This window comes from Eschscholzia californica, unplaced genomic scaffold, assembly GCF_041429995.1.
Source record: "Eschscholzia californica isolate CP2 unplaced genomic scaffold, dmEscCali1.0.p SCAF_1, whole genome shotgun sequence".
Taxonomy (NCBI): Eukaryota; Viridiplantae; Streptophyta; class Magnoliopsida; order Ranunculales; family Papaveraceae; genus Eschscholzia; species Eschscholzia californica.
This window is the reverse complement of record NW_028238198.1, coordinates 51,283,471-51,355,323: the sequence shown is the minus strand read 5'-3', so window position 1 is coordinate 51,355,323 and position 71,853 is coordinate 51,283,471. Positions and strand designations below refer to the sequence as shown.

Below are 71,853 nucleotides of genomic sequence, written 5' to 3'. Positions count from 1 at the left end.
CTTTTGCTAGTTACATAACTTCAAAACTAACGGTTGGATTCTCAAGAAAATTAGCCATTTATTTCACATTTTTATTCCAACTTCCTTTGTAAGGGTTCCCTTTATCTCACTTCATTTTTAGTAAAAGTCTAAATACAAACCTAACCCTGTTGAGCATACAAAAATCCTACAACATGAAAGTATTTTCTAGTTTGATGTGATAGTATAAACAGAGAAATAAACAATTGTTTAGTTTGCTTGGATAGAGAGTGATCCACAGCTGATTGCAAATCTACAAATAGTGAAATTACATTATTTTGATACTAAGTTAAAGAAATCATTCAACAATTTTTTAGAAATTTTAAGTTGCCTATTCATTAAGGGGCACTACTTTTCATCTCAATTTGTTCTTCAGTAATTCCACATCGTTGAGCATGTATAATTTCGTTGTCTGTTCACCCTATACCCCTTCTTATCTTGATAAATTTATGTACATTCACATGGTTGATACTTGATACTTTGGAAATTTGGTTAAAACTCCTTATAAATTTTTTGTTTTAGCGATTTTTTTTTGTCTTCAGCTCCCTAGGTACTCCGTTAATTTGCAATAATTTTGCGACAACTTTGAGACACCTTGCACAACTTTGATATAACTTTGCGACACTTTGCGAGAATTTTGCGACACATTGCGACAACTTTTAGACACTCTGTGAGAGCTTTGCGACACATTGCAAGAGTTTTGCGACACATTGTGACAGCTTTGAGACACCTTGCAAGAGCTTTGCGACACCTTGCGAGAGTTTTGCGATACATTGCGAAAACTTTTCAATACCTTGCAACTGCTTTGCGACAACTTTGAGACACCTTGCGAGAGCTTTGGGACAGATTTGCAATACCTTGCGATAGTTTTCGAAAGTATTGAACTTTTAAACCAAACAAAATATAAACATTTACCTTTTAACAAAAAAAATATAATTTTAGGTTTTTAACAAAAAAAATATAAGTTTTCATTATAACTAAAGAAACTTTCAAACTGAGTTTTTGACCCAGTTTCCTGTTGATCTTTGGTTTCATACAAGAACAACGAATGAGGCGATTAATTGTAGACTGTCTTTTCTTTACTATTAGTTGTTTGTCTTTAGACTTTGGGAATCGGGTACTTAACAAAAGTATTTCTTTTTGTTTCTTTATTTAGTTTCAATTACCTCTTATTTCATTTTAGCCTGAAAGTCGTTCATTCTTTTTGTTTACTATAGAATGGTTAGAAGTTGTAGAGAATTGTTCTTGTGATAATGACTTAATCCACAAGTTAAGTCTTAGAGAGAGAAAGAATTTTAGTATAGGAACGGACAATGAAGTTGTTGATAAAGGCTATTTTTCTATATCTTAATCTCTTTTTATTTAAGCTTCCCTAAACCATAAGTAAATCATTTTTTGTGTTATATAATGCTTGGTGTTATAATTAGGGTTATTTCCCTAATGGCCCCCTACTTTGTGACCAGCTTCCCGCCTGGCCCCCTACTTTACGAAAAATACCCATATGGCCCCCTTCCGTTATAACACCGTCACTCTCTCTCCTCCATCATGTTTTCTCTCTCTGTCAAGTCATGCCACATCATCTGTTACGCCACCTCATCACCTTCTCCGGCGAGAGTCGCCGGCCGGCCAATTTCCAGCCAGCGACTTCAAACATAAAAAAATATATATATAATTTCTCTCTTCCTCTCTCTCTCTCTCTCTCTAAAAAAAATTTTTTTTTTTTTCTTTCTTCTCTCTCTCTCTAGAACTCATGAGTTCTATAGAGAGAGAGGGGACCTTCAACAGACTGTTGAAGGTCCCAACCGGACCTTCAACAAACTGTTGAAGGTCAAACGAACCTTCAACAGTCTGTTGAAGGTCCCATCTCTCTCTCTAGAACTGAGTTCTAGAGAGAGAGAGAAGAAAGAAAAAAAAAAATTTATTTTTTTAGAGAGAGAGAGAGAGGAAGAGAGAAATTTTTTTTTTTGTTTGAAGTCGCCGGCCGGAAATTGGCCGGCCGGCGACTCTCGCCGGAGAAGGTGATGAGGTGGCGTAACAGATGATGTGCCATGACTTGGCAGAGAGAGAAAACATGATGGAGGAGAGAGAGTGACGGTGTTATAACGGGAGGGGGCCATATGGGTATTTTTCGTAAAGTAGGGGGCCAGGCGGGAAGCTGGTCACAAAGTAGGGGGCCATTAGGGAAATAACCCTTATAATTAAACGCTCGCACTAAACACTCTACAATGGTCGGAGGCTAAACTTTGGTGCTCCTTGTAAGGGATGAAATACCACTGCTCTAGTGATTTGTTTCAATGCCATAATACCTAGAAGTCCCAAAGCAGACATTATTGCTAGTGCTCTAAATGTGTGTGCCTATTATAGGGGACTAAACACCATCTTCTAATGGCAGATTTTAATGTCGTATGTCTTAGGAACTTACAAGGATCGATCAATGGTTTTAATGTCGTATAGGAGGTTTTAATGTGTGTGCCTATTGTAAGGGACAATATTGTTGTTAGACCAAAACAACACAACCCTTAACACTAAAAGGGTTAATTCCATTTTAGCCCCCTAAAGATGACCAAGACACCAAAATGGCCCCCTAAAGATGACCAACTTCTAGTTTGGCCCCTTTTTTCATCTTTCCGTCATTTTTTCCGTCAGTTGTTAATGAGTTGGACTTCATTACCTAAAATACCCCTGCCCATATCTTTTTGTTAGTTGAAAATCTTTGTGGTTCTCAGAATAATTATGATTTGTCAAATCAATTTAATGTTTTCAATTTTCAAGATTTGCTTTTTTCCCTCTCTCTCTCTCTCTCACTTCACATTAACATAGGCCTACCACAATCCCACCAACAAAACTAGATTCATGATGAAGAATTAAAGGGGTGGTTTCAGTTTTGATTTTCTCTAAAAGAGAGAAAGAGATAGTACAAGTAAGTGAAGAGTGAGAGATGGGTATCTTTGTATAAACCTTTCTTAGTTTTAATCTCTCCATATCCCATTACCCTTTCTTTTCTATTCCATTTCAGGAAAATGAGTTGCAGAAATTTTGTTTTTGACAATTTAAGAGCTAGACCCAAAAAACCTGACTCTATATAACCAAACCAAAACTTATTTTTATTTCATCATCAAAGAATCACACAAAACTGTCTGTGAGGCTACTAATTTTTTAGGGAAAGAGTGAGAGGGATATACTGATGAAAGATATTGTTGATTTTCTCTCTCATAAACTTAAATTGCCTCCATTTGTAATTGTATTTTAGCTATAACTATAAGGTTCTATCTCTGCTCTAAAGATCTTTCATGGGGAGATAAGATTACCCTTTTTTCTGTCGAAATGTAGTACTTTATAAACAAAAACCATCTGATGTTTAATCACTTAATAAAGAAACATAACTATTCTTCCAGCAAAAAGCAAGTTGTTTAGATTGTAATGTAGTAACAAAATTTGGTATTGTAATAACAGCAAAATTACAGTGAAGTGGTCTTCTACGGCTTAATTTGGACATAACACATCAACTACTATACTATAAGGATACACATTCGGGACAATTTGAATTTCTTCCCTTTCAACAAACACCTTCTCTGCTTTCACATTATTACCTTTACATCTCAACATCTGCTTCTAATTTCGGCTTCAACAAATAGAAAAACGATTGTGCTTCAACTGCTATTGGTTTCTTATTTCAAGTGATAATCACAATGGAATATATGCAATCTTCTCAGGTTTACATCCATATTCTTCTACTTGATTATAAGCATGAATAGATTTAGCAGTTAATCCACCTTTAATATAACGCCTCACCAAGATCTAAAACGTCAAATTCAAAATTTAAATAACAAAGCTTTCCTCAAATATCAATACTTTCATGATAAGCTTCAAGTTGGTGATCAAATCACAAAGCTTTCCTCAAAGATCAATACTTTCATGATAAGCTTCAAGTTGATGATCAAATCACAAAGCTTTCCTCAAAGATCAATACTTTGATGACGATAAGCTTCGAGTTTGTGATCAAATGACGAAGCTTTCCTCAAAAATCAATAATTTTACAATAAGTTTCAAGTTTGTGATCAAAATCATAACGATTACCCGTTCAAAACGTTTAGGATTTTGTAAATGGGATGATATGAAGAAAAAAGTGTTGAAGACGAGTTCTAGAGAGAGAAATGAATAAAGCAACTGATAAGAGGGAAGTAGAATTTAGGGTATCTTTATTTTATAAGAGGGTTGTTTATAATTTAGCATAAATTTGAAGATTATACTAGGTTAATGTGAAGGGGGAGAGAGAGAAAAATTCAAGACTTGAAAATTGAAAACATTAAATCGATTTGACAAATCATAATTACTCTTGGGACCACAAAGATTTTTAACTAACGAAAAGATACGGGCAGGGGTATTTTAGGTAAGAAAGTCCAACTCATTAACAACTGACGGAAAAAATGACGGAAAGATGAAAAGGGGGCCAAATTGGAAGCTGGTCATCTTTAGGGGGCCATTTTGGTGACTTGGTCATCTTTAGGGGGCCATTTTGGTGACTTGGTCATCTTTAGGGGGCCAAAATAGAATTAACCCAAACTAAAACACTTACAGAGCTAACAAATAGTCTAATCAAATCCTCTTGTGGGAATGACCTTTAAATATGTGCATTCATTTCTCTTCGGTCTTCTTCTGCCCGATAATCTTGTCAATGTCGTTCTTATTGTCGTGCCACTAGAATTAATGTATCTTTTTCTATTTTATTCGACATCTGCGTGGGATATCAGATTAATTAGGAGCTATATCTACAACTTGTCTTGAAAATAGGTTAAACCAATGAGTTCATTTGGATGATCTCTTTAAGAACTCCATTGTTCAGCTTAAGAATGCAGATGAGTTATGTTGCACCAATTTGATTGGAGAGTCATACTCAACAATCTTACCTGTATCAATCAAGATTCAACAAAAAAATCATCACCATTTTATCGAAGTAAAATAAAACATAAAAAGTGCAATTTTATGCAAACACTAATGCTAATCGATGTTAATTATTACTTTTTAAACATAAAATGTTTCCGTCCTAGCTTATCTGTGGATCTCAAAGTTCCTGGTTGGGCAAAGCCTATATTATTCAATAAAGGGGTTAAGCGGGTTTTCGATGTTCTTAATCTGCTTTTTACTTTTTCCGGTTTATCTTTTTCGACCCAATTCTACATCAAGAACCAGAACAAGGTCGTTATCGATGACTCTTGGTATTCGATGAGCCACATTGATAACAGTGCAGTTATTAGTTTCTTCTCTTATTTTATTTTGATTTTTATTATCCGTTTTAGTGTTAGTCGAGGTTGTAGCTTCATCTAGCCATCAAAATCCTCATTTTTTTTAGCAATACTCTAGCAAGGCAAATCAGATGTTTTTGCCCGACACTTCAATTCTCTCCATCTTCTGAAACTGGAATGTTCCAACATGTTAGGAGAAAAGAACCTGAAAACAACAAAACTATTATAGTATGTCATTCTAGGAAAACTACTTCCTTTTAAGTTGGGTACCTGGCGTATCTAGATGACTTTGTTCTTGTGTCACGATCTCACCAAGATGGCCCTTATTTAAAGCCGAAAATTTCAATTTGTGTAAGATTAATCAAGAACTTTTTGAAAAAACGGGCGCAGCGGAACAAAAGTTTTGCGTCACTTGTGTTTATGAGAAAAATAGGTAGAATAGTTGCAGCAATAAACGACCAACAAAAAGTAAATAAGACAACGATTTTTAACGTGGAAAGCCTCCTAAAATCACGGGACAAGTAGTCCACTCTAAATCAACTATAATGACCAGTTGAGTTACAAACAACGTCCTCCTTGTTTAATAGAACAAATCTCGAGCCTCGGACTCTAAAAGAATTAATCTCAAACACGAAGAAAGCTTCACAAGAAAGAGTAAAACAACCCAAAAATATGCAGTCCAAAACGACTCTAAATTCACTAAGATTCTAGATATCAAATATCAATCCCGTCGTCCAAACATTAACTAAACAAGTCAGGAATACCTCTGCAAAATATCAGTTCATTCGGAGAAGATCTCACCATCGGATTTCCCGAACACTGAAGAGTGTACGTGCTGAAAATACTCAGTCCCTGCTCTAAACCTCCTCTAGGCAGACCTCTTTCTCTCTACTTTCTTCTCTTGTGAGTTTCTAATTGTTATTCTTCTTCAAAATATGATTACAGCTAGTATTTATATACTCCCCCTTAACCCTAATTTCGCTAACCCATAAAAAACAAACTTGGGTCCGAATTCGATTTATTAGACCAACCCAACCATGTTTCCCTATTAGGAGGAAAACCCAACAAACTCCCCCTCGAAGATATCTCAATATTCACTTCACTGCATTCCAATGTTCTTTCCCGGATTAGAAAGAAACTGACTCACTGTACCAACCGCATGAGCTATATGTGGTATGGTACATACCATGGCATACATCAAACTACAATCTGGATTCCTTCCCATATCTTCATTCGTTGAATCTGCAACCGGACTATGTTGAATGCACAATCTAAAGTGTTTAACAAGAGGCGTGCTGATAACTTTAGATTAGTCCATGTGAAACCTTTGAAGTAACTTCTCAATAGTACTTCTCCTAAGATAAGTGATTCAACTTCCTCTATCTCGAATAATTCTTATACAAAGAATCTACTTCGTTGGACCCAAATTTTTCACGGCAAAGAACATGCTGAATTGTTTCTTCAACTCATGAATTCTACCAGAGTTCCTGCTGATGGGTCTAAAAGGTTACCCTAAATAGGTCTACACCCGCAAGTGCACGGGTGTCAAGTTGTAATATTTCCGGAAAGACCGGTTCGTTCCTCAGAGACTAGTTAAACTTATTTTAAAAGTAGGAAGTAATAAGATGTTTCAAATGTTTTGATTTTGGTTTTAAAATGAATGAAATATTAAAATAAAATAACGGAAATGAAAATAAATACAAATGATACAAGGAACTCAAATGGGGGAGAGTCTAGGGTTTTCTGAATTCATCCTCCTAACAGTTCTAACGACAATTTATTTAGATTTAATTAGCGAGTTCTTTATATAAGTCAGATTCTACTCCATGAACGGTCTAAAAACCCGAAAGATTTTATCATTAAAAACAGTAAAATTTGTTAATCAATTTATCGAGAAAATAGTTATGATGAACTTCATCTAAGACCCTAGATAAAAGAGTTAGTCACTCATGGCAAACAAGATAAATTAGCAAGTATGAAAATAAGAGATAAAGAGGGAAGGAAAACATAACTTTCTCATTGGAAATTGTTTTTCCTGCTGATTTTCCACTCGGACAACCAAACGTGCCCTAAGAGAGCAGTTTTCTCATCTTCCCGGAAATTATTTCTCACCGGGAAAATTGATTTCCACAACAGACTTTCTCACTCTACTGTTTTCTCAAACTTCTCTAATCTTTCTCTCACTAAAATTATTAGACAAAAGAAGAAATACAGCAAGAATATGAATGATTAATGAATTGATCTTCTGATTTCTCCCTCTCTCTCTCTCTCTCTCTCTATACATTAAAAGATAACAAAGTTGATTACTCCCTCAACTCTCTGTTTCCTATCTTTCTCTAATAACAAATCTCTCTTCTCACTCTCTCTGTTTATCTCTTTCTCTCACTAAAAGAAACTTAACGGAACAAGAATAAGAAAAGAAAAGTGACAATCAGAGATGATTGATGAATTTTCTGTTTAATCTCAAGAGAGATGATGATAAAACCAACTGACTTCCCTCTGTTCTTAGCCGTGAGACTTCCTATCTCTCTCTCTCTCTCTCTATCTCTCTGATCTTTATCTTTTTGTTGAGCTTTTTGAGAACATTTGACCCCCAAAAGTGAGATCCTAACAACTCTGTTATTTCTCTGTTTTATACGAACAGAGAAAAATTCCAGCCGACCAACTCCTTCAATCTTCTTAAATCCTCTTTCCTTTTGAATCTCTACATAAAATCTCAACCGAATCCATCTCTCTCTAGAAATCAATCTCTATTTCCATCTTTCTAAGTAATCAAATAATTTCCCTCAATATCTTTTCATCAATCTCAATTCGGTTTCTCTCTTTGAATATGGCAAGAAATACAGAGAAATCACACCATGATTCTCATCTTGCTTAGCTCTCTTATTTCTTTCCCTTCTCTGTCTTGTTTTAATTTTACCTTCCCTGTTTAGATAGCTCGATCAACATCCTTGATTTCTTTCCTCTTCATCTTTAGAATCAAATCTCTGTTTATTAAGAGAAAGAAAAATATCTCTTTCTCTGTCTACTGTAAGTAGAAGATAGAGATGAAAGTGAGTGAGAAGGGAACGTTACCAAATTTGAATACGTGAATATGACCTGTTGTATGGCAGGTATAGGTTATGATAAAGTGCATCGTGGCTAAGTAAATGAGGTATGACGCTCTCTGCCGATGGAACCAGGTGTCCGTTAAATGATACCTACCGCTGGATCGTTTATGGCTATGGTTTTAATTGCCTCGCGTTGCATGAAATCAGCCCCATGACTAACGCCGAACGCTGTCCCGAAAATTCGAAATGTCGTCGCGCTAAGCCCACTAACGTACCGAAAATTCTCCCTCGCAGTTGGATCGTCCGCCACGTGTATCGAGAAGCCTGATGCTGACCTTGGTCAACTGTCCTTGACCCAAACTTTGACCTGCTCTAGTTTTATCCTCCGAACTCTGATTCGACTTCCGCTTTCGCCGTTGGGTTCGTCTTGGACACTACTTTTCAATCGAGTACTAAAATTTCCAGAATACCGTAACCTCCAAATGACCAAAATGCCCTCAAGTGCCTTTCTCCCGATTTTATCCGTTTTCGGCGTTCAATTCTGTAAAAGACACCTGGACAAAAGAAACACATAATTCATCAGAGTAACTGCTCGAAATGGACTAACTGGCCCAAGTTATGAGATTCAGATGGGACATTTTCATGTCTCATCACTTGCCCACAATTAACATATCGTACAACAGAAAGATGATAAAATCATCCTCACTAAACCTTTGAATAAACACACAATGGTCGAAAGTAGTTTTTTTATAACCATGCTCCCACATCATCGACTCAAACTTCTTATACCACTGTCTAGGTGCTTGTTTCAATCCATAAAGACTTTTCTTCAAGCGACAAACATAGTCCTCTTTTTCCTTCTTCACAAAGCCTTCTGGCTGCATCATGTATATCTCTTCCTCGAAATCACAATGGAGAAAAGCAGTCTTTACATCCATTTGCTCAACCTCTAGATCAAGGCTTGTTGTCAATCTGATTGCAACTCCAATTCATGACATCTTCATAACATTAGCGAATATTTCATCAAAATCAATTCCCTTGTTTTGGCTAAATCTTTTCACAACCAACCTAGCCTTGTATAGAGGTAGCAACGCCTTCTTACCGTTAGGTAACTTCACCAGCTCAAACGTATGGTTATCTTCCAGAGAATATATCTCGTCTCTCATGGCATTCCATCGTTCATGTTTATGTTCGCCTTCCAAAGCTTCAGGTTTTCCCCCGTCAGTAAGTAACACATACTCACTAGTTCTTCTAACAGTAGGGAGATTCTCGGTTGATGGTGTTCCATCATGATCGTCATCATGACCACCAATACCACTATCTTCATGTGTGGGAGCATCTGCACTGGGTGTACCTACATGAACCTCAACCTGACCATCGACCAATGTAGAAGGAGCAACCTCCAAATAAATAAAACCTTCATAATTTTGAGTTGGAGTTTCGAACTTGTCAATGTCCTTAATCGTTTAATCTTCCATGAACACACCATCTCTACTCCCAATGAGCTTCTTCTCAACTGGGTCATAAAATCTACACACAAAATCATCCTCACCATAACCGACGAACACACATTTTCGCGACTTTATCTTCAGCCTTGACCATTCATCTTTGGGAATGTGCACAAATGCCTTACACCCAAAGACCTTCAGATGACCATAAGAAATATCCTTACCGGTCCATACCCTCTCTGGACTATCATCCTCTAATGGAGCACTTGGTGATGAGTTCAATACATGAACAACTGATCTCAAAGCCTCTCCGTAGAAGGTCCGCATTAAACCTGATTGTGAAATCAAACATCTAACTCTCTCGACAATCGTCTGGTTCATCCTTTCAACCAACCCATTCAATTGTGGAGTTTTGGGTGGCGTCTTCTGATGCATAATACCGTGTTCCCTACAGTAAGTAACAAATGGTCCAGAATACTTTAGATCATTATCACTGCGAATGCACTTCAACTTCTTGCATGTCTGTCTCTCAACCAATGCCACAAAATGCTTGAAATATCCCAAAACCTGATCTTTGGTATTCATAGTCTAAACCCGCAACTTTCTAGAGTGATCATCCTGACAAAATATAATGCACCACTAAGAGATTTTGTCTTCATCGGATCACACACAAATGAATGGACTAAATCAAGTATCTACCGTTTTCTAAAACTAGAGGACTTGAACAATATCTTGTGTTGTTTTCCTGCAAAACAATATTCACACTTTTGTAATTGCAAACCAAAGATGCCTGTAATGGCCCCTTTCTTGGATAACACAGATAATCCCTTCTCACTGATGTGACCGAGTCTTTTATGCCATAACTTCATGCAATCATCCTTCACCACTACATTAACAACATCTGTGGAGACCTTAGCTTTCATCCGTGGAGACCTTAGCTTCCACTTACCCCCTCCGAATAAGCTATGGAAACACCCTCATCGTCAAGACTCTCTGTAGAAATCAAATTCAATCTAATGTCTCGGAGATGCTTAACTCCCTTAAGCATCAACCTAGTACCAATACTAGTCTCCAAGGAAATATCTTTAATGCCAACAACCTGAGCCAAACCATCATTACCCATCTTCACAGAACAATAACTTCCCGAAGTATAGGAATATAAAAAATCCCGCTGCGATGTAGCATGCATAGTCGCTTCACTATCATAACCCAACTAGATTCATGGCATGCAACATTAATGGTATCGCTTCATAGAGAATAAGAAACTCATCTTTAGTAACAGTCACTCTCTTCACTATCTTCTTGCTTATTTCCTTGTTTGTTTTCCTTTTTCAACAACCATCAATTCTTTTTTAAGTGTCCTTTCTTATGAGAATAATGACACTCCACGTTCGCGAATTTGTTAGATTTGTTTCTGCTTATGTTCTTGTTGGACTCTCTATTTGAACTCCTTCCCCTCGACTCAGTAACCAACACATCTGGATGCGAGGAAATAAGATTTGACTGCCTCCTAATTTCCTCATTCAAGATACTGTCCTTCACTAGGTCCATTAATATAACTTCTTTGGAAGTAGAGTTACGAATAGAAATCCTGAACACATCCCAAAAATCTGGTAACGTACCAAGAAGCCATAAACTATGAATCTCCTCATCAAAGTATATTCTCATGTCAGATTGTTTATTGAGCAGCCCTGGAACACATTCAAGTGATCCGTCATCGGAACTCCCTCCTAATATCTCAACTTTAGCATTTTTTCATCATATACATCTTATTGTTTCTTGTCTTCTGAGCAAATAACTGCTTCAGCTTCAACCACCGAGAACGAGCATTAGTCTCATTCTCCGTATGATGCAACACATTATCATCTACCCATTGTCTCATCAAATCACACACTTGGTGATGTAGCAATGCCCACCGATCATCGGAATTCTTCTCATGAAAATCTGAAACGTGAAATCCCTTCACAAAGAGCAAGTCTTCCATCTTGTCTTTCCATAGATGATAATTAGCATCATTCAAACTTATCATTCTGCCCATATTTTCCATTACTGACAAAAACAAACCAATAACAAAAGTTATCACAATCCAAAGCTCTCTAACCTGGAATTCTAATACCACTTGTTGGAAAAAACGAGCGCGTCGACGCAGTGAAATAAAAGTTTTTCCTCACTTGTGTTAGTTATGAGAAAAATATGTAAAATAGTGACAACAATAAACGATGAACAAAATGTAAATAAGACAACGAATTTTAACATGGAAAACCTCCTCGATATGAGAAGTAAAAACCACAATACAAGTAGTCCGCTCCAAATTCACTATAATGAGAAATTGAGTTACAAACTACGCCCTCCTTGTTTAATAGAACAACTCCCGAGACTTAGCCTCCAAAACAAGCAATCTCAAACACGAAGGAAGCCTCACAAGAAAGATTAAAACAACCCAAAAATATGCAGTCCAAAATGACTCCAAACTCACTAGTATTCCGACCACCAAATCTCAATCCCACCGTTCAAACACTAGCTAAACAAGTCAGGAATACCTCTGCATAATTTCAGCTCAATCCGTGAAGATCTCACCGTAGGATTTCCTGAACACCAGAGACTATATGTTCTGAAAATACTCAGCCCCTTCTGCAGACCTCCTCTCGGCATACCTTTTGCCTCTCCTCTCTTCTCTTGTGCGTTTCTAATTGTATTTTCTTCTTCTAAATAAGATTAAGGAGGAAAACCCAACTTTCACTTCCATAATTCAGAATATGGATGTTGTTCAAGAGGATTCAAATCAGTTCTCATTGTTCCCTGAAAGAGAGTTAGGTCTTGAGGAATTATACGAAATCTAGACCTTAAATCATGTAAACCCATCTTACAAATATCAAGTCCATCGATAAACCGTCCTTCGGAAGTCCTAACAACTCTAAATAGCTTGGATGAGAGTGGACTTGCCGCTACCAGCCCAACCCACTACTCCAATTTTCTTCTTACTTGGAAATTCACAAGTTGCTCCTCTATAAGAATCATAGGAGGTGACGATGTGTACTGAACAAGAAGATTACTAAGCTTGATATTTCCATTCATGAGTCAGTCTGGTTTGGGTGTGAATTCGTCTTTCTTCAACGGAGCTTCACTAGGAATATTCGAGAATTGAAGAATTCTCTCAACCGAAATCATCTTGGTCTCGACATTACAAAAGTTCCATATCACCGAAGCTTGTAAGGCATTCAAGTTCAAGCCCAAAGATTTCTGCCAGTCCTGCAAAAACTGTTTGTATATCATAATCCGTAAGTTAATCAATTATATGTCACAGATTCTTAGATCAATCTGTTGTTCCTCTGGTTATCAATTGATAAGTCGATTTCTCTCTATCTTGGCTTGATTTCGACAGAGTTTCCTTTCTCTAACTTATAGAGAGATAGACTATTAAAGAATAATGATTTATCAATATTCCTTCTTTCAGGTTAACCGAGATTGATGTTAATGTAGTCGAGGCGAGAATAAATTCTCTTTCCTTAAGACATTTTACACCCCCGTAACAGTACCAAACGTTAGGGTGTATGCCTTCGGGATACAACGACTTTCCTTTCAGAGTTTTAAGATGGTACTTCTATATTCTGAAAGCGGACGGACCTTTGTAAGTATTATGAGCTCTTGGACTAATGCGGATGATCTTCAAGACGCTTCGGAAATTCAAACTTCACTCGAAACTTCTTTTCTTCCTTTTTCTAGATATTCTAGGCAAACTAGAACCTCTAGAAATACTTCCCAATCAGATATTCTAGGCAAACCAGAACCTCTAATTGTTAGAAGGTAAGAGAAGAAGAGAATGAATTGAATTGATGAAAAATGAAGTGGGTTTGGTGGGTTTATATAGGAATCGAGTAGGCACATTAGTTTGGGACACATCTCTTCAGTTTTGGGGACAAAAGCCTTAGTTTTTGGGACACAACTCTTGACAAGGAGTTGGTTAAATAACTGGGATTTTCGGCAAGGTTTTGGTACGTTCGATCTGGCTAAAAAACAAGGAAGAAACACCCACCGTTGGATTTCATTGGTTCTGTCCCGAACCATGCCCAACAGAGCTAACCAGATGCCGTTAGATGAAGATCTAGAGAGATCCCTAAGTGTGCCCGAAGCGGGATGAACGCCCGACGTTGGATCTGGCGCAATCCCGCGCGATGAACGCTAGCCGTCCAGATTTGGACGAGCTTGCTTCGTTGAAATGGCCCCAATCTAACTTTGTCCCTTTTGATGTTTTGGTCCTTAACCGATTTTCGTCCAAACTTTAAACTTGAATTTCTCATTCATCCGGAATCGTATTTGAGTGATTCTTGACTCTAAATTGAAGAGCTCGACGAGACGAACGCAATGGTGCATTCCGTTTCTAAGTTTGATGAGTCGGGTCGAGCCAAAATCGGTTCCGATTCCAACACAATCAAACTAAAGACAGGTTATAAAGGAGCTTACAAGGATCAATGGCTTCCTTTGGCAAGGTCACCAAGATAATTAGAACAAGAAACAAAACAAGATTAAAGTGGAAATTGATTCTCTCTCGGATTCGGTCCATCATAGCGGATTTATGAAAAACAACAGGAGAATTGCTTTAGGGAAAAATATTGTTGGTAAACCAAAACTCTCTTACCCCTATGATCCTTGAAAGTTCTCTAGCTGTGGTTATGTAGTAAGCTTGCCAAAGGAACTTGGGAGGGGCTAAATCCCCGGCAAAGTGTTGTAGGCCCCGGGTTGCACATGGGACATCTCTCAATTTGTGCTTTGGCTGGGAGCCTACAGCAGTTTGGTCGTGGTCGGGGGCCCTTTAGCCGCACCCAAGGAACTTTCCCACTATCTATTTTTTGGCAGGCCTACACCGTCTGTTAGCCTACTAATAGTTGTGGTTTTTATGTGTGTATGTGCTTGTACGTCGGAGACTAGGAGTGATTGGGATGGTCTGATGAGGGATTATCTTTTTATTTTTTTAGAACCGTCTGATGAGGGACTATCACAAACAAAAGTGAGTCAAGTAAACAATTTTATTTTCATTCAATGAAGTTAACTTATACACCAATATTTTGCAGCTATATTTGAGCCTGATGGACCAATTTGACAAAAACAAGTACTAATATTTTCTACTATTTTCAGTTTAATATTTGAATATCCAAATTGGAATTTTCAGATTACAAGGAAAAGAATGGAAACCCAAAAAATATTTGATGTTGCTTCTTCATTTTGGATCAGTAAAGAAGCTGTTGATTGATGGCATGATTTCAGTACTTTTGTTTCTGACAAATTTCCTGACTCTATGTTGTGCATATTTCTCTCCCTCGTCGAAATTGTCAAGAACTCCTGCAGCTCTTTTCTCTTTGTTAACCCTACATTCACATTAATCACAATTTTTAATCAATTTTTCTTCTTATGCGGTCGATAATGTTGTAGTAGAAAAACAAGTGTTGTGTAGTTTAGAAGGGCAAAAGAGCGAGTTATAAATATCGACGTACCTCACTTCAGGATTCGTGGTAACATTCCTTACTAATTGCATCCCCACTAGACTGACAACCGTTACCATGGGCACCATAAGTGGATATACCTGAAAAAACACCATAAAGTAGAAAATAGTAACTAAGCTGCCTATTTGTAAGCTGTTTGCATACATAACAAATAAAGCATATATTCTGTACGAATGCTATGTGGAACTTGAGGTCCTAGACTGGTTTTATAAGAGGAAGCCATGCTTTTTCTCTTCGTCGAGAACCATTACGGTCTAGATTTTTTTTTCTATCATTCGTATGTGTGGATCGATATAGTCTATCTGTCTTATACAAGCTGGAAAATTAAGGGGTGAATGGACTCTTTCGAGGTGGCTACCGAGCTTAGGAAATCAGTTACCTCAGGCCTCACCCATCTTCTGAAGAAAGATGAAGCCATTGTTAGAGCTGATATATGAGGAGAGAGAGAGAAAGATTATTATTTGGATATAAGTGGCTCCAAAGCTAAAAACTTCAAAACCACTTATGAGTTTACATTTGATCTTGATTTCATATTTATACCCATTCTTTCAACCGGTTCTAATTTTGAAACCTAGTGACCACCAAAGATGATCCTCATTGAAAACCGGATACCAATGGACAAGAAACTAACTAGGAACTGCTTTAAATAGTATCTTTTGACCAGAGAACATTCGTTTTCTCCAACACACATTTCATCAATACCAGACTCTTCAATTCTAGGGCTAATTTCTTTGTGGCCCCCTATATGTTACAACTCATCTATTCTGGTCCTCAAAATAACGAAGCTCCAACAAGTCGGGCAGTCGGTGGCGTAAATGAGAACTAACCCTTAATAGAAAGTTAGAAACTGATTCAACTCATAACCATAGAAGAATGAGTAACCATTCCCAATCTAATAGAAAGCACATCAAAAATCGGTGTTCGTAAAATAAGATATGATAACAGCTATGACTTCTTATTATCCTTGCACCTATTTCAATAAACAGGAAATCTGAAATCAACCAAGACAAACATATGGAGATCTTTCACTCATAGTTAATGAAACAATGAATTCCTACTTTTGATTGAAAGAGTTAATTTTTTTTTCAATCATGTTTTATCTCCTAGACTTGCTTAAACCAAAATTGAAAAAAATCCATTGTCAAGTCTCTCTTGAACCCAAAAAGCGAAAGTATTCGAGATGGAAATAGAATGAGATTATAGAAGACTAAAAAAGCTTTCCCTGTAATCAATTGTGTGGTGTTTGCATTATCTGCCTGTTTCTGCAAGCAAAGATAACCATAAGTTAATGGTAGAGTCGATAAAACGATAGAGTAACGAGATTATTAACGTGATAAATATCATCTAAATGTGTTAGCCATATATGATATTCTAGTTCATAAACGTGCAATGGCATTAATTAACTATACACTGAAACAAATGATAAAAGTAGGCCTTTGCAAATGAATTAAAAGAAGTAGCTTAGCATACTTGAAATGAGACGATCGTGTCGTGCAAGTCCATAAAACTCAAACATGTAGAAAGGAAAGCATACAGATTCCTTTACACAATATTTTGAGAAAGATCAAAGCCGATAAACTAGACAAAGCTAGAGAGTTTTCACTTCTTATACTAACCAAGATTCCTTATTCCAACTAGGAATCTCGAACTGAGTAACTACATCTTCCTTGATAGTATATATACTTCATAAGAAAAAATGTAATAAACAGGATAGTCTATTTGTAGTTGTCATAAAATGCACCAACACAAGCCAACATGCCAAACCCTCCAAATTCGACAAGGGACGGAATATGTGGGTATTCAACTAGGAAGAGAAAGTCTATTCATACACTAAAATTGTATACAAGCCTAACCCACTAGAACCCGTCTAACTCCATGAATTTAAACGAATTTTAGCCACTCCAGACTTTTGGTTGTACATGCAGCACTTCTGTACCCAAAAGTCAATGCACTTCAGGATTCGTGGTAACATTCCTAACTAATATCACGCCACCATCCAATCATAGTTCATGTCAAATCTATTATGTCTTCACAACTAAGATTTCTAGTTTCATGCAAGTCAATGTACCATAATCGTTCTGGCTGCACGACCTGCGAGTTTCATGTACTATAGGGGAACATGTCATCATCCATTAGTCTTCCATAACTTGATCATTCCAACATAAAGCTGATTCTACTCGATGGGCGTGATCACTAATCTTGATCCAAAGTCCAAACAAACTATCAAGGAAAACGAATATGCAGAATGAGTACCATAGGTACTGCTTTGAAGAACACAAGCTTATCAAAATCACATTCCCAAAATTAAAGTGAACAATCACCTTAAGTAAGCACCCAAAAAACAACAACACTCCAGTCCGAAAACCTCCTGCTATATATGCATAATCTTGCTTCTTTCATTAATTGGCTATTTGCTACTCTAAAAGGCCTTTATAATGCATTATATATCATGGTCATCAAATTAACTTCAACTAGCGTTAAATTCTAAATTTCTAATACTAATCCAAAGCCTAATTTAGATGGTCGAACTCGAACATTCGCCTCATAAGAAGGAAGCAGCAGATATTAGTCAAAGTCATCACTAGCGAAGAACTCATGGATCAAATCTAGACAATTTGACACTAACTGCCCATGTGTTCCTAATCCACCTTCAACCCACAGGTTTCTTTGACATATTTGTTTCTGTTCTCAATGAGATCATGTCGAATTTTGAAATAAAAATTACAGAACAGTTTAGATTGTGATACAAGATGCAGACTAATTATGATGTAAACAAGTTTTGGGATGATTCCATCACAAACCAAAATGGCTCTTAAAGGAAAACAAAAAACACAAATCATTGATGTGAGAGAGAGAGAGAGAGATTACCATAATCAACGTCCTCCTCCAGAATTCAACCCAAGAAGCATAGATTTTCCACCAGGAAGGTAAGAAACATTTGGAGTCCTTGCCAATGTTGAAGCAATCTCTCTTGATGCCTCAATTCTCCTCAACTCAATCAATCCCATTCCAGCAGCAGCAGTAGCATCAGAGATCAACTTAGCAGACTCACTCTCACCTTCTGCCCTAATAATGGCAGCTCTTCTTTCTTGCTCAGCCTTCATCACAACATATTTAGATCTCTCAGCTTCCTGTTGAGCTACTTGTTTCTGTTCCACTGCTTTAGAAAACTCAGCTCCATATGATAAATGAGTAATTGCAACATCATCAAGAACAATATTGAAATCTTTAGCACGACGAATCAAACTATCACGAACAAGAGCAGAAACATGAGGTCTTTCAGTAAGAAGTTGATCAGCATTAAATTGAGCAACAACTGCTTTCAAAACTTCATTTCCAATTGAAGGAAGAACTTTCTCGTCGTACTCAGTACCTAGGGTTTTGAAAATAGAAGGAAGACGAGGTACTTCAGGACGAGAAAGAAGACGAAGAGTTAGGTTAACCATTTGAAGATCTTTTGTACCAGAAATGGATGAGAAAGAATGAGGTTTTGTACGAATATCAAAGATGTAAGGAGTTTGAAGCCATGGAACTAAGAAATGAGTTCCTTCTCCAACTGTTTCATCAAGAACTCCTCTGAAACGATCGAAGATGACAGCTCGTTGTCCGCCATCGACGGTGTAGAGAGAGGAACTGAGAACAGTACCACCAAGGCCGAGACTGAAGGCAGCACGAGCGATGTTGGTGAGGAATGATACTGCTGCTTGGTTACTTCCCATTTCTCTTGTCTCTCTCTCTCTAGAATTCCTGTGTTCTCTCTCCTCTGCGTTTTTGGTGTTTTGCTGTTATGGTCGTCACTAGAACCCTAATAAAATGAACGATGGTGACTATAATTTCTCCTTTTTGCGGTTTTTTTCTTCTTCTACAAGACAATCATCGGATCCACCTATTGGGGGATTGAACTAGGAGATCTTTACAAACAAGTCAATGGGTCCACCTATTCCGACGTGTTGGACTTTGGCCCGGCCACTGAGGTTCCGCCCGCATCCGAAGGGTCCGTGGGCATCCAGTGACCGAGTTGGTCCAAACCCTTGTGCCCTCTTAAGCAGAAGGAAGTGGTGAGATACTGCTTGAGCCCGTACCGCTTAAGCTTGTCAATGGATATCCGACATTTGATCCGTATCCGTGTTCGAATTTTAAAAAAATATCCGAAATTTCGGATAACGGATACAGATATCTACTTATCTGATACAGATAAACCAATATCCGATTCGATAAATATCCGTATTCGATTAGTAATATAAAAAAATAATACAAATAAAAATTTATTAATACTAATAATATATAAAATGTATGGTCGAGATTTATTATTTAGATATAATGGTTAAAATTTTTAACTTAAAATATAAAATTTTGTTTTTGTTTCAGATATCGGATAATATTATCAATTTGGATATTGATATATAATATCTGTCGGAATTATCAGATACGGATATGCCTATATCTGATCAGATAAACTACTGTTTACATGTCTACGTCTGCTTAGGTCATACGTCAGCCCTATCGGTTCGTTTTGTTTGTAATTGTGTTGGATGAATACCAACCATTAAATGGCTAGGGTTAGTGGTAGTTGTTATCATACAATCTCTCTCACTGGTTCCTATTCTAATTGGATCAGTCCAAGAAGCACACTATTTATGTCTTAATTTATTGTCTGATTTTCTTTGTGATTGCAAGTAATGGCCCATAGTCTTTCGCTGTTGGATTTATTTTTCTCTTTGCTGGTCATATGTATAGAACTAACTAACTGGAACACACACTTCCCCTCTCTCTCTACTGTTTGATATCATTACTTGTTTCCTTTTTTCTAGTTCTTACTTCTCCTTTGCTATCTTCTTTCTGGTTTTTCTTGTATATGTTAATTGTTGTCAACGGTCGGTCAGAACCCCATGACACCATTGTGTCATATAATCTTATAATAATAGTGGGTTTCTTTTTCTTTCTCTTCTTGTATGGTTTCTCTTGTTACATGTTACATTCTTTCTATGTTTTATTTGTCATATGTTACTGCTCATTCTTAGAGTTTGTTTCTGACCTAGTTTTTTTCTTTTGCAGGTCAACAATCAACATCGATTTGATTTTCATCTATAATTTTTTGTCTTTTTATTTTGTATTTAATCATTACTTGAGGCAGTTGTGAAATTGGGAAATGTAAAGTGCAAACTACTAAACTTTTTATTCAAAGTTGAAAAGTTAATTTTTTTTGCTTTTTTTAGGCATCATACCCATGTTGGGTTATTGATGACACCTGGTGTGAGCGAAATCTCATATATCGTATATCTAACATTAAGTTTCCAGGATCTCCTGCACGAGCTAATAATGAAGAGGGATCTAGAAATTCCTTAATTCACTTTTTCCCTTGGCCTAATTTGATCGTCTTTTTTCAAAGATCTAGAGCTCCAAATTTGTAACTCATCTATTTGAGACACCCGAACAATCAACTTGATCTTTTGCTCTTTAGGTTATCTAGAACCAAATGGAGACTCCTCTTGATCCAATGCGTCTTGCCAAAGGCCGAGGCTACTTGGACTTCTCGGCTAAAACCGAGACGTGCTAGGCCGTCCCAGACGCGTTCTAGACGTGTATGGCCCATGGCCGAAAGGTCCTAGGCCATCTCGGTCCAAGACCGAGATGCTTAGGGCATCTCAGACGCGTCTGGAGAAGCTTCCATGCATCTCAGACTATTCCGAGATGCACTCGGGTTGCCTGGGCGCGTCCTGGACGTGCCCTTAACCCGAGATGCATCCGTCTCGGGCATGAAGTGTGAGATGCTCTCTTGTTCCTTGGGGAGTGTCCCAGATGTGCCCTTGACCGGAGTAGCTTCCGTCTCGAATCTGCTGACGGAGATGCACAGATGCGTTAGCCCAAGACGCGTGTTGCCCAGAACCTTTTGGAAACTTCTAAAATTTCAAAACTCCAAGTTTTTTTTTCTTTTTCTTCCAAGGCTGCTGTTCCAAATTTAGAATACTTCTAAACACCAAATTTTGATTTTCAAACTATTTCTAAAATCATTGAAAATCAACTCTTTTGAAAACATTTTTCAACACCGAAATCAATCAAAATCGAATCTTTAGAAACTCTTTTCAATCATCAACTTTGAAAACCAATTTGAATAACTTTAAAATCGCATTCAAACTAAATAAAATTAATGCCTAAAACACTTTTAGACACATCTATCTGCCAAAACAAATATAGATTGGTCTGAAACTTAGTCAAAATTAGCTATGTGCAAGAGCCTCTGAGCCACTGTTGGATTATGGTGTCTCCTAGTGTTTCTAGCGGAATCTCAGACATCTAGTATGTCTAAAACTAGTATCACGGGGATCTCATGCATAGGCTAATAATGAACTAAGAGTTAGAGATTACCTTAATCGCTAAATTTTCCTTGAACATTTCCGATCGAATGTGAAGACCATGAGCTCCAATTATTGCTCCTATACTCAAGACATTTGAATGATCAACTTCATCTCCCACCTTGTTGCTAGCTAGAACCCCAATGGTGATTTGATGAAGAACACTTCTTCTTTTGACTAGATAGATAGTTTGGGAATTATATCTCTTTCTCTACTTGATGTTGTAGAGTAAGAAAGCTCTTTGAGAATTTCCCACCCCTTATTCAAGTCTTAAGAGACATTATATAGACTCCTAAGTTAGAGTCCAACCCTAATAAGGTTTTCTAAAGTCCCTTTTGAATAAGGTTTCGGGTTTTCACAAAAATAGAAACTAGTTTCTATTTCTTGTTACCCTAACTCATGGTCGGCCAAAGAATGCCATAAAGGGCATATCTGACCGGCCCTATAAGGGCACCCTACCTATCAAGGTCGTCCCCCTTTTGGGCTTCAAGACTTCTTTTAGTTGCCCCGACCCAAAACCTCTTTATTCGGATCTTTTGTACTATGTTTGCCTAAACTTCTTTTAGGCCTTTTGAACATATTTATGGGTCTTACCATGTATATATGTCTCATCCCTCTACTCATATCATCCAATCAAATCGACATTCTTTGGTGTAACCCGATGTAGGATCCAGTCAAAGTTAGCCGCAAATTTCTTAGTAATTCGACGGTTATAGTGGTTTCTAGCTAAACACTACGACCCCTAAATCGTCGGGACTTGATGATCTTCTTCATCAATTGTTTTATCCGACAAATTGCTCGCATTGCATGTTTAATCGAAGGACATCTCCTTAAACTAGTGTTAGACATATTAGAAATCTGAGATTCCGCTAACAACACTAGGTGACACCAAACCCCAACAGACGTGCCCTTAAACCCGAGAAGCTTCCGTCTCGGACTGGAAATCCGAGATGCATTCGCGTCCGGCTAGACGTTAGGAAACTTCTAAAACTTGAAAAACTTCCAATTTAATCTTTATTTTGCTTCCAAAGCTGTTGTTCCAATTTTAGAGTACTTCTAAGAAACCAAATTTTGATTTTCAACAACTTTTAAAATTTTCAAAATCACAATCTTTTGAAAAACTTTTCAAAACCGAAATCAATCAAAATCAGATATTTTTAAAACTCTTTTCAATTATCAACTTTGAAAATAAATTTGAATAACTTTAAATCATATTCAAAACTTAAACAAATTGATGCCTAAAATGCTTTTAGACACATCTATCTATTTAAACAAGCATAGGTTAGTCCGAAACTTAACCAAAATTAGCTATGTGCAAGATGCTCTGATACCATTGTTAGGTTATGGTGTCTCCTATTGTTGTTAGCAGGATCTCAGACATCTAATATGCCTAACACTAGTATCCCATGATCTCATGCATAAGCTAATAATGTAACTAAGTTAATTAACTAGTTCAGAAATTACCTTAATCGCTAGTTTTCCCTCGAACCTTTCCAATCGCTTCAGAAGACCAAGAGCTCTAATTGTAGCCTCTCTAATTGAGACACCGGGCGATCAACTTGATCTCCCACCTTGTTGTTAGCTAGAACTCCAATGGTGGTTAGATTGAAGAACGCTTCTTCTTTGACTAGATACATAGTTGGGAATTATCTCTCTTTCTTTCTCTACTTGATTTTGTAGAGCTAGAAAGCTTCTTGAGAATTTTTCCACACCCTAATTAGAGGCAGTATATGGAATCCTAATTAGGTTTCCTAAAAGACCCTTGAATAAGATTTAAGAAATAGTAAAAGTAGAAACCTATTTCTATTTTACAATTTCCTCTCTATTTGACCGGCCAAGACATGCCCTCAAAGGTCAGATCTGCCCGGCCCTATTAGGGTGGTCGGCCAAGCATGGTCGGCCGCTCTAATGGGCCTAAAATCTCTCTTAGGTGCCCCGACCCAAAATCCCTTTATTCGAGCCTTTTGTATCATCTTTGCCTAAACTTCTTTCAGGCCTTAGGGACATATTTATGGGTCTAACCCATCTAGTCATATCTTCCGATCAAGTTGACACTCTTTGGTGTAACTCGATGTAGGATCCGGACGAAGTTAGCCGCGAATTGCTTTCGTGATTCGACGATCGTAGTTGGTTTCTAGCTAAACACTACGATCCTTAAATAATCCAGTCTTGATGATCTTCTTCAATTGTCCTATCCGACAAATTGCTCGCATTGCATCTCTAGTCGAAGGGCATCTCCTTCACTTGTTACAATAATTTTAGGGATATCTTAACCGTATTTAAAAAATAATAAATAATGACACTATTACCCTTCCCGTTTGAATCTATTTACATAAAAAGGGATTTATACTAGCCGTCGGATGTGATCTCTATCAAACTCCTAACAAAAATGGACGGTCAGGCTTATCCCTCCCTTAACCGACTGAGCTGTTTTATTATAATAGATTTTTCTGACGTTGGGCCTCTAATAAAGAGAGAATGCTTTGTGTGTCTGATTAGTTTCCAGTCCTCCCTTATTTGAAATTTCCTCCTCCCTCATTGTTCATAACTCAAAATCTGGATCATTGATTTAACCAATGATCCAGATCTTAATAGAACCTTCTCTAAAGTCTTAAATCGATTTGGAGCAGCTTATCTCTTCCAACTGCCGCCTTCTTCCACCTTCCATATACCCTCCATCTTCCGCCTTCCATTTACTCTTCGTCTTCCTTCAATTCATAAATTTAATCATCTCCAAGCATTTAAAAGTTCAAACATAGGTTCAAGATCTTTCCACTTGGACGAGATAATTGATGAAATGGTACAGAGCTGAAACATAAGCTTGAAGATGAAACGTTAAACAAAAAGATGAAGATTATGAAACATGAGCTTAAAGATGAAGTGGTATAGCATAAAGCATAAAAAAAGCAAAAAAGATGAAGCTTGAAGATGAAACTTCTCGTCAGCATTGCCAAATGTTAATGGTGCTTGAAGATGAAGATGAAGGTGAAGAAGAAGCTTCAAGATGTAGATGATGGAGCAAGCGTTCACGTGGGTTTTGCAAAAAAAAAAAAACAATTAATAATGGGGGCTTGAAGAGGAAGCTTGAAGATGAAGCAATCGGTCGGAACCGAGATCTTAAGTAGCTAAACGTTGAAGATGAAGAAAAAATGAAGAAGATGAAGACGATGGAGAAAGAATGATTGTATCGTTTGGTCTTTAGAAGAGAGAGAAACAAAGTTTTGGTAGAGAAAATGAGATTAGGGTTTTATGTAATAGAAAATAGATTTTGAAATCTATATATAGGAGGTTATTATGGGAATTAATAGAAAATAAGTATCATAGAGATCCGTATTTATGCATCAGGTTGCGTTTTCCGGTTTAGATATCCATTTTTATTTATATTTTGGATCATGTGGACTGAAAAATACTATTAGAGCATCTCCAATGCAAAACTTAAAAAAAACTCTATTTGGCTTATGTGTTGAGTCTCAATTGAGATTCTCTTTCCTATGTGGCTAACTTGAGTGTCTCTAATTCAAGTCCTTCTCCAATGCAACACTCTAAAAAACTCTAATAGATACACATGTCATACATACATTTAATAGGAAAAAGTGGTTGAGAAAGAAAAGCTTTCTATTGGTTCAAAAATTAAATTTGATGACTAGGACACTTAAGACTCTCAAAAGAGATCTCAAAAATAGAGTTTCTAGTTGAGACATCTTAAAACTTAATGCTTCCACATCAACTTAAGATCTCAATTGAGTTTTGCATTGGAGAGGTTTTTTCTCAAAAAAAAACTCTAAAGTCCTAGGTGGCACTTAAGATTTTAAGATTGAGTCTTGCATTGGAGATGCTCTTAGGGATCCAATTTTGGACCTAGAACCCAAAATTTAATGACTTAGGATCTATATCAAACTGAAATATAACCACATTCTTGTAATTTTTTTGTAGGTTAATGTAGAAAGATTCAAACTGCAATACAACCACATTCTTTCTATTTCCTCTCTATGCTTGCACCTGTATCAAACTTAGTTATAAGTTGACTAAATTTAACAATAAGTACCTATTTTATCTCCAAAATTTACTGCAATTTTCATTATAAGATGAAAGAAAAAAAATGGAATCTTACAATCTCAAGATTTAAGAATAAGTGTCTATGTTAAAATTCTATAACTTTTATAAGAAAAAACTATATTGTTGAAAATATGAATCTAAGTATGGAAAATCGTGAAAAAAGTGAAAAAGAAAAGGCGATCGATGAGTGGCTACCCATAAGTGCAGAGAGGAATGGTAAGTGGTGGTATTCTGCATTTCATAATGTTACCGCTATGGTCGGTGCTGGAGTTCTGAGTCTTCCATATGCCATGTCTGAACTCGGCTGGTATTTTTCTATCAAATTGTTATTTTTTCATAAATTATTTTATATTTTGCTAATCTTATTCTTCATAATCAAATCAATGTTTAGAAAATCGAAAGATTTTTAAAATAAAAGAAAAACAACGGTATAAACAACTGTTATTTCTGTTATAACGTGGGAAACATTTAGAATCAAATTAATTAATACATTTTTTTTGGTGAAATTAGGGGTCCTGGTGTAACAGTGATGATAATATCATGGATAATTACTCTATACACCTTATGGCAAATGGTGGAGATGCATGAAATGGTACCTGGAAAAAGATTTGATAGATACCATGAATTAGGTCAACATGCATTTGGTGAAAAGTTAGGGTTATGGATTATAGTACCTCAACAATTGATTGTTGAAGTTGGTGTTGATATAGTTTATATGGTGACTGGTGGGCAATCACTTCAGAAGATCTATCATTTGTCATGTTCTCATGAGAACTGCACTAACATTAAGCTCACTTACTTCATTATGATTTTTGCTACCATTCACTTTCTTCTTGCTCAACTCCCTAACTTCAATTCTATTTCAATGATTTCTATTGCTGCTGGAGTTATGTCTTTGGGGTAAGTAATTGTTTATTTGAGATCTAAAATATGACTTGCGAATCGTTATTCGTGCTTTCATTAATTCTGATCCACCAAACCACCAAACAGCGAATCACAACAAGACAAATAAGATTTCTGCGCAGAGTCTGCCTAGTTTTTGTTATTTGAATTTTCCAACTCTACCAGAGATAGTTTCGAAAAGCTCTTTTCTTTTCATTCTTCAAGCTTGACTAACTCAAACATGTAATCTTGGATTATTCCAGACACGTTTCGATCAAATGTGGATGACTCAAAACAAGACGAATCAGACTTAGACGAATCAAACTTAGACGAATCAAATTAACAAAAAACAATATGTCAATCGCTTGGACGTAGTTGAAATTTGGAATTAATGTAAGATTAGATTTGCTTTGATCGAACATTTAATATATTTCTGCAGATATTCTACAATTGCTTGGACTGCTTCACTTCATAAAGGAGTTCAACCCGATGTAGATTATAGCTATAATGGTTCGACAAAAGCAGGAAATGTCCTAGACTTCTTTGGTGCTTTGGGTGATGTTGCATTTGCTTACGCAGGACACAATGTAGTTCTCGAAATTCAAGCTACTATTCCGTCTACGCCTGAAAACCCATCTAAAAAACCAATGTGGAAGGGTGTAGTTGTTGCTTATATTGTTGTTGCTATTTGTTACTTCCCAGTTGCTTTTATCGGTTACTATGTTTTCGGAAACAACGTCGAAGGAAACATTCTTCTGTCTCTAGAAAAACCTACTTGGTTAATTATCATTGCAAACTTCTTTGTTGTCATTCATGTTATTGGTAGCTATCAGGTAAAATTTATTCTCGGTTGAATTTCTCGAAACCGTAGTTTCAAGTTCGGTCATTTTCTACACTATCTATTGGTACATGAGTTGTTTTTGACCTAACCTTTGCATTGTTCTACTACTTTTTCTTCGTATAGATTTATGCAATGCCAGTGTTTGATATGATTGAGACTGTTTTGGTGAAGAAGATGCATTTTCCACCTGGGTTTTTGCTGCGATTAATCGCACGTAGTTCATACGTTGGTGAGTATATCTCAAAGTTTTGATGAATTAGTCTAAGTAGTTCGGTCAGAGACTTGGGCCTGGCTCTGTCAGGCATGAAACCCTAAGCAATTGTGTGATCTGGTGTCACTCGGCCGAGTTACTAAGAACTCACTGAAGTCCACTAAACTTGGCGCGACCTACCCGTGAGCCTGACTCGATCAAAGGACCTGGCTGAGTAGGAGTTAGCTAGTGACATTATTGGATCTAGGTTTAACTCTTTCATCTTCTTTGGTTGCAGCTTTTACAATGTTTGTTGGTATATGTTTCCCTTTCTTTAGTGGGCTTCTAGGGTTTTTTGGAGGATTTGCTTTTGCTCCAACTACCTACTATGTAAGCCACTTTACCTATACAATTCTTACTATAGCTTGACATAATTCACTCAAACATCTAAAGTCAACTCTCTTATTTTGACCTTTTTGAAGCTACCTTGTGTAATGTGGCTAGCTCTCTACAAGCCAAAGAGGTTTGGGTTATCTTGGACTGCAAATTGGGTAAGAAATCTGACATCTCCTTCTTACTAAAATTTGTTTGTGTCTTGTACTAATGATATATCAATCATAAAATTGTTCCTCATTTAGGTTTTTCTTTTTTCAGTTTTGCATCATAGTTGGTGTTGCATTGATGATTATAGCACCAATTGGTGGGCTAAGGCAGATAATTATCAAAGCCAAAACCTACAAATTCTTTTCGTGATCCGTCTACCCGTCCCATGAATGGATAAGTTTAGTACCGCATAGAGGCCATTCTGAACACAAAGATGATGATGATGATGATGACGATGACTACACCAATGACAACGACAAAGAATAAGATCTTAAAACAAGTCTTTATCTCAAATTTAAACATATTTTTTAACTAAAAACACATAAATTTGAGAAAAAGACTTCTTTTAGGATCTAACTCTTCTAGAGAAATAAAAGCGTGAAACGACTCATGCCGAACAAATAAATTAGTTTGTAGCGGAGTAGAAGTAATAAAGAACAATCTAAGTTGGATAAAATCTCCTCCTTGATTGGTCTAGAGAGGAAATCAAGTTAGAGTCCTATTTGAACTTGTAAGCTTCTCCTATGTTTACTTGATTGGCTAGCTATATAATAAATAAAGCAATGGATGTGGATATCAATTCATCTTCATAGTTCAGATGCACCTTGAAGTTCCATTGCTATCCACCCATTTAGGGTTGAGTCTTAGGGTGCTCAAACATTAAATAAAGTTTATATAGTGTCCACCAAGTACTAAATAAATTTCTGTTCTGGCCATTCTATCTGCAGTTTTTGAGTTTAATTCATTTGATGTAATAACTTTTTTTTTTGTTGAAAATGTAATTATATTTCATTTTTTTGTTGTTGCAAAATGTAATTATATTTTTTGATGTCATGGTTTAATCATGTGACCCATATTTTCGTGTAATGGAGTCTACTGATTTAATAAATAGAAAGTTCGTTTTGTTCTTCCTTTTTTATTTTCTGGCTTGTTTAGTTAGCTTTATGATTGTTTTCTCGGGTTTTTAATTGATTGAGAACCCAATTTGCGTAAGATGATAGTTGCTAATTATCTGTGGAGATTTATTTTCTTGTATTCCGGAGACCGGAGTTCTATCCGAAACCCCAATTAATGAGTGTCCCCAGTCCCCATGTCGTCTACCATGGAGTTCTTTACTCGACTACTACCCGTTTTATTTATATGGTTTAATTCACCATATGTAAAGATGACAAAAAGGAAAAAATTAGCTGCCAAAATAATAAGAATAAAGAATTGTCTCCAAATTAATCATTCATTCCAATGGAATTACATCATCACAACTCTCTCCAACAATTGTACAATTATTATGAATTAGAGCACGTGGAGCCATCTCGTTATCTTTCTGTGAAGAAAAAGTATGGCGGGGTATCTGATATTTATACCAGGTGATGAAAGAGCCCAATGAAAAAAAAAGTACATGTTGTGTCTTTGAAACAGATTGAATTAGTTTGATCTGTTTTTCCGAGAAGGTCTACGGTTCGAGTCTATAGCCCTAATTGATTTGATATTAACATTTTCTCACATTTCTATATCTAGCCCCTACAAAGCCACTGAATCGAACCGTCATACTTTTTCTTCACAGAACCGTCACTAAAAGTCAAATCACCATTGAAATGTCTTGACACTCCTAAATATTTGTATTCATCACAAAAAGCTCTAGTTCCACATGAAACCTTCCTATTCCTATGTTGTTACAAAATAAATGCTTATTGCCCTATACACATGCTTATAGTTTCATCCTAAACTAGAGTCCACAGATTTTTTTACCTTAGAGAAAGCTTATAAAAGAAAATCAGTTCGCAAAGCATATACAAACGTACTCAAATGAATCATAACTAAAGTCCCGGATTTAATCAACCATACAAGGGAGATTCTTTTTTTGACATGTGCTATTTCGTTAATTATATCTATATAACAAAACAGAGTGGGGTTGTGCTGACTGGGACAAAATAAATACTCCTTGATGGTGAGTTGGATGCTGATTTGGACAATCACTTAGATATTTTTTTTAAATCTGGGTCATTCAGACTTCTCTAACATATGGTACCCACGCCACCCTTGGATCCTACTTGACTTAGGTCATTAAAACGGTCAAACCATCCATCCGTATCCCTTCTCCTTTCCTCTACCAAACGGCATAACCCTCTTTCAAAGAAAAAAACATCTGAACCCTTCCATTTCCCTTTTCCCTCTCACAACTTTATTCTTCTCCCTCTCTGCAACACATTGTATGTAATCGCTCATCCTAATCTTCAGTCGTCCTCTCTCCATTCTCTCTCCTGTCTTGCCTGTTGAAATCGGTACCTAGCTCAAAAGTAGCTGGACCGGTTTTTTGGTTAATTTGATGTACCTATATTCGTTAGAATCTCGAGCAAGACGTCTCGTTGGATTCGTCTCGTCGAGATCTTGAATTTAGACTCAAATTTTGTCCAAATTCGATTCCGTATGAGTGAGTTATTACAAAATTCGTTTGGTATGGGAACCATTAACTCAAAACCGGGATTTTGATTTAGTACCACATTTATGAAAGAGGAAATGATTTATTTCCTTTTATAGAACCTTCCATATATTTATGGTATGTTCTTTAGAATAGAAAGGTGACTCACGTGGTTTGCACCACGCAAACCACGCACGCGCACGCGCGGCGTGGGCGAATGGGCGTTTAGGGCGCATTGGGCGCTTTTGAGGCGCCCGCACGCACTTTGCACTTATATGACTGTTGGGAAGCATCCATTCTTTTCAAGGCACCTGTCTGAAGTGTCACCAATACTTCTATAAATACCAAACAGAATCCAGCAAACAAAACACGAAAATTTTTAGCATTCAAAGTTAAGAGCATTTAGAGTTTAAGAAGTCAATTCATCTGTCGTTCTTACTGCTTGTTCTAAGTTCGCACGCTTTCAGAGAAACGAAGTACTCTCGTCGTCATACTGAAAGGTACAGCCGTTGTATCCTGGGAGACAAACATCTTACTGGTTCTAGTACTAATACCAGGGTGTTCACTGTCTTAAGGAAAGAGACAACTCGACTCGGCTTTTCTCTCTCTAACCTTTTTTTTTTTTATTAATCTTTGTTTGATTATACTGGTTTTACTTTTTAAGTTTTAGACATAAAAGTGTTATCTCTGAATTTATTTCAGAAAGAACACAGGAAGGTATATCCGTGTTTTTATTAAAACAGGAAGACATAACCCTGGTTTTTCATAATACCAGAGAAACAACAATCTTAAGACAGTGAATCACTTGTTTATATTTTAGTTTTTCTGGTTGAAATAGAAAATTAATTTGTTGTGTTAATTTGATTATCAGAAATGGCCACAACAACTGAATCTGCTGTTAAGCAAGTTGGTCCAAATCACGCTGAAAAACCAGAGAAGTTTTCTGGAGTTGACTTCAAACGTTGGCAACAAAAGATGTTGTTTTATTTGACTACTTTAGGGTTAGTCAAGTACCTGTCTGAACCGAAACCGACTCTTGAAAGGGATGGAGATGTTCAGCATGTAACTGCCATTGAAGCATGGAAGCACTCTGACTTTCTATGTAAGAATTACATTCTTAACTCACTGGAAAATGGTTTATACAATGTCTATTATGGTATAGACACGGCTAAGGAACTCTGGGAGACCTTGGCTAATAAATATAAAACTGAAACAGCAGGAGTTAAGAAATTTATAGTGGGTAGATTTCTGGATTTTAAAATGACTGATTTTAAACCAGTAATGGTTCAAGTCCAGGAATTTCAACTTCTTTTACAAGAATTGAAGTCTGAGAATATGGTTGCAAACGAATCACTCCAGGTGAGGGCTATGATTGAAAAATTACCTCCATCTTGGAAGGATTTTAAAAACTACTTGAGACATAAGAATAAGGAAATGTCTCTTGAAGAGATTATCCTCAAGTTAAGAATTGAAGAGGATAGTCGTAATGCAGAGAAGAAGATAGAAAAGAATAATTCTTCTGCTGCAAAAGTCAACATGGTTGAGGGTGCGCCAAACCCCAAACACAAAAGAAAGAGAATGAGACCAGGTAAGCCATCAAAGAAAAATAATGACCGCTTTGATGGTACTTGTCACAATTGTGGCAAAAATGGTCATTTTGCTAGAGATTGCCGTACTAAAAACGGAAAAATCAATAAGAACAAGAAGGCTAAAAATAATGCCTCTCTTGTGGAAGATGAAGAACTTCAGAACCTATGTGTTTTGGTTACTGGAATGGAGGAAGAAATAGAAGAAGTAACAGAAGACCTTCAGAAACTTAATATATGTAATGTAGTTTCTGAAGTTAACTTGGTTGGTGGAAATCCAAGTGATTGGTGGGTTGATACAGGAGCCACTAAACATATTTGTGGAGACAAAAACTTGTTCTCTACATACACTAAAATTCCAGAAGGAGAAACCCTCTTCATGGGAAATGCCTCTACTACTCTAGTTGCTGGAAAAGGAAAGGTGGTCCTGAAATTCACATCAGGAAAAGAAGTTACCCTCAACGATGTATTTCATGCACCAGATATTCGTAAGAATTTGGTGTCTGGTTCCTTGCTTTCAAAAAATGGGTTCAAGCTAGTATTTGAGTCTAATAATTTTGTATTAAGCAAGAGTGGTATGTATGTGGGTAAGGGTTATCTATGTGGGGGGTTATTCAAGATGAATGTAATAACTGTATCTCCAAAAATTATTAATAAAGATAATGTTGCTTATATTGTTGATTCTTGTAGTATGTGGCATAAAAGACTTGGCCATGTAAATAACCATTCATTAAAGAAGTTAATGAATATGGATTTAATCCCAAGATTCGAAGTTGACACTAAAGAAAAGTGTCAAACATGTGTCGAGTCCAAATCAACAAAAACTTCATTTCATTCCATAGAAAGAAGTACAGAACCATTAGATTTAATACATAGTGACATATGTGATTTAAAATTGGTTCAAACTAGAGGTGGAAAGAAATACTTTATTACTTTCATTGACGATTCTACTCGTTACTGTCATGTTTACTTACTTACAAGTAAAGATGAAGCAGTAGAGAAGTTTGAACTTTATAAAAATGAAGTAGAAAATCAACTTAACAAAAAGATAAAAGCAGTAAGAAGTGACAGAGGAGGAGAATATGAATCTCCCTTTAAAGAATTATGTGCCAAAAGTGGAATTATTCATCAAACGACAGCTCCATACACACCTCAACAAAATGGTGTAGCCGAGCGTAAAAACAGAACCTTAAAAGAGATGATGAATGCTTTGTTACTAAGTTCTGGTTTACCACAGAACTTGTGGGGGGAGGCTTTACTCACAGCAAACCATCTACTAAATAGATTGCCCCATAGAAAAACAGGAAAAATACCATATGAAATATGGAAAGAAAGGAAACCTTCTTTTAAATTCACAAAAGTGTGGGGGTGCCTTGCAAAGGTATTAGTCCCTCTTCCTAAAAGAGTCAAGATAGGACCAAAGACAATAGATTGTGTATATATAGGACCTGCTATGAATAGTGGTGCTTATAGGTTCTTAGTACACAAATTAGAGATATCAGACATTCATCCAAATACTATTTTAGAATCAAGGGATGCTGAGTTCTTTGAACACATCTTTCCTTATAAACAAAATTTGGATAAATATTCTGAAACCAGAAAACGTGATAGGGAACAAGATACTCAAATTCCAGAAACATCTCAAAGAGATAGTATGGATGAAAAAGAAAATGAGGTTGAACCTCGAAAAAGTAAAAGGATAAAGGTAGCTAAGACTTTTGGTCCTGATTTTCTCACTTATATGGTTGAGAATGAGCCTCAAACATTCACGGAAGCAATGGCTACCCCAGAAGCTCCATTCTGGAAAGAAGCTGTAAATAGTGAAATAGATTCCATTATGCAAAATCATACATGGGAAATTATAGATCTTCCACCTGGATGTAAGTCTTTAGGTTCCAAATGGATTTTTAAAAAGAAATTAAAAACAGATGGATCCATTGACAAATACAAGGCAAGACTTGTGGGAAAAGGCTTTCGACAACGAGAAGGATTGGACTATTTCGATACCTACTCTCCGGTGAGTCGAATAACCTCTTTAAGAATGTTAGTATCCTTAGCATCCTTATATAATTTGGAAATTCACCAGATGGATGTGAAAACAGCTTTTTTAAATGGGCAATTAGAAGAAGAAATCTATATGAACCAGCCTGAAGGATTTGTGGTTCCTGGCCAAGAAAAGAAAGTCTGTAGATTAGTGAAATCACTATATGGGTTGAAGCAGGCCCCAAAACAATGGCATGTTAAATTTGATAATACATTATTATCAAATGGATTCCAAATAAATGAATGTGACAAATGTGTCTATGTTAAGAACACAAATAAAGGGTGTGTTATTCTGTGTCTATATGTAGATGACATGCTAATTATGGGAAATAACTTAGATGTCATCAACACTACTAAGAAAATGCTTTCTAAGAATTTCGATATGAAAGATTTAGGAAAAGCAGAAGTAATCTTGGGGATCAAACTTATTAAGACCAGTAAAGGGATAAGTTTATCTCAAACTCACTATGTGGAAAAAATATTAGAAAAATTTAGTAAAAATGATCTCAAGACTGTAGTAACTCCATTAGACCCAAGTATTCATCTTATAAAGAATACTGGGAATGGAGTAAGACAATTAGAATACTCAAGGATTATAGGAAGCCTTATGTATTTAATGAATTGTACTAGACCAGACATAGCTCTTTCGGTTAGTAAACTAAGCAGATTTACTAGTAATCCAAGTAGTACTCACTGGGATGCCATAACAAGGTTGTTACGGTATTTAAGGTATACAAAGGATTATGAACTCCATTATACCAAGTACCCAGAAGTACTTGAAGGATATTGTGATGCAAATTGGATATCCGATACCGATGATACAAGATCAACCAGTGGTTATGTATTTACACTGGGAGGGGCTGCCATATCTTGGAAATCTTCTAAGCAAACTTGTATTGCTAGATCAACGATGGATTCAGAATTCATTGCTTTGGATAAAGCTGCAGAAGAAGCCGAGTGGCTTAGACAGCTTTTAGAAGATATACCAATATGGCCTAAGCCTGTGCCTGCAATCAAGATTCATTGTGACAATCAAGCTGCGATTGCTCAGGCACATAGTAAAATGTATAATGGTAAGTCTCGACACATCCGTCGAAGACATAATACCGTGAAGCAATTACTCTCTGAAGGAGTTATTACCATAGATTATGTAAAATCTAAAGAAAACCTAGCTGATCCTTTCACTAAGGGACTGCCTAGAGATCTTGTAATTGCTTCATCAAGGGGAATGGGTTTACTGCCTAAAGTAAATGAGTGAAGGCATAATGAAACCCTACCTAGAAGACTGGAGATCCCACGATCTAGGTTCAAAGGGAAACTGAAGTTATATCCTGACTCGAACAAAACACTGGAAGAGAGTTTCTCTCTTTCCCATTCCTAGGATGAAATCAGTGTTGTCTGCAATGCAGAGGTTAAGCTTACAGCTTTTAATGTATCCGAAAAATTTAGAAATTTGTCTATAAGGAAGGTATAGCAGTGTACCTAAGTAGGAAACACCTATATGTGTGGGAATTGGTGTCGGTTCTATGAGAAGGTCGTATTAGGCTGACTTCTCTAATGCACACACGAAACTAGGAACGTTCATGACCGCAAAGAACACAACCGAGAACTTAAAACAAGTAAGGAATTAGCTGTGTGTTAATTATAGTTGGCTTACAATTACCAGGACTCAGTTCAAGACTAACAGTTCACTGTTGTCCTTGTAAACCTGATAGTTATCACTAGGGAAGGTTCAAAGCTTTAAAGCCACCTTCATCCGATGCAGCGACACTCCGCGTAAGAACTACTGTCTGTCAGCATTATAGCATAGTAAGGTCTGTCAGTTTGCTGTGATTTTCGAACATGTAATAATCATTCATGTGGGGGATTGTTGGAATCGGTACCCAGCTCAAAAGTAGCTGGACCGGTTTTTTGGTTAATTTGATGTACCTACATTCGTTAGAATCTCGAGCAAGACGTCTCGTTGGATTCGTCTCGTCGAGCTCTTGAATTTAGACTCAAATTTTGTCCAAATCCGATTCCGTATGAGTGAGTTATTACAAAATTCGTTTGGTATGGGAACCATTAACTCAAAACCGGGATTTTGATTTAGTACCACATTTATGAAAGAGGAAATGATTTATTTCCTTTTATAGAACCTTCCATATATTTATGGTATGTTCTTTAGAATAGAAAGGTGACTCACGTGGTTTGCACCACGCAAACCACGCACGCGCACGCGCGGCGTGGGCGAATGGGCGTTTAGGGCGCATTGGGCGCTTTTGAGGCGCCCGCACGCACTTTGCACTTATATGACTGTTGGGAAGCATCCATTCTTTTCAAGGCACCTGTCTGAAGTGTCACCAATACTTCTATAAATACCAAACAGAATCCAGCAAACAAAACACGAAAATTTTTAGCATTCAAAGTTAAGAGCATTTAGAGTTTAAGAAGTCAATTCATCTGTCGTTCTTACTGCTTGTTCTAAGTTCGCACGCTTTCAGAGAAACGAAGTACTCTCGTCGTCATACTGAAAGGTGCAGCCGTTGTATCCTGGGAGACAAACATCTTACTGGTTCTAGTACTAATACCAGGGTGTTCACTGTCTTAAGGAAAGAGACAACTCGACTCGGCTTTTCTCTCTCTAACCTTTTTTTTTTATTAATCTTTGTTTGATTATACTGGTTTTACTTTTTAAGTTTTAGACATAAAAGTGTTATCTCTGAATTTATTTCAGAAAGAACACAGGAAGGTATATCCGTGTTTTTATTAAAACAGGAAGACATAACCCTGGGTTTTCATAATACCAGAGAAACAACATTGCCAACATTGAAGGTAAGATTGTTGTGTTTGTTGTTTCTCCCAGATTGGATTTTCGACTTTCCTTTATTAACCAAGTCTCACATTTTATTGTTTATGAAAACCTCTTTGGATTCTTTGAAACTAATCACAAATTTTTTGTTTTAGGGTTTCTTCGCCTTTTTGTTCAGTTCATAACAACAGAGGTTACATTACCTCTATGGGATTTTAGGATTTTCAACAATCCAAGATAAATCTCTGAGTCAGAATAATCTAAGGTAAGTCTATCTCTCTCTCTCTCTACGACTGTTTCTTTGTTTGTTTTGATGAACTATGCATTATCATTTTGCTTTTCTGATTTGGTAATCTTTTATGTTTCAGGGAAGCAGAATTTCTTAATGATTTGTTAATAGGCACCCTTAAGAACAAGAAGTTGAAAGATTTGGGTAATGCTTTTTTTCTTTTTCTTTCTTCATTAGTTAACTCAAGGTTGTTAGGAGCAAAGCTTATGTGATTTTAAATATGATGATTGGTGTTTTAGGGTTTAATAAAAATTCTTTATGAACATCTCAGCATTGAGCTCTAAGTGTTTAGGGTTTGCATGGAACTCGAAGTATCATGACACAACTACCTAGAATAAAAATTCTTCATGGACATCTCCACATTGAACTTGAAGTGTTAAGGGCTTATATTTAACTCAAACCGTTTTTTATAGGTATTTAATTCAAACCGTTAAGAAAGCGCGTAGTGACAAATTCTTTACGAACATCATAATATTGAACCGAGTTTTTAGTGTTTAGGGTTCTTCTCTAAAAAGACATTAAACTTAAAGTGCCTACAATTCAGTTATGTTAAATCAGATTTCAAAGTTGCCAACTTTGACTGAGCAAGGAAAAACTAATTTTGATTATTTTCTGAATTTACAGCATAACTTCGTGCGTATTAGTCCAACGTGTTTATGAATGTGATTACAATACAAGTTATCATAGCCATTTCTTAGATATTGACAAATCCAAATGAAGTTATCATAGCCATTTCTTAGATATTTACAAATCCAAATGATAGCTAACGTTACCAGATATTCATTTTCATTATGCCCTTTAAATTCTTTCAGTTATACTTGTGAGAGACTGGTGTTAGATGGCTGCCTTCCGAGAGGCTATCAGTTTACCAAACATTGAAGACCAATGAATTTATCTACTATCAGTTTATCAAATGAGATTATGTGCTAAGTAGATACGTCAAATCTCCTTTTCTGAGTCGACTGTCCTTTTCTTTTTCATTTCTCTTCTTTTGTTTCCATTTCCAATGTGATACTGCCACAAAATCAGTGCAGTTGTATCGGGCTTCCCGACTTTAACTTATGCATAAGTAAAATAGCTCTTGAAGTAGAAGGAATGAGGAGATGGATGTATAACAAAAACGAACAATGTAATCATCTTATTACAAACGTTAAGAGAGTAGGCAGTTGAGGTAGGAATCTTCAAAAAAATTGTTTGGTGTGATATTTCTGTACTTAACCTACTATGCAATTAAGCTATTTGTAAAATCTGCATATAGAAAGTTGTTTGGTGTAATATTTTAGTACCCAGCTTCTTATAGCATGGATGACCTTTCTACTGCGGAGTTCAATTATTTGTATTATTTGTATCTCGATGCAAAGTAATAGTTTTCCCTCTTTCTATGTAGATTTCAAGTAAATTCCAACTTGCTGAATTTCCTTCAGAGAAGAAGAAAACAGGTTTGTTTCTCCACAACTGACTATAGCCAAAAATAATTTGCTAACCTGATGGAAATTTATTGGTAGGGTTGCTTGTACAAAATTTATGTCTTTTATTTTTTAAGTTCCCTTTTCTCTATCTTAGGTGCTTGATTACATAACTTATTTGATTTGGGTTTAATACATCAGATATAAGGGTATTCTTTTAAGGAATTTTTAAAGTGATTTTGCTGGATTCTTTTGTCGATGAGTAGTTAATATGGTATTATACTTCTTCTCAACTTGGTGTGATTTTTGAAATTGAATTTGTGCAGGTTCACTCCTATTATAAATTTGCAGCATCGAGTGTCTCTTTAGTTGGATTGATTTCTTCAGATTGAACTCCCTGTAAGTAATTGATCTTAGTTTTTTTTTTCTCTAATAATTGAGCTCACAAATTTGGGTTCTTTTTAGGTTTGTTTGCAAGAGCTTAAAATCGAGAGCTTCATTTGTATGTCTAGCCATCTAATTTAGAAAGATTGAAGTTTGGTGTAATGAAATAGGGATGATGAACTGTCATTGCCTCAGGCATTTCTCTTTTTTTTTAGGGCATCAACTCTTATAGAATCATGGGTTACTTTTATATTATCATGACCAAGCATCATGTGTGAGATCTGTTTAGTTTCTAGAAGAACTCATCTGATACCCTATCTAACATACTGGATTTGAGTTTATGTTTCTTTTACTATTCTTACTTCCCCAAATACCCATAAGGTGAAGTTGTGAAACCATGAATCTCTTTCTCATATTTGGTCATTAATGCTTAGAAAGGAAAACTTAGCGAGCTGTCAAAAAGAAAAAGTTAGAAATGAAGTAAAAAACTCGGGCATAGTAATACCAAACCAGGATTTGGTCTCCTGATATTATCCTCTGCATTATTTGAAGATCAACATGATGCAAAATAAATGTACTAATTCTTTTCGTTTTTATTTTTGCAGATCACTTTCTTCTACCAGATCTTTCGTTGGAGAACATGAAAAATGGTTACAAGTTTCCATACCTTGAAGGGGGATTTAATTTGATAAAATTAATGATGAAAAAGAGTGATGTCCTGTTCTTTAAAAGAATTACTTTCTTCCAACTTCAAAGAATATTTATGCGGAAAAATTCTTCAAACTGCGAAAGCTGTGTGCCTTAACTCTCTCTCTCTCTCTCTCTCTCTCTCTCTCTTTCTCTCTCTCTCTCTCTCTCTCTCTCTCTCTCTCTCTCTCTCTACAGTACCATAAGCGTTAATGGCCAATCAAAATTTGCAAATATACTGCATACGAATGAGCTTGGAAGACGACTAAAGGTACTCGTAGCTCAATTCAATTTTACACCTTTTCTTCGAGAAGTTATTCAGGATTTTATTGGGGAATCTAAGACATTGTTCTATTCATTTGAACAGGAAGAAGACATGCAAATACCCGATAGTTCACTTCATCTGAAGGCTATAATTACCAATCGTCTTAGGCATCTTAGCATTATAAGTTTTGTTCGCTTTGTTTGGAAGAAATTCACAAGTAACATGGTATTATTTGTTGCACTATGCGATTTTTGTTCAACACATCTTTCTAATGCAGGTTTTGCATTACAAATATGACACTTTTGGTCTCCATCCAGGAGCTTACTACATTTTTAGTTTTGAAATATTTTGTTATATATGTAAATTTCGTCTCACTCTTACCATTACTTTCATTTATAAGTTATCTCAATCTTATTCTTACTTTTATTTATAAAATGTTTCTTTTAATAGACTTTTATCTAGCGCAACTTGTAGATCTCTGCTGCTTTTCTTTATAATACAATTTTTTTTTGTTGAAAGTTTATAATACTAATTTGAAAGTTCACCTTTGGGTTATACAAGTTTGGAAGAATTTGAGATTCAATTGAGGGAGATATGTAATTATGATCCTTCTGAATTAGTTAATGAGATTATGTCTTTCAGAACAAGAAGAATACATCTAAAAATGTGGGAAATGTGAAAGATATTTAAAGAGTCACAAGAAAAGATTTCAAAAGTATTTCTACTTAAGTAAGAAATGAATAATATTTGCACATGAATAAAACAAAGAATGAATCATGTTCAAGGAAGAATTAAGTATGTAAATGGTGAGGACTTGGCAAGAGGGTTATATGGGTCACTTTTTGTTATCATTGATAAGACGTTGCCATCGTAGATAAAAAATAATATACGAAGAAAAGAGAAAAAATGTGATTCACTAATAAAACCTATTGGTGTGCAGGTATTATATCTCGTAACAATTAACAAACAAGAGTAACATCTACAGTTTCGGGGCCATCCTTCTCGAGTTGATTTTTGGTCAAGAAACTATATCTTGTGAAAGCGTTGATATTAACTATCAGTACTTGTGTGTCTATAATTCACAATAAAGTATTGTTGATTGATGAAACTAGACAGACTTGCACAAATCAAGAATTATATACAATAATTTCGAATTAACTTAAAAGTATTAAACATGCTTCAGATCGTATTAAAGGGTGTATTGTGCTAGACCTTCGCACTTGCATATTACGTAATGTATCAGACAAGTTTTTTCGTGCCGAAGGCACGGGTAATACCTAGTATACAACATTACGAAGTACATAAATAGAAATTACAAAATAAAGAACTACATAACAAGTCTTGGGACCATGAGAAATTTTATATCTCTTATTATGCTAATGTGTTAGTCCATCCTGGTAATGAAATAATATATGGTCATAAAAACTCTCATACCTAAACAAAAGACTAACTTCTCGTCAATAACTCCAAATAGGCCAACAATCCTTGGTCGGAGTTGTAAGAGGTTTAGTCTTCCACCTGAGAGATCAAAGGTTCGAGGCTGGCTGACAATTCAAAGAAAAAAATAACTCCAAACAGTACATGAAAAAAATAAGCACCGGAAACTCTTAAGGCAATTGAAAATGACCACCAGTAGGAATTAGAAAATAGTTCAGGATTTCCCACTGGTATTCTCTAAACAAAGAAACTATGCTCGCTCTGATCTTGAAAACAAGAAAAAGAGTCAAACTCCTGCTAATCGGAGTCGTCGATATTGATCTAAGCCATCAAAAGAACGCAAATCAATTACCTTCGAAATGGAAGGTGGAACTGTTTGAAATATATGAGAAGAGGTGAAACTGTATGAAAGATAGGAGAAGAAATACCTCTGTTAGGGAAGCAAGAAAAAGCTACTAGCATGAGAATGGTTGTTGAAAGATGGAACTCCGAAAGACACAAATGAGAAAATTTAGTTCGAACGAGCTTGATGGTCCGTTTGATACCTGTGGAAACGTTTGATGTGACAACCATTTTTCTTCTGATGGGAAAGAAAACCAAGATCTTACATGTCAAATTAGGTGTGGACTGTTTGATAGAAAGGTTAGAAAAAGAGTGCGTTTCTACAAATATGTATTAAGTGGGCATTATGTATTTGCCTTTAGACAAATATGTATTAATTAGGTTAAAAAGTGTGCCCCTTTTTCTTTTCTCTAAATAGTTGAGAGATAACTACATAGAGAGATAGAGATTGGTTCGTCAATCAAATGGGGTTAGAGATAGAGAGAGATGGTGAAAACAAATATAGAGAGAAGTTGATGTTAGAGAAGAATAGAGATTGAGTCAGAGAGAGATAAGCACGGGAGGAGAGAGAACTCGTTCATTTTGAGGGTGGGAATTTCGTTTTCCCATCTTTCTGGTGGGAATTTTTTAAACCTAGTTTCCAATCTTTTTTTCCAACAGAAAACGACTTTCTATTCTTTTTTGCCTTATCACACAGTGAAAAACCGATTCTTTTACGAAAATCAATTTTCCCACATAATTTCCGCCTGTAACGAACATACCCTAAAAGTCAAAAATGTTGATAAAAGGATACAAGTACATGGCTCCCCAAACAATAAAAAAAAAGTAGATGGCTCAACTTTGAAAGGATTCCAACCCGAGTGGAAGAGTAGATGGTGCTCAAATAATCCTTTGAGAAAGATAAGATAAACATAAGTTGAGCGCACCACAAATAGACAAGGATTGGGCGCACCACAAATAGATATGGAGATTGAGCCCTTTAGAGCAGCTTAATAGCCTTAGAGCATCTGAGATGAGCACTCAAATTCTAAGTGACACATGATTTTTGTACTCGTTAACAAATCATCAGCGGTGGACCAACAATTTTTTATAAAATGATATTTGAAAGAAACGCTTTCTTGAGAAATGTTATTTGGAAAAAATATTTTTTTTTTTTTGTTAAACTATTTAATATTACTTAAACCAAAACGTTATTACAATATTTAGTAGCTAAGATACAAGGGATATTCCTCCAAACTTTATTCTTTCCTTTCTTCCTGGCCCATCTAGCCAGTAAGTCTGCATGAGAATTTAAATCTCGTCTAGTGTGCATGAAACTGATTGACTGGAATTCCTTCTTTAAAGCTCTGATTTTCTTTAAGTGGCTTAGAGATTGCCATTGAACTGCTTGATTCTGGTCTACCAAGTGTTGTATCAGGTTTTTGTTGTCGCTTTCAATCATGATGGAAGTGAGATTTGCTTCTTTTGCCCATTCGATGCCTAGTAAGATAGCCATAGCTTCTGCTTCCTCACTATTTCTAGATCTGAGAGATTTAACCTGTGCTCCAATAAATTTCGAGTTTTCGTTGTGAGCAATTACGCTAATTCCCATATTGGATATTATGTTAGTAAAAGATGCATCAACATTGATCTTAATCATATTTTGCGGAGGCGGCTTCCATTTATCATCTTTTGTAGAGGTCTGTTTACTCTTGGTATTTCTACCCAATTTGAGATCGGGTTTAGGGAAATTTATTATCATTTTGATTATACTATTCACGTTTGTTATTTCATATTGAAAACAGTGATCACATCGGACTTTCCATAACACCCAAAGAATAGTGGTGAAATGGATATTGTCGGAAGTATAGCAAAATAGTTTATTCGTTTCCCACGAGAAAATCCAATCCGAAACGGATGAGATGTTGTCGGAGATAATGTTAAAATAGAACCATATGTTTTTTGCAAGGGTACAATGTAGTAGAGCATGTTCGATAGTTTCCGTAAGGTTACAAGAAGGGCAGGTAGTGTTATTGTCAATGAATTTACCGATTCTGCTTTTCACCGGTAGAGCATTATTGCAAACTTTCCAGATAAAGTTCTTGATTCTAGGGACCGCCGGAAGGTTCCATATGAATTTCCAGTTGCGTGTGTTAGGATTTACATTGATGAGGCTGCTATTTAAGTGCTGGTACATAGATGCAACCGTGAATTTGCCCGTTTTGGTAAGATTCCATTTCGGATAGTCTCTATCTTGACTGTTGATTGGAATCGTCTTTATAAGATCTTGTGTGTGGGTATCGAAGTTCTCCCTGAGCCTGTCCTCATTCCATTTGTTGTCGGTAATAAGTTGAGCCACTTTGGTGAGGGTGGAGTTATGAACATTTTCAATAGGGGAAGCCAAATCAGGAATCCATTTGTCCGTCCAAATGTTCACTTCTTTACCTGAGTTCACCTCCCATATAGTGAGGTCGTTAATGATATTGTACTGCTTTCTGATAGTCTTCCAATTCCAAGAGTGGTGATTCTTAGCCGGCCCCGGAGCATCGGTGTTGGGGAAGTATTTCGCTTTGATCAGTTTTGCCCATGCCGCCTCCGGTTCCGTCTTAAGACGCCACGCCATTTTTGTTATCAGGGCTGCATCATCCAGCTCTGGGAGATGGATACCTAAGCCTCCCTGATTCTTAGGGAGGCAGATATAAGACCATGCTTTCGTGCATATGCCTTTAGATTTACCCCACCAGAAGTTCCGTTGGACGGACTTGATGCTTTTAATAATTCCTTTCGGAATTGCAAAGCACTGCATCTGATATCGGGGAACGGCTGCAGCTATGGCCGAAATGACCATCGTGCGACCAGCTTGGGACAGAAAGGAGTGACTCCACTTGTTGAGTTTATTCTTGATTTGTTCAAGGATATCTCTGAACACTTTCGTCTTCTGGGCCCCTATGAACAGTTGGGCCCCTAAGTATTTCTCGGAAGTAGACGCCTGTCTGACCTTGAGAGTCCTCATAATCATTATCTTGAACTTTGGATGGGAGTTCTTCGAGTAGAAAATGTTAGATTTAGCATAGTTTATCATCTGCCCAGAAGTCTCACTGAAATCTTGGAGAATATCCTTTAGGTTGTGAATGTTTTCTATGGAATTCTGCCCGAAGATGATACAGTCGTCAGCGAAGAGAAGGTGTGAAATTTCCATATCCAGATGGGCTGTGGGGAAACCTTTGAAGCTATTATTGCCATGTTGCGTCTTAAGACGCCTGCTAAGACCCTCCATAGCTATTGTGAAGAGAAACGGCGACAGCGGGTCTCCTTGTCTAATACCTCTCGTGGGATAGAAAGTCTGCCCTGGCCTCCCATTAATGAGGACAGACATAGAGGATGTGGATATACATGTGTGGATAAGCTTGATCCAATGCGCATCATAACCTAAGCTTTCCATGATATCCACCAAGAACTTCCATTCTACTCTATCAAAGGCTTTCGACATATCTAGCTTAAGCCCAAAGTAGCCCCTTTCACCTTTCATCTGCTTAAAGGAATGAATGATCTCTTGCCCCATTATGATGTTATCCGCGATCTGCCTACCCGGCACAAAGGCCGCTTGAAAAGGCGAAATGATAGGGTCAAGCGAGGCTTTAAATCGCTCCGCGAGCAATTTGGTGATAACCTTATATGTGGTGTTAAGCAGACTAATAGGTCGGTAATCAGCGGGTGTTTGCGGAGTCGATGTTTTCGGAATGAGGCACATGTTGGTGTGGTTGATCCCCGGAGGGAGATAACCTGACAGGAAGAAATTTTGAACCAGTTCATAAATATCTTCTCTAATTGTATCCCAGTTCGACTGAAAGAAAAAAGGAGGGTACCCATCTGGACCCGGGGCGGCCTCCTTCTTTAGACTGTTAACTGCCCGGTCTATCTCTTCTAGACTAGGGATGCTGATAAGTTCTTGATTTTGGACCGGGCTGATGCTATGTGAAAACATGATATGGTTAGAGGGACTCTCCTTAGGATTGATAGTGGTGTTTAAGTTAGAAATTCGGGTGTAACGGTACAAAATGCTAGCACATCTTAGGAGGTAAGATTTTGACCTTTTACAAAATTTAGATTTATGAATTCGTAGAATTTAAAATTTGTAAACTTAAAATTGTCAAATAGACCAAAAAAATCTAGATTGCTATAAAATCTTACTTTTAGTAGGAATCTTAATTTAGATTCCTGCAGCTAAACACACCATTAATAAATTTTTGATTGAGTTGGAAATATCATCTGCGAAGATTAGAGCATCTCTAATGCAATACTCAACTTGAAAAACTCAAATTAATACCTAGGATTACTTGAGTTTTTAACAAAAAACATTCTCCAATGCAACACTCAACTTGAATCTCAATATGATGTGGTAACAATAAATCTCGAGATACTCAAACGAAAGTTCAATTTTGAGTATCTCAACATTTATTCTTGTATCTCAATTGGTCCACATCATTTTATATATTAAAATACTAAAAAACAAGAGTAAAGCTAAAGTAAATGTTGAGTTTTTTGAATGTTACATTGGAGAAGTATTTCAATTGAGGATCTCAATAATGCCACTAGGAAAGAAAATCTCAATTCATACTTGACACATTGGATTAAATGAGTTTTTATTGTAATTTTTACAGTTAATAATAAATATTTGATCCCTTTAGAGTAACTTAATAGCCTTAGAACATCTAAGATGGGCACTCAAATTCATCGTGACACATAAGATTTTTGTATTTGTTAACAAATCATCCGCAGCGGAACAATAATTTTGATAAAACAATATTTGAAAAGAAACGCTTCCTTGAGAAATGTTATTTGGGAAAAAATGTTTGATAAAAATGTCACTTTCAAATACTCATTTTGTGAAAAGATATATATTTTTAAATAACGGTTTTTAAGTTAGTTTTAAGTTTGAAATTGGGATGTAATAGTTTTTAGGTTAGTTTTAAGTTTGAAATTCGGATGTAATAGTACAAAATGATTCATCCAAAAAAATCATACTTTTAGTAGGAAAGCTACTGTAGATTCCTGCAATTAAATCCGCCGTTAATAAACTTTTGATGCCAACTGCCAAGATTAGTGCTCCAATCTTTACTGTAAATAATAAATAAACATGGGTCCGAGAACCCCACTTTGAGAGATTGAACTAGAAAGCATTAACAATCTCCCCGTTCTTCACCTGTTGCTCAGATACTGGCATCAGCCTGAGACCTATTCTACTTGCACAGTTGCACCTACCTCAGACCTGCTCCATTGGAGTTGGACCCATCTACCTGACGCCTGTTGGAGTTCAGACAGTGCCCAACTGAGCAGTTACTACTGCCCACGGCTTCCGCCCGATTCCCAACTGAGACCTCATGTGCCCGTGGCCCACGATTACAGCCCAGACTCGACCTTGGATCCCCGTGGCCCACAACAAATCCAGGTGAAGGTAAAGAAAATGAAGAATAATCTCTATTTCAGAATTACTGTAGTTAAACCCAAAATGCAGAATAAGATCAAACCAACCTGGGTGCTGGGAAGTAAAGAAAATATAGGATCAAGAAATCATGAATCAACTACTACTTAGATATCAAACAATTAACTGAAGTTTTTGAAGCATTTGGCTTATTGGATATAAAATCATAAACCCTTCATTGACTTGAATTCATTGATAATTACAATTTATGAGAAGAAAACCCCATAATTTTCCCCAACAATGTTTGAAACAAAATGACAAATTGTGGCTAAAAAGGCTATAGAAAACCCCCATTTTCTATCTTTCTTTCTTCTCCAATTCCCTACAACTTCCTTTACATAAATCAACCCACAGATTAGCAACCCACAATATACTTACAGAAATTGCAACTACAACCACAATAAGCCAAGAAACTGATAGCCATCTAGGTATAACAATATCCGCAGCTCCACTTAGATAAAAACTTCCCATTTTATAAACAAATAAAGGTCCTGCAATTCCTCTAACAACTGAATAGAAAGCATAAAATGGTGGAGACAAGAATTCATGCAATTTCGCAGCAAGAGGAACATCGGATTTTCGAGCATTGGCTAAAGTCCAAGTGTTCTGACAAAAACTAGTGATTTCTGCAAGAGCAAGGAGAACAAGAATGGCGAAAGCTCCGTGATTGACCATGTATCGACAAGTTATAAACACAAATAGGGTTGCTAAGTGATGCCCAATGAAGAGAATATCATGAGGGGAGAAGATTAAGTAGTGAACTAGATCCATCATGAAATAGGAAATGCTGTAATCAAGAACTGTATTTTGGAAATCAGTGTTAGGAGAAGCAAACCCAGTTTGAGTTTCAGTTGAAAGAGCAAGAATAGCCAATAAAACTGCAGGAGTTCCATGGGCTAATGATATAAGACAGCTTGAAGCTTCTGGTCTATATTTTGGGCTCCAATTTCTGAAAACCCCAAAGTAAGCAACAAGATAGATAACAAGAAACATTGGAAAGAACATGACAATATTTGGGAGAGAGAAAGTTAGGGTTTCCATTACAAACCCAATTGAACTAATTTCACCAAAGAAGTTTCCAATAATATTTGAAAAGGCTTGAACTTGGAAAAGTTTAAAACCTGGGAGGTTAAGATTCTAGTAGAAGTATGAGAGATAAGTAAAGAATCCCTGATTCAATGAGACTTCAGAATTAGGGTTTAGTAGAGGAGTATATGCATATATAGCTGAAACCCTGAAAAGATACAAAACAACAAAAACAATTCTACTAAATTAGAATTAAAGAATCGAGGGAATCAGAATCTTGAAATAAGAGACTGATTAAAAATCAAACCTTTAATCTATTGAACCCTAATAACACCAAAAAAGGAGCACTAATCACGAAAAAGGAGTTACAGATACAAATACACAAATTAAATGCAAGACCTGCTGATTTCCTAGGTTCAGTGAATCAGAGCAGTATCGTCAAGAAAAACAACAAAAATTAGGGTTTCTAATATGCAGAAAAGAACACATGAGAACAGTGAAGAGAACTCTTTACCTTCATATAAAGAGAAACCGTTCATTATTTAGCATAAGAAATCCTTCTTCGAATCGCAAAATCTAGGGTTTTTTTGGTTGACCCAAAATGATTCCCTGGGTAAATTGAAGCTTTTTTGATGTTTCGATCTTCAAAACTCTGAAATTAGAAAACGTAGGAAGAGAAAAAGCGAGCGAGAACTCGGATCAAAGAAGAAGAAGAAGAAGGCGAGTTATCGGGGTAAATAGTAAACGTGTTCTTTTATATACACGAAAAGAGAAATGTTTAGATGTCTAAAGGAACATCAAAATGTGATGTTTGTCCATTCTTTGTTGACCCAACTATAAATTGACCCGCCAACAACTGGTAGACCAGTTGGTCAGTGCATCTACTTCGATATGTGGAGGTCCCAAGTTCAATCCCTTCGAAGTGCAAGTCCAAGAATATTGAACTTGAGTATAAATAAAGGTTGCGGCTTTGGGGCAGAAAGAATAATCTCCGGGGAATAAATTCTCTAGGGAGTAATGGTTTTTTATACACTCGGGGGCATATTTTTTTTAATAAAAAAAATCACTTAATCAAACATTTCACCCTAATCTTCATCTTCTCTATCACTTCCGTCACCATAACTTCCGATTCAGTAGTAGGTGCAGTAGAAAAATAAAAGAATTGAAACTAATATCAACAACTTGTTGGTTTTTAGAGAGAGAGAGAGGGGGGGGGGGTAAGATGGAGAGTATAGGGTTTTTATTTTTTTATTTAGATTAAAAGGGGTTCGTGTGTTTTGCTTGTAATAATTTGTTGTTGTGATTGTTGAAGATTAAATAAACATGTTGAAGATTAAATAAACATGTTGAAGATCAAAAGAAGATAATGATTAGACAAAGGAACTAGGGTTTTGTTGAAGGTCAAGACTAGCTCTTCTCCTTCCATTAGATTTGTTTGGAGTTATGTTAGGTTTTTAAGTACTTGATATAAGGATTGAGAGATCGCGAGGGAGGGAGATAGAGAGACAGTGAGTGCCAAAGACATTGAAAAAGAGAGAAGCAGAGAGAGACAGGAGATGAACATTTGGGGGCAAAAGGCAAAAACATCAATTCTTGGACTCAAAATGAAGTGTGCGTTATATCAATTTTTTGTGATCAAATTCTTTATTCTCCAAAGTCGCGGCCTAAATAAAGTAATGTGCGGTCTTTAAGGTTGTAGTAATTAGACAGTTATCATGCTTATCACATCGTGTGTAATGACCATTCTAGTCAATGTTTAAAAAAAATTCAAAATTGACCCCAACTCCCCACTAATCTAACACATGGGTCTTGCTCAGGGTCGGTCCAAACATTTGGCAGGCCCAAGCATAGTTAAAAATGAAGACTCTACAAATGCATGTTAAAAAAATAGGCTTGTTTTAAAGGCGCCCCATTATAATTGTTATAGGCGCCTCCTCAAGGCAAATTGGAGAGGGAGTTTGTGAAGGAAGGAGGCGTCTATAACACTTTATGAGAGGCTCCTATAAAATTTCCCCAAAAAATAAGTAGAACTCCTGGTAGTGTTTACGTGAAGATTTAAAACTTTTTATCTAGCACAAAAATCTAAATTCCTAACCAGTGAGCTACAATTAAAATTACGTTATAAATTTGTTAATATAAATACTATTATTTAACCGACATACAAAAGCCCAAACATGAATTCATTCATTCCCAAAATCCGTAGATCACTTGATCAATACTTAGGCGGGATTGAAACCTGTCATTTACTAAATCTTATTTGAAGGCTTTAAAAACACAGACTACATTGGCTATTAGCGTTTACCAGTATTTTAGTGTTGTTTCATTATAGTTATGAACATATTCCTTCTTTATAGTGTATTCAACGCATTTGACTTATAAATGGTACTTATATAATTCTTTAAGAAAACAAAAATGTTAGCAGATAAAAAAGTTGAAAACTATGGGAAACTTTATATAATAAAATTATTAGGGAACAAGAAAAACGAAGTAGAAATTCTATATGATATGTTGTCATTCGTTTTTGCCATGACTTTAATCTACTAAACTTCAATTCACAGTTCCTTAACAAAAAAAACTACTCCATCTGTACTGTGTGAGTTTTCTGTCCAAATACCTAGTCAATGACTGCTTTAAATGACCACATTTATAACCACCCCCACCTAGGTTGACAAACTAATAAGTCAATGACTCAATGAAGACATACAAGGCAGCATATCAATGTGGGCACCTATCTTAAAATTAGTTTTTTTTTTTTGTTGAAACCCTATCTTAAAATTAGTTAGTGGATTTTCTTGTTTACTACAGGGCCCTCCACCCATGTGAAATAAGAATCACTTTTTCCGGTCCTTTTTAGTCCTCTTTTTTTTTTTTTTTTTCTTTTGGAGGTGGACTCCAATAGTTATTATGTGACATTGATACTTATAAGTTATCCAGATGCAATAAGTATAATAATTGCCTAAATTAAATCATCAACATCAATTAAAGGAGTTTCAAGAGTTTTAGAGTCTATGTCAAAACTATCAATCACTTCGACAACCAAATATTGAGATCCTTCTTTATTACATGGCACTTCTCAGTTTTGGTTGTCCATAAAACATTATGTGCACATAATAACTTGACATGCCTGAAAGAACTAACCATTCGCCTTGTATTTCAGCGAAGTCATAGGCAAAAAACATGTTTAACTCATTTTGGCTTAAACTGGCTTGAGTTTGACTTATTCTGGTCAGACATACAATAGTCACTTTAGTTACTTTGCAAAAGGAAATCTCAGTTAAGACTTTTCTTATATCTAGTTCAAATGGACTTACTTTCAACAAAAAAAAAAAAATTGTTCAAATGGACTTAAAATCAATTATTGGAACAATGGACTTACTTTCAACAAAAAAAATAGTTCAAATAGACTTAAAATCAATTATTGGAAGAGCTAAAACACATAATTTAAAATGGGATTTGAGTCCATTTAGGCCTCAAGGCAGATTTTATGTTGGAAAGACAAAAATACCTTCTTACTTCAATGTTCTTTCAGATATTTGGAATCATGTACATGTGTTAAGATAGACAAGCATTGACTTATCTTGTAAGATTCTTGTTCTATGTAGTGACTGTTGAAAGTAGCAGATTTAACTAAATTTTGTTACCTTGACCTGTTCGTATTACATGAACAAAAAATTGAGAGTTTACTCAACCAACAAAGCTTTCATAGCTCAGTTGGTTAGAGCACCCGTTTAGTAAGCGGGAGGTCTTGAGTTCAACTCTCAATGAAAGCATCCAAGGCATTTTCTATTTTTACCAATTTATCTATTTTGGGAGATTCATAATTCGGTAATACACGAGATTAGGAGAGGAGACATAGAAGGTCGACGACGTTAAGTTTAACTTGCAAGGGTTGGCCGACGACTAGATCAAACATTAGCTGAGGCAGTCTTAAATAAACCAAACTAGGTATCGCCTTTTATGAGATTGTCTTTAATAACTTTGGACATTACTTATAAGTTATAAAACCAACATCCCTTATGTTTAGTGGTCACTATTGTTTAGGACTCAAAAAATTAAACTACTTCATCTTTACCTTCACTTCATCTTCCCCATTACCACCACCAGTACAACCATTGTTTATCACCTTCGCCTCTTTCTCCTTTTTCTTCTCTCTCTCTCCCCTCCTTTCTCCTCTTCTGTCTCCTCCTCTCTCATGTGCAACACCCCAGTCAACGACAGAAATGGTCACCGAATGTGGATTCTCTCACAATAACCCTAGAAGAAGGTAAACAACCAGTGCCTACCCGGAAGAGAGGGAGAAAGAGAAAACTTTGTTGGAGGTTATGGTGGTGTGTGGGGAAGATGAAGAGGATATAAAACACCAGTGTTTACACATTTTAATCTTATGTCCTAATAAACTCAATTGTCCCCATCCGATTGACTGACCCGAAGTCTTTATATACCTAACCAGCCTACAATTTTGAAGACCCCAAAACGCTCTTTCCTTACTCAAAACCTCTAGGAAGACCTTGTCAAGGTGTGACTTGGGTTGTCTCACATTTCCAAAGATATGTAGACTTTAACCTTTCTCACTTGCTACCTTTAGTAACCTCACACACCACTAGCAATGCTAGATGACCTGAATTGGGGTTGGTGTGCTCGTGCTGGTGGTGGGAAATTTCTCCGTAAAAGACTAAGGTCGTGTTTTTTTTTTTAAATTAAATTTAGATTGAACATAATTCAAGCAAGTTGGACTCAGTCGCTCAGATGACTCAAATTCAGATAAGTTGGATTCAGATGACTCAGATTCAACCATAAAAGTTTTTCAGATTAAACCAAATCCCGAAGTTATTTTAATAATTCAACTCAGAAGCTAAAAGTAAAAAAGACAGTAAAATCTTCTTTTATGGAGCTCAGACGGACTGACAGTTTAAGTTTCAGAGTTCATAATCTGCTTGGCATTTTGATGCCGTCTCAGTAATAGCCTCTGTAATGAGCAGAATCAGTCGAACTAACTTGTCGAGTTCTTATCATCAGTTTAATCTCCTACATCACCATTCCCCCATCAATAGTAAACACCTGCAAATCAACATTTATATACCCCCGTTTAAGTTCTGAATTACCACAACTAGGTAAATAAGTTGCAAATCTTCCAAAAAATAATTTTGACACTTGTATTCATAAACGTCTATCTAAAGTTTAATAATGCGTAAATCAAGAACTAGTATGAAAACTGGTATACCTGTCCTGTAATGTAACTAGCAGCTGGGTTAAGGGCTAAGAATTCTACCAGACCAGCTACTTCTTCTGGTTGGCCATACCTTCCTGCAATGGGGATCAAAACATGTAAGGTTATGCGAATCTCGCTTTCATTTTCAACATATACGAATAGCCTTAAATGCTAAGACTAAAAATTGAGCCAAGTGCATGAAGGTGAAGAGCACCAAAAGTTATGATTTTTTCATTGGGCATGGTGAACAAAGAAAAGTATCATGCTACTATGGGATGCCGATTAGTTGAGAATGATTTTCTTCGGTTCTTGTGTAGAAAGATATCCTTAGTTCGTAGACAGTTCCCCAAATAACACAAATAGTTGACTTTAGATTCAAAAAAGAAAAAATCATTCTTGTTCATTAGTGTAGAATTACCTAAGGGAATTGTTCCCAAGATTTTCTTCTCGATATCTTCTGAGAGCTTGGCAGTCATATCAGATGCAATGAATCCTGGAGCAATAGCATTAACCTGTAGAAGATATTTAAAGAGATTTCTGTCAAGTATGATGCGTTTGAAATGAGTTCTTTGAGGTGTTATGACACGATAGACTCACATTGATATTCCTCCCTGCATATTCCTTTGCAACACTTTTGGTTAAGCCAATAACTCCTGCTTTGGCAGCACTGTAGTTGGCTTGTCCCGCATTTCCTACCAGGCCAACAACGGAAGCTACATTGATAATTCTTCCCTGCACAAATGGCAGTCAAACTAAGAGGACAAACAGGTTAACAAAAGCCAAAGAGTAAGGCTATATGATGCTCAAACGATTGAGCACTCGCCTAGATAATATGGATGAACAAACACTTGGGTGAATAGATTATGATATATGAGAAGAATAGTGCAACTTTTTTAGTATAAGGAGGAAGGATGTTAACAATCTGGATGTACCATCAAATGAACTGGTTTCAGAAGGTTGACCTCAGTGAAGCCACCAAAGTTATTTAGAAGTGTGAGAGTAGCCACAAATAGACAAAGGAAAATCTAATGACCATGAATATAAATTTAGGGTCTACCCAATCGTAGCCAATTGCCCAATTGGTTATGGATTCGATGCCCACAAACTTAATATGGTGTCAGAGCTAGGCCCACACATTAGAAACCCAGCGTGCCTCATGTCACTCAACAAAAATACATGTTGGCTTAAAGAATGCCCTACACTAGGGAGTGTGAGATTTGTCCACATGGACATAGGGATTTGATGACCAATAATATAATATACTTCATTTTGAACTGGGCGAGCACATTTTTGATAAAGAGTTCTGAAAGTGCAGGTCTGTTGCTATAACCAGGATATGCAGACTTGATAACATATATGCACAATACCTTTTTCTTTTTCATCATAATTTTTGCTGCTGCCTGCAAAGAGTAATAAACAGAGTTAGAATAAGATTGGTCATGCCACTTTGCATGGAAATGGTCATGTCTTTAGCTCGAAGAACTAACCTGGGTACAGAGAAATACACCTGTAAGATTCAAGTCAATAACATCTTGCCACTGAGATTTCTTCATTCTCATTAATAAACCGTCTCGGGTTATTCCTGAGACCATGTTCAAGAAGTCAGGAAGGAAGTTGAATATTAAAAATTGATGCGTTCCAAGTCGAAATTAAACTTGTGATCACCTGCATTGTTTATCAAGACATCAACTGTTCCCCAAGCATCAACAGCCTGTAGACGTGATGACATGAGACCATAATTCAATTTACAAGTGGTAACTGTGACAAATTTCTCATTCACTAACCAGCATCAGGAAAAAAAAAAGTTATTTCTGTTAAATTAGGTAAAGCTTTCAATCTCTATTTTAATCTTTTCTCAATCAACCATGACAAGGAAGTAGTGCTTACAGTCTTAATCATTGAATTCACATCTTCTTCTTTTGAAACGTCTCCTCCAAAAGTAAGAGCTTGACCCCCGAAAGCTTCAATCTGTAAGAAATACAATGATGGGTCAATCTCTAAAATTTTCACAATGACTAGGTAAGTATTACTTTCTTGCCGAAAACAAAACGAAGGATGATAATATAAGACAGTGTCGTACTTACAAATAGTTTGAAGCAGAGTCAGTACTTCACAAAAATAAACGTAGAAATTAGAGAAAGTATGGTCGGACATCAAGCTCAATAACATACTTTCAGTAGTTATAACTTATAAGAGTCGCCTCTAAGCCTAGGACACAGTTTAATAAGTTCATCTATCAGGTAATGTCATAGAGAGAAAGAGAAACAAGAGATAAGAATTGGTTGGTCTATTTTCTGAAATTGTTCAAATTTTCCAGTATATGTATAAACAACACATACTTTACATCTAAATGTAAACAACTGCACGTGTTTTCTTTGAAGATAATTCAGGAGAGAACAAAAGATTAACATTAAGGAAATGAGACCCTCCCCGAAGACTTACTCGAGAATGGGGATGGGCTCTTAATGAAACCTACTTGAAAGTTTCCTTCTAAGACCAGAATGACAATACTCAGCATTTGTAATTTTCAAACAGAATAAAATTTTACCACTACCGCGAAAAACCAGGTACACCACAAGGTAAAAAAAAACCTGAACATAAGACGCCTAGAAACCAGAACAATGAATTAATAGGATGGAATGTTTAACAAATAACAACCAACATTGAGAAAAGTTCTATAAAGGTTTGTGGTGTTCAGATTAACCTCTTTTGAAACTTCTTCCGCCTCACTAGACGATCTCGCGTAATTCACAAGGACCTGAAATAAAACGAGGATATCCTCCATCATCAGAAAGGATGTGTAGATGGAAAATATAATACTGACCATCACATATCAAACAAAGCATGATAAAATTACTCAAAGATAACCAGAGTAAACGAGAGGACAGACACCAAACCAATATAGGAAGCAAAATATATAAAATCAAGGTTTTCTAACATGTGACGGCACATTTAGTCATAAATTATTTCCACTTTTAACAAGTAAAAATTCATCTCGTCACTCCGGTTGTACCAATTTTAGTGTTTCTCCGACAGTCCGACGTTTAAAATGGAATTTATATAATATCATATTCCAAGAAAACCTGTACAAGTATATCTAAGTTCTAATTCAATAATTCTCTTATCGACACGATTCTGGTTTGAAGAGCAATAAATGAATGAGTATTGACTAGTGAGAGGTTAAACCTTACAACCAGCTTTTCCCAAAGACAACGCAATTGCCCTGCCTATACCTCTAGAAGCTCCAGTAACAACAACAACTGGAGACTCCACGATTTTAGCCTCTTCAATACTTGCTTCATCAACTGCTGCAACCGTAGCTCTTATACCTGTATGAACAAACAACAATAGGTCACACAACCAATAATCAAATGAACAAAAACCTCCAATCAAATCCGATTAAAACCCTAGAAATCAACAATAATAGATCATGATAATTGATTACCAGAAGAATTAGAAAAACTCCTGGATCTGCATTGCAAACCAGAGAAAGAACGAAGCTGTTTGTCTCCTCCGGAAATTGATGATAAGTGTCGGAAGTTAACAATCTTCTTGTGTTGAGAGAGTGAAGATTTGGATGAAATTCCAGTGGAATTGAAAGCGATTGCGGCAGATCCGGTTGCAGTAGCCATGAAAGCTCTGGTGAATCTCCAGGAGACTAGTACTGAAGAAGAAGAAGAAGAAGAAGAAGTAATTAAGCTAGCCAGCTAAAAGTAACGAGGTTACTCACTCGTGTTATATAAGTTAGAGAGAGAAAGTAGAGAGAGAGAGAGAAGAAATGCGTTTTGGACAATTGGTTAAAGTTTCTTGGAAGCTCCGGAGGAAAGTTTGGCGATGATACCTAAGGTGGGGTTGAGAAATCGGCCTGTTGGGAACGGAACTCGGTGGAGTTATCCCGAATGGATCTATTTGGCGAACTTGGGGCCAACAGTGACATTTTTGTACCATAAGGAGGCCTATTTGATAATCATAGGAATATTGGTCCATCTTAGAAGTAGAAATACGAGATTGATGTATGTTTATTTCAAGAAAAAATGAGGGGATGGTCCAAATTTTGCCCCATCAATACGCATTCAGCCCAAGTTCGGACCGAAATGCGTTTTAAGTCCAAATGTCAGGGACAACTAAGAGTTTTCTGTTTTTCAAAAAAATTATACCTGTTTTGCCCCTCCAATGGAAACGCTCTTGTTTCCTGTTGTTTTCTGACGTGTTGTCAGCGTGATGGAGAGGGAGCATTTAATTCCCAAGCTGGATTTGACGTTAATTAAACTCCCAAATCTTTCAAAATCTTTATAAATATCTCTAAGTCCCACAAAATACTCTGTTTCCTTTTGCTTCTCTCTCTAAAACCTTCTCAAAACCGAAGATTCTTCCCTATTTCGTTCAAATTTTGAAAATTTTGGATAAAGTTTTGGCGAAAATTAAGCCTCCCGCCCAGATTTGTGAAAGATTTCATCTAAAGTAAATAAGCCTCCCGCCAGATTTTTGAAAATTAACCATCCCGCTGATTATTCTTCTATATCTCTCTAAATTAATTAAGACTCCCTCTCTCTCTAAAAATTCTCCCCCTCTCTGTCTAAACTAATCTTAGGAAGTTGATTATCTTCTTCCTCTCTCTCTTTCTAAAATTTTATTAACTTCTAATATCTCTCTCTAAAAAAAATTCTGTAAATATTTTTAGAAAAGCAGAGGAAGAAGATATGTAAATTTTCTCTCTCTATATAAATATTTCGAAATCGATTATATTCTCACCTCTTATATTCTTGCCATCTCTATCTTTTTCGGAAAAAGAAAGTGGTAAGATTGGAAAGAGAAAATTTTGGAGAGAAAATCGGAAAAAGGAATAAAATTTAGAGAGAGGGAAAATAGGACAAATCTAAAGAGAAATTCGAAAAGTGTCTAGTACACAAGAATATCTCCAGTAAATTAAACAGTTTCTGGTAAACCAGAAAATTCCTAGCACAAAAGTGTCTAGTACACAAGAAATTCTTAATAAATTAAACAGTTTCTGGTAAACCAGAAAATTCGCAGTACAAAAGTGTCTAGTACACAAGAAAATCCCTAGTAAATTAAACAGTTTCCAGTATACCAGAAAATTCGTAGTACAAAGGTGTCTAGTGCACAAGAAAATTCCCAGTAAATTAAACAGTTTCCTGTAAACCAGAAAATTCCTAGCACTATTCTCTGTGAAAATTCCTAGTAAATTAAAAAGTTTCTGGTAAACCAGAAAATTTCCAAAGAACATATGGGTTCCCAAGTTGGGGCATTGGGTTCTTGTAAACCAGAAAGTTTCCTAAGTTGGGGCATTGGGTTCTCTTGTTTTCAAAGAACATATATTAGAGAAATTTTCTACTTTTCATGCATTTAAAACGAACTAGGTTCCCACCGCGCCCTACGGACGCGGTAGATCCCTTTTGACTAACGCTGTCAAGATAGATCACGTGGTCTAATGTTCCGTGTCGAGCATACATCTACACGTGCATGTATCAATATGTCTATTTTCACATCTTTTGGCGACATGTGAATAACTGCCATGTGAAATCAGTACATGATTTCATACGAAATCGGTACATAATTTCATATAACTGATACTCGCTTGATCCCACATGATGTGAAATAGACATATTGGAATGGGAAATTTTATACGCAATGCCCAAACTTGTTATAGGCAATGTATTTTTCACTTATGATTTGGTCAAGTCAATATGACCATATTTCTTTAAAGGCAATGCCTATAATAATCAAGTTTTGGGGGTTATCTTCACCCAAGTTATCTTTTTCTGTCTTTTCAAAATAAGAAATTAAATCAAGCCCTAGATGTCAAACCCGAATCCCTAAACCTTAGCTTCATCTCACCAGAAATATCAAAGTCACCGGTTAATGGCGACCTTCGAAACGCACCACCCATTGTGTTCGTCTCCTCAAACTCTAAGTGCAACTAAAGAAACCACCATGGATGAAGAAAGTTCCAAAAATATTATGGATACGCCAAAAGACTACACCAAAATGATTTCTGCCCAAAATTCTTTTCTAAAGCGGTATGTGAGCATTCCCTTATACTTCAATTCTTGTTTGAAGGAGTAAATTTCGACATTGATTAAAAAAAATTGACGTCGACCTCAAAATTGGTCTGGTTCGACCGAGTTCGTGTGTATAGCACGGTGTGACCCGACCGATTTCGACATACTTACTTTCTGTTATTGAAATCGGTGAGGTTGTACCGATTTGCACTGCCTCCACCGGTGTGGCCACACCGATTATCACTGCCTTTATCGGTACGAGCCCACCGATTCAACAACAGGAACTTGATTTTTGTTAACATCTTTAAATCGACGACTGCCTCAACTCCCGACTAAATTAGCCGACAGAAACGCTTCAATTAAGACTTCAAGCAACCCCACACAGAGATATTTAGTCTTGGATCAAGATTTTACAGAAATTCGATCTCCCAAATTCTAGGGTTATGGACAGATAAAATGGGAAAGAGATGGAGACGAGAGTTGTAGCGAACGCAGGTTAAGTATGGCCGATTTTGAGAGAGAGATTTGAAGAAGAAGAAGAAGAAATCGACGAACAACGTAGAATGATATATCTTCTCTGAATTTGGGGAGGGGTTAAGTCAAAAGACTTCGACTTAACGACTGACCTAACAACATCAATTACGTCGTTAGGTCAAACACTAGTTGAGGCATTGCCTCCTACCCATACATTGCCTCTAACCAAATTTGGGCTTGCCTTTAGCGAGATTGCCTATAACAACTTTGGGCATTGCCTATAAAATCTCCCTATTGGAATATGCACGTGTAGATGTATGCTCCACACAGGAAGTCAGACCACGTGATCTATCTCGACGACGTTAGCCAAAAGGGATATACCGCGTCCGTAGAGCGCGGTGGGAACCTAGTTAATTATACATTGGTGTCGTCAGTTGGATCTGGTTTGCGTTAATCTGGCCACTTCGATGGGGTTTCACCTTTTTACATTCTAAATGCAAGGGAAGTTTTTTTAAGTTTGTCTAAAATTTGAAAGATAGATGAGAAACAGGGAAAAAAAACACCTAAAGAGAGATAGAAAAAAAAACTATAAACCATCGAACTTAATATGATTAAACTATTCAACATATAACACAAACAAATACATTATTGCCATAAAAAAAACAAATACATTAAACTCATTAACATTTATGCAGAAAAGAATTAGTAACTACTAAAGAGGGAAAGAAAAAAAAACCATAAACCATCAGACTTCATATGATTAAACTCTTCAACATATAACACAAACAAATACATTATTGTCATAGAAAAAATAAATACATTAAATTCATCAACATTTATGCAGAAAAGAATTAGTAACTACTCTTCTCAATATTTTCTCTAAACACATTTAGTAACGTATTTTATTGTAAAAATACATTAAAAAATGTTGAAGTTGAAAAGAAAAGCAAAAATAGTTTTATATATTAGTAAATTTAAACTTGCTTTTACAACCTCAAGCTTTACAACGACAAATTTGCTTTTACAACCAATGACTTTAGTGAACATTTCTTCAAACACTTCTTGAGAAAAATTTTACAAAATTATCAGCATTTCTTCAAATACCTCCCTGCAATGACAAATACAACTAAGGGGCTATACTGAGATTAAAGTCAAAGCTTATCATATCCTATCAAGATGATCAATCTCATAACACAAAAATCCTAAGCTTAACAAAAAAACCCACAACAGGAACCAAATCTCGTCAAGATCAAAAGTGAATTAGTTCAACTAATAATTAAAAGAGAGAGAGAGATAGAGGGGGGGGGGGGGGGAGAGAGAGATAGTGATGTTTATACTTGCATCTGCATGTGTTTCATTTCTTTATGTTGGTAGACTCGGTTGTTCACGCTACGAATCCATTCACTTAAGACCTTATTCCACTTAAAACATAAATATAGTAAAAATCAGTCAATATTTTGTTTGATTTCTGGTTGACCAAACTTCATTAACCAAGTCTTGTCGACCACAATCACTATACAATAACTGCAAAAAATCATCATGGAGTTAATATCTCAAACTTAAAAACCACTATATTTCTCTCAAGTGTAACTTCTCTGCATCAATAAGTAGTGAATAATAAAGTCTAAATATATTTTATTTTACTTAATGAACGATATAGGTTTAGTAGAGGTTTTCATCCATGTGCAACCCTAAATAGTCCAATACTAAAAACAATGGTAGACAATAATCCATTTACCTACAGAATAGGAGAGTGACAAAAGGTAAAGAGTACTTTAGTGAAGCAATTTGGGTAGAGAAAATACAGACCGGGATTGAAAGTCCATATAATTTTAACCTTAAAAGAACTTCAGAGAAGATTAGTTACTGCAATTTTGGAACCAATTTCGTTTATTGTCTTCTGAAACTCGAAGTATTGCATTCTTTGACTCAAGAGTTCAGGAACTCGAATAAACAACGCAAAAACTATAATAAGTCAATCCTTCAAATCTGTAAAACCAACCTGCATTCTAGTATAACTTCTTTAATACCACAATAAAGAGGAAAAAAAATGGTTTAAATAGATAAGGGTTAATTCCGTTTTGGCCCTAATAAGTGTCCGGTAGTTCGTTTTGGCCCCAAAAACAATTTTTCGGGCAGTGCTCACATCATCAAGACATAAGCAATACTTTCCTATACCCGAAATACCCCTCTGACCAAATCAAAATCAAATCCCAAGTTGTCAAATCAATTAACCCTTCTTTTTAATTTCTTTTTTTATTTCACTGAACTTTATTTGTATATTCTCTCTCATCTTTCTTTCTCCTCTCTTTCTTCTCCCTCTTCTCTCTCTATTCAATTTACAAATTATCAACTTTATATCTCTTCATGTTGATGTTGATGTTCCATTATTATTCATTCTGTAATTCAACTTTATATCTCTTCTTCGAACTATGAACTTTGTTCTTACATTGTTCTACACTTTCCCCAGATTTTTGTTTCTCACTTTTCTCACTAACAATTGAAGCAACTTTTTCCCAATCTCTTCCCTTAAAATTTCCCCTATTCAATTGAAGAAATTTTTCTGTATAAACATCTATTAATGGCAGAATCACTCCATTCTTCTCTATTCTTTTTGCAATCAACTTTATAGTAACCTGCAACAAGCATATGTTCAATTGAAGTTGTTCCATCTGACCTAGATTTCTTGTAATAAGAAAATCCTTCGTCACTGAGTTCTTCATCCATCCAACCAACTCCCAAACAACCAAAATTCCAATTTCTCCAATTCTCAACCCTAAATTTCAAAAAAATCAAAACAAACCAAACCTTGTACTCTCAATCGATTCTTTAAAATCAACAACCACATTCTCCGCCGCAGCAGCAACAATTTTATCAATGGCACCACCGTCAATGGATGCCGAGATTGAAAAGGCAGCATTATTTGATTTCAATCTTACCCTACCATTAATCATGGCAGAATTTCTCTTCTTAATGAATAATAATGAAACATCAACATCAACACGAAGAGATATAAAGTTGATAATTTGTAAATTAAAGAGAGAGATGAGAGAGATGAAAGAGAGGAGAAAGAGAGATGAGAGAGAATATACAAATAAAGTTGATTAAAATAAAAAAGAAATTAAAAAGAAGGGTTAATTGATTTGAAAACGTGGGATTTGATTTTGATTTGGTCAGAGGGGTATTTCGGGTATAGAAAAGTTTGCTTGTGTCTTGATGATATCAGCACTGCCCGAAAATTGATTTTGGAGCCAAAACGAACTGTCGGGCACTTATTGGGGCCAAAACGACGAGTTGGTCAAAATCGGGGGCCAAAACGGAATTAACCCAAATAGATAAACAACAAACAATTTGAATTAACAAACAATAAGAACGGCTTGTGAGATAATCCTCTCATATATAAATTAGTAGGAATAGTTGGATTTTTTAAACTTAAAACATGACAACTAAACACAATAAAAAGAAAGGGTCAAATCTTATTGGTACCAAAATATCCAAACTTGAAAGATATACATGAGTACATGAAATAGTTCAAACTCTGATTGAATAATAGATATCAACTTAAATCAAATCATAATGGCATAAAGGGTTGAGAAACCCTATCCCACATATCCAATGAGGAACATCGAGCTATAGCAAGGAGCAATTGTTACGGGGAAATCTTGCTTCTATGCGACATTGTTTGTCAGTTTTGCTTTGCAGTAGAAGTGATGAGTTCTTGAGGATGATTTCCACCATAAATATGAGTATGACAAAAGGCGAAGAACACCTGTAACAAAAGAAAACCAAATCTTCATGAGAAAAATATAACGGATAAGAATAGATAATGGGAGATTGTATACCTCGAGTTCGAACAAATCAAACTACTACATTCTTTAACTTTAGAGTTCCGGAACAAATCGAACAAATGGTGCTTAATTAGATTTGAGTATGTGCCTTCCTCAACAGGAACTCAGAAGTAGATAACTTTAGTGAAACATTACTGACTGAAACTTTAAACATACGATACGAAACCAAAAGGTAAGAAGTGAAATTTGGTTATTGTGTTAAGTTTTTTGTTTTTTCTGTCGGGTAAACTTATAGAATTTCAATGTTGACAATGAAGGTGCTGAGTTTGAAAACTGAACTATAAAAAAACAAAAATAATAAAAACCTCTACTCCTATAAAAGCATAAAACTTGTATGAATCTGTCCATTACCATCTACCTGCTATTAAATCATTTACACTCTATTAATATAAGTCATATCATCAATTCCATATAAAAGAACACAATATTACATAAGAACACAAAATCCATCAGATTCCATATAAAAGAACACAATATCAGTTACTGACCATTACTTCTCATTTATAAGTACACAAAATTAATGACTAAAACCAGATTTAATCTAAAAGAGGAGTTGAAGACAAAGATAAAGAAACGAAATCAGACAAAAGTTTGAAGAAGACCAAGTTGCTTTTACAACCACATACTTTAGTGAAGCATTTCTTCTAACACGTCGTGACCAAACTTTCAAGTATTTCTTCAAAGCTTTAAATAAAAACAACCCACACAAAAGTTTCAAATACCTCCCTAATTTAGAATATCAGCAAAATTAAATTGCTAAAGCCAACCAAGAAATAACATCATAATCAAAATCATGCTTTGTAAATAGAAATCAAACAACAAAGGAAGAAGAGAAGAAAATTTCAATTGAGGTAGTGATTTGGTTTTGGTGATAAAAGAATAAAATACTGAAACAAATAATAACAGTAAACGGGTCAAAGGGGGAAAGGCCTAGGGTTTCGAATCCGCCTAATCATGGTCAAATACCAACCTAATCATCAAATGACATTACATAACTAGATTTCTCGCACGATGATAAGTCAACCATTAAGCTACAACCAGGGGCGGGCCCACGTAGGGGCCCGTGGGGGCGCAGGCCCCCACGGCCCAAATGTGAGCTCCTCTCGTCGTAGTAATAGAACAAGGCCACAAGGGTGCCTCTAGTATTATATTATGACAATCCCAACCTAAGACCAGCCCAATATATTAGTTATTGAAGTAAAAGTTTCAATGGGTCCCACCAGTATTATTTACTTTAAGTAGACTATCACTTTCCAGCCTGGATCCTTACAAATCATCAATTTTTATTGAAAACTCAAATACCCACAGATGGACTAACCGTGCAACTGTTGCACCAATCCAATAACGCAATAACCCAACTTAGTCGTAAAACCATTAAACATTAATTGGAATTTTCTAAGTCTATCACTTTTTTTTTTTTTTTTTATAGAAAATTCATATAATTCTTTATGGTTTGCTATTTCTATTCTACTTAAATCCTAGGATGTTTTCTATTCTAATTAAAATTAGGCTTCCAATCTACTATTATATACCAATTCTAATTTTAATCAAATAAGAAACAAACAAATATACAGAAGTTATAAATTTCGGTTCTCAAGCTTTCTTACAAAATCGTAGTCTCATTTTTATTGAAAACAAAGGGATCGTTGATCTTGCAAAAAAAATGGTAGAGAAAAGAAAATATAAGGTGTATCCGCTTGTTTACTTACTATTGACATTGACATTAACACTTCCAGTTACAACTGCTACAGTAGAAAGAGTGTTCTCTAGTATGAGTATTGTGAAAACAGATTATGAAATCGAATGGGAGACGAATGGATGAATGATAATTTACTTGCATACATTGAGAAGGATGTATTTGATATTATTAGTAATGAAGTTATTATGCAACGATTTTAGAAGATGAAAACTCGTCGAGGACAACTATAAATATGTAAAATTATTATGAACTAATAAAAGTCATTTTTTTATAGCAAATAAAATTTTTATTTCTTCCGACTTCAATGTGCCCCCACATCAAAAAATTCCTGGCTTCGCCACTGGCTACAACTGATAAGTATCAAATAAAAGAATCTAACCTAATGATGATAGATCAAATCAGAGTCATAACTAATGAAAACTATATCTTCGACAAGTTGGAATTCATCTACCACATCATAAATACTAACTATTGTCTATCAACCTATCAAGCATCAACCATAAAAGAACTTAATCTAATGATGGTGGATCAAGCCTAGAAGCATAAACAATGAAAGGAAATCACTAAGATTATGGTAAAAGTTTAAACAACGATGTTATGATGAAAAAGCGATATATATACTAAACATGATCAAGGTTTCATCGAAACCCTAGATTAGACAAGTTAGCTATTCATAACTACAAAGATCATACTCATGGTAGGAGAATAAAAATCAATAAAATAAGTGAGAGAGAAAGAATCAACGAAGAAACAACCTTTTTCTCGCAAATTTTCCTCTGGCAACCAAACAGTCCCTAAGGAGAGTTATTTCTCAGTAGGTGAGAAAATTATTTTCTCGCAGAACCAAACGCGGTCTTCTTCCTCACTCTTTTTCTCTCTCTGTTTTGATTTTAAATTCAATTCAGAAACATCAACATTGAAGAAGACAATTCATTATTGAATGATAAATGATTCTAGCTGTTTATTCCTCCTCTTTCTCTTTACAAAACACTCTCTGTTTCTCTCTTAATCTCTCTCACTCACCACTCTGTTTCTCACTTTCTCTCACAAAAAGATAAGAAATACAGAAGATGAAGAAGAAAAGATGAATACAAAATTCTCTCTGTTTTTCCTCTACAATCACTCTTTTCACTCTCTCACAAAAAAAAGAAAAGTTATGAAGATGAGATTATGACAAGTTGATGATGCTCTGTTTTGTTTGGATACCCTCTCTCTGATTTTTCTGTTTTAGTTGAGCTTCAGAGAAGAGATGATCCCCCCAAATGAGAGATGTTCCCCGCTAACCCTGTCTTCTGTTCTTCTTATAGTATATGAGAAGAGAAGAGATATCTCTGATATTTTCTATCAAATCTAAATCATTTCTATTTCCAGAAAAATATCCAACACCTTCTTCCTCTCTTCAAAAATCTTTCTCTGATTCAAACCTTTGATATATCCAGCTCACACCACTTCAGAAATCTCTCAACAGAATCCTCATTTAGCCGAGAAGATGAAGAAAATGTACTCCTGACTTCTCTCCTAAATCCAAACCCAATGAAGAATATATCTCAATCGAATCTCTGTTTCACCCTTTTTGGCTTCTAAAAAATCTCCATTGATCTCTCTACTAGTAGGAAAGTTTCCATTCTTTTTGAGCATCAATCGTTGCTGTCCTTTGTCTCTCTCTAGGGACGATTCAATTGTTCTCAAATCTTGCCTTGTGTCTTTAAAAATCTCTATTAACCATTCTCTGTGAAAATCCCTTTCTCTCTCTACATCTTTCTTTCTCATTGTATTAATTTGACCCTTTAGAAAAAGTAGGGATAAGGAAATGAGAATGAGGACGAGAAGGAAAATTACCTTAATTCTAGGATCCCATCACGTGTAGGTATGTGGCTGTCAAGAAAATGATTTGGTGTGGCATGGAGATATATAATAAGTTGCAACACACACGTGAATAAGAAAACATTTCAGCTGCTAGATGCGCTTGGATCCATTGCCATACATTGCACTCGGTTATGCGAAATCATAGCTTAAAGAGGTCTCGAATATCACCCCATTGTACCAACCAGTATACCTAATGTTTAGCCCTCGCCGTTAGATGGCACGCCACGTATCATCTAGCCAATTTGGTCAATCGTCTTAGACTCCAAACTTTGACTTGGTCTAACTTTCTCGTCTGAACTCCGATTCGACTTCTGTTTTCGCCTACGAGTTCGTCTTGGACTCTACATTTCATTCTAGCACCAAAGTTGACCAAATAACCAGAACACCCATATCTCAAAAATGACCAAAATGCCCTCATGAGTGGTTTTCTCTCGATTTATCCGTTTTCGCGCTTATCTTCTTAGAAAACACCTGAGTAGGAGAAACAAGCAAATCATCAGAGTAACTGCTCAAAATTGACTAACTAACCCAAATTAAGAGATTCAGATGGGACATTTTCATGTCTCATCAAACATCCCCAAACTTAGATTTTGCTAGTCCTCAAGCAAAACAGAAAAATAAAACTAAACCCATTTCACCACTTTCGTAGGGAATCACGATTGCACTTAGCACGTGCAACAAGCCGTTAAACCTCTAGGTTACCCTTGAAGACGAGTTTCGTCTCATGAGGGTTTGCAGTGAATATACCCACAAAATTCCAAAATCTCAAAAATCCAGAAGGGTCTAAATATGACATTGACTAAAACTTATATTATACAATCAATTTGAACATATAAATCCAGATTAAGATATATTCACATAAAAAATAGAAAAATATAATGTTATTTTCTTGTTTGTTAATTCGAAGAAAAAACATTGATATACTATAGCTTGTAGGAAAATAAAGTACTCTAAAAAAATTGTGTCTCCGTAGGTTGATCTTTAGTCGAACTTTTAGCTTTAGGTCACACTAATTTTAGCTCCCGCTAAAATTATTTTCTGGATTCGTCACTGGGGGGGGGGGATGATTCGGGATCCAAAAATCGTGCCAGATGCTAATGTGAGAGCCTTTGTTGATGTCCCAGAAAACTAAACTGGCAACTTCATTAAACTGTTTGCTAATAGCTTTCCAAGGCCAGGAGTGATTCGTTTTAGGGGATGAAGGCTTCTTTGATTTCGGAAAATATTTGGCTTTGAATACTTGAACCCATATAGATTGGGGATTATAGATAATTCGCCAAATTAAGCTTATTAAGGATGGCTTGATTATCAAGGTGAGGGAGGCGAAGACCTAGTCCTCTAACTTTGCGTGGACAACAAATGGAGGACCAGTTGATGGTATGGAAGGTTTTGACTTTCCCCCACCAGAATGTCCTTTGTAAGGACTCGATGCTGTTACAAATGCCTTTGGGAATGGCAAAACACTGCATTTGGTATCGGAGAACGACTCCTGCAATACTGGAGATCATTATCGAGAGACCAACTTGTGAGAGAAGATTGACTTACCACTTGGAAAGTTTGTTTTGAATTTGAGTGAGAAGAGAGTTGAAAGCCTATTTTTTGTTTCTCTCAATGAACAGATTAGTACCAAGGTATTTGTCTCCGAACGAAGATTGATGCACTTTGAAATCACGGATGATCATCCTTTTAAATTTGGGATGCGAGGTTTTGGAAAAAAATATGTTGGATTTAGAGCAATTAATCATTTGATCGGAGGCCTCACTGAATTATTTTAGAATTTATTTGAGATTATGCACGTTTTCAAGAGTATGATGACCGAAAATATTGCAATCATCCGCAAACAGGAGGTGTTTATTGGATAGATTGGAGTTGGGGATGGGAAGGCCGACGAAGGAGTTCATATTATTGTTGTTTTCTAGCATACGCCTGAGGCCTTCCATCGCGATGGCGAATAAGAAGGGAGAGAGGGGGTCGCCTTGCCTGATTCCTCTGCTAACCTCGAAAGCAGGACCCGGACGGCCATTTATAAGCACCGCCTTGGTGCTGGAGTTGAGACAAGCCTTGATAAGATTGGTCAAGTGATTAGAGAATCCATAGCTGTCATGATTTTCTCCAAGTAGCTCCACTCGATACGATCAAAAGCTTTAGACATATCAAGTTTGAGAAAAAAATAGCTTTTAGATCCGCGGTTTTTTTTAAGCAATGAACTGTTAGAATCGGTACCTTGCTCAAAAGTAGATGACCGTTTTTTCCTTAATTTTATGTAACTATATTCATCAGAATCTCGAGAAAGACGTCTCGTTGGATTCGCCTCGTCGAGGTCTTGAATTTAGACTCAAAATTTGTCCCAATCCGATTCCGTATGAGTGAGTTATTACAAAATTAGTTTGATATGGGTACCATTAACTCTAAATCGGGATTTTGAGTTAGTACCACATTTATGATGGAGGAAATGTTTTATTTTCTTAAATAGAGTCTTCCATATATTTATGGTATGTTGGTTGAAATATAAAGGTGTTTCGCGTGGTTTGCACGACGCAAACCACGCACGCGCACGCGCGGCGTGGCCGAATGGGCGTTTAGGGTGCTTTGAAGGCGCCAGCACGCACTTTGCACTTCACGTATGCATCGTCCCGAGGAGCGATTGGAGATCTGACGGTCAAGATTGCACCCGAAAACCAACAGACAAATATGACTGTTGGGAAGCATCCATTCGTCTATAGGCACCTGTCTGAAGTGTCACCAATGCTCCTGTAAATACCAAATAGAATCCAGCAAACAAAATACGAAAGTTTTAACATTCAAAGTTACATGAGCATATAGAGTTTAAGAGGTTAATTCATCTGTCGTTCTTACTGCTTGTTCTAAGTTCGCACGCTTTCAGAAAAATGAAGTACTCTTAGTCGTCACACTGAAAGGTACAACCGTTGTATCCTAGGAGACAAACATCTTACTGGTTTTAGTACTAATACCAGGGTGTTCACTATCTTTAGGAAAGAGACAACTCGACTCGGCTTTCTCTCTCTAACTTTTAATTTATCATTGTTTTAAATTATATTAGTTTTTCTGTTTAATCCGTTCGAATACAGTAATAATTTTAGACATAAAGTTATCTTTGAATTTATTTCAAAAAGACACTCTAAAGTGTAACCCTGTTTTATTAAAACAGGAAGACTCGATTCTTGGTTGTTTCATAATAACCATAGAAACAACATGAACAAGCTCTTGGCTGATAAGGATGTTATTTGTGATCTGCCTTCCTGGCACATAAGCTGCTTGAAAAGGAGAAATGAGATCTGGTAGGATAATTTTAAGACGGTTTGCCATGATTTTAGTGATAATTTTGTACGTCGTGCTGAGAGGATATGTTTTTGTCATTCTGTCAAAAGATGTTCAAATGATTCTTTACCTTGTATACTGTAAGGAAGAATGTTGGTTATTGATGGTGTCTACTAATGTTGTTAGCAGAATCTCAGACATCTCATGTCTAACATTAGTACGGTCCCAAGATCATCATCCATAAACTAATAATCAACTAAGAGTTAGAGATTACCTTAATCGCTAGTTTTCCCTCGAACCTTTCTAATCGCTTTGAGAAGACCAAGAGCTCCAATTGTAATTCCTCTACTTGGGACACCGAATGGTCTACTTAATCTCCTACCTTGTAAGCTAGCTAGAACTCCAATGGTGGTTTGACAATAAGAAGAACTACTTCTTCTTTATTTGACTACTTGATAGCTATTGAGAATTAGCTCACTTTCTCCTCTCTACTTGATGTTGTAGAGTAAGAAAGCTCTTAGAGAAATTTCACACCTTATTAACTTCCCTAAGGGTCATTATATAGAACCCTAATAAGAGTCCCACTCAAATTTGGTTTCCTAAAAGACCCTTTTGAATAAGATTAAGGAAATAGTCGAAAATAGAAACTAGTTGCTATTTTCTCATTTCCTTGATGAGGGGGCGTCAAAATCAGACCAAAATTGGCATATTTGACTTTCCCTATTAGGAGAACTGTCCCTCCAATTTTCATCCCAATCCGAGCCCAAAAAGTCCTCTTTTGGCTCTAGGCCCAAAACCTCTTTTTCGGGCCTTTTGTGCTATCTTTGCCCAAACTTCTTTTGGGCCTATGAGAGATGCTTATGGGTCACTCCCACGATTATATATCTCACTCCCTCTAGTCATATCGTCCGATTAAATATCCATTCTTATGTGTAACCCGTTGTAGGATCCGATCGAAGTTAGCCACGAATTACTTCGTAATTCGAAGATCGTAGTTGGTTTCTAGCTAAACACTACGACCCCTAAATCAACCGAACTTGATGATCTTCTTATTCAATTGTTCTATCCGACGAATTGCTCGCATTGCATCTTTGGTCGAATGACATCTCCTTCAAAGAATACAAACCATTTATTGAGTAGTTC

At 36.2% G+C, this 71,853-nt stretch overlaps 3 protein-coding genes, 2 long non-coding RNA genes, 1 other non-coding gene and 2 pseudogenes across 8 annotated transcripts; 4 read left to right on the top strand and 4 right to left on the bottom strand.

Moving 5' to 3' along the window:
• Window positions 1–14,765: 14,765 nt before the first annotated feature.
• LOC147567487 (uncharacterized) lies at window positions 14,766–15,807 on the bottom strand. Its single transcript, XM_086654112.1, has 3 exons — window positions 15,637–15,807; window positions 15,249–15,337; window positions 14,766–15,122 (listed from the first exon to the last, which is right to left on the bottom strand). Exons 1-3 carry the CDS (start codon window positions 15,673–15,675, stop codon window positions 14,975–14,977), a joined length of 276 nt encoding a protein of 91 aa, XP_086510238.1. The 5' UTR covers window positions 15,676–15,807; the 3' UTR covers window positions 14,766–14,974.
• A 290-nt stretch (window positions 15,808–16,097) lies between these two features.
• LOC147567486 (uncharacterized) lies at window positions 16,098–19,068 on the top strand. The gene is made up of 2 exons (XR_015230775.1): window positions 16,098–17,361; window positions 17,425–19,068. It is a non-coding gene; the product is annotated as an uncharacterized LOC147567486 (long non-coding RNA).
• On the bottom strand, window positions 16,194–19,147 carry LOC147567485 (prohibitin-3, mitochondrial pseudogene; annotated as a pseudogene). Its single transcript, XR_015230774.1, has 2 exons — window positions 18,126–19,147; window positions 16,194–16,519 (listed from the first exon to the last, which is right to left on the bottom strand). The product of XR_015230774.1 is annotated as a prohibitin-3, mitochondrial pseudogene (transcript).
• A 6,506-nt stretch (window positions 19,148–25,653) lies between these two features.
• Window positions 25,654–29,090, top strand: LOC147567484 (lysine histidine transporter 2-like). The gene is made up of 7 exons (XM_086654108.1): window positions 25,654–25,973; window positions 26,177–26,566; window positions 26,988–27,381; window positions 27,513–27,618; window positions 27,878–27,969; window positions 28,062–28,130; window positions 28,234–29,090. The coding sequence occupies exons 1-7, from the start codon at window positions 25,798–25,800 to the stop codon at window positions 28,330–28,332; spliced, it is 1,326 nt and encodes a 441-aa protein (XP_086510234.1). The 5' UTR covers window positions 25,654–25,797; the 3' UTR covers window positions 28,333–29,090.
• A 1,205-nt stretch (window positions 29,091–30,295) lies between these two features.
• Window positions 30,296–40,423, top strand: LOC147567483 (uncharacterized). Its single transcript, XR_015237723.1, has 7 exons — window positions 30,296–30,461; window positions 37,174–37,283; window positions 37,387–37,451; window positions 38,695–38,746; window positions 39,040–39,112; window positions 39,703–40,055; window positions 40,152–40,423. It is a non-coding gene; the product is annotated as an uncharacterized LOC147567483 (long non-coding RNA).
• A 7,015-nt stretch (window positions 40,424–47,438) lies between these two features.
• Window positions 47,439–48,462, bottom strand: LOC147567482 (TLC domain-containing protein At5g14285 pseudogene; annotated as a pseudogene). The gene has a single exon (XR_015230773.1). The product of XR_015230773.1 is annotated as a TLC domain-containing protein At5g14285 pseudogene (transcript).
• A 3,549-nt stretch (window positions 48,463–52,011) lies between these two features.
• Window positions 52,012–52,085, top strand: TRNAT-AGU (transfer RNA threonine (anticodon AGU)). The gene has a single exon. It is a non-coding gene; the product is annotated as a tRNA-Thr (tRNA).
• Window positions 52,086–53,101: 1,016 nt separating this feature from the next.
• On the bottom strand, window positions 53,102–57,495 carry LOC147567480 (3-oxoacyl-[acyl-carrier-protein] reductase 4-like). The gene is made up of 11 exons (XM_086654107.1): window positions 56,970–57,495; window positions 56,711–56,853; window positions 56,229–56,282; window positions 55,412–55,492; window positions 55,190–55,235; window positions 55,012–55,106; window positions 54,892–54,924; window positions 54,122–54,256; window positions 53,943–54,036; window positions 53,537–53,619; window positions 53,102–53,373 (listed from the first exon to the last, which is right to left on the bottom strand). The coding sequence occupies exons 1-11, from the start codon at window positions 57,154–57,156 to the stop codon at window positions 53,341–53,343; spliced, it is 984 nt and encodes a 327-aa protein (XP_086510233.1). The 5' UTR covers window positions 57,157–57,495; the 3' UTR covers window positions 53,102–53,340.
• Window positions 57,496–71,853: the final 14,358 nt, after the last annotated feature.

Coding starts and splice junctions, on each gene's coding strand:
- LOC147567480 (XM_086654107.1), bottom strand. CDS start 57,156: ATGGCTACTGCAACCGGATCTGCCGCAATCGCTTTCAATTCCACTGGA. Junction 55,107..55,189: donor TGTCTTGATAAACAATGCAG/GTGATCACAAGT, acceptor ACATGGTCTCAG/GAATAACCCGAGACGGTTTA. Junction 54,037..54,121: donor ATGCAGGGAGGAATATCAAT/GTGAGTCTATCG, acceptor TATCTTCTACAG/GTTAATGCTATTGCTCCAGG.
- LOC147567487 (XM_086654112.1), bottom strand. CDS start 15,675: ATGGCTTCATCTTTCTTCAGAAGATGGGTGAGGCCTGAG. Junction 15,338..15,636: donor GAAGATGGGTGAGGCCTGAG/GTAACTGATTTC, acceptor GTGTTTTTTCAG/GTATATCCACTTATGGTGCC. Junction 15,123..15,248: donor ACCACGAATCCTGAAGTGAG/GTACGTCGATAT, acceptor ATGTGAATGTAG/GGTTAACAAAGAGAAAAGAG.
- LOC147567484 (XM_086654108.1), top strand. CDS start 25,798: ATGAATCTAAGTATGGAAAATCGTGAAAAAAGTGAAAAAGAAAAGGCG. Junction 25,974..26,176: donor GCCATGTCTGAACTCGGCTG/GTATTTTTCTAT, acceptor TGGTGAAATTAG/GGGTCCTGGTGTAACAGTGA. Junction 27,970..28,061: donor TTGCTCCAACTACCTACTAT/GTAAGCCACTTT, acceptor ACCTTTTTGAAG/CTACCTTGTGTAATGTGGCT.